Source organism: Peromyscus eremicus, chromosome 2, assembly GCF_949786415.1.
Source record: "Peromyscus eremicus chromosome 2, PerEre_H2_v1, whole genome shotgun sequence".
NCBI classification, from domain to species: Eukaryota; Metazoa; Chordata; class Mammalia; order Rodentia; family Cricetidae; genus Peromyscus; species Peromyscus eremicus.
The window spans coordinates 143,162,019-143,230,239 of record NC_081417.1 but is presented as its reverse complement, the minus strand read 5'-3'; the positions used below and the strand labels follow the sequence as shown (position 1 = coordinate 143,230,239).

The window sequence follows — 68,221 nt, the reverse complement described above, 5'->3', positions numbered from 1 at the left end:
GTTCTGGGGTATGTGCTGAGAGGTGTTAACTGCTGGGTGACTCCTCTTACATTTTAGGGTTTTTTTTGTTTTGTTTTGATTTTCGAGACAGAGCTTCTCTGTGAAACAGTCCTGGCTGTCCTGGAACTCACTCTGTAGATCAGGCTGGCCTCGGGAACTCACAGAGATCCACCTGCCTCTGCCTCCCAAGTACCGGGATTAAAGGCATTGGGCTACCACTGTCTGGCACTTTTTAAGGTTTTTGATAAATACTGCACAGGAAATTGTTTGTGATTCTGACATGTAGTATTTGGCTGTTTTGTTTTGTTTTGTTTTGTTTTGTTTTGTTTTCAGGACAGGAAGATGCCACCCAAGCGCATAGCTAAGAGAAGGTCACCCCCTGAAGATGCCATCCCCAAAAGCAAGAAGGTGAAAGGTAAGCTGGCCTTGATCCCTTCCTGGTTCTGAGTGGTCTCAGAACCAACAGTGAGCTCTCTGGGCCCATGCTCCTTCCTCCCTGGCTTGAAGCTCTGAGGGACTTGGATGTCCGCGACCCCTGCTCAGCGGAGGGTCTTGCATCTCACCTAGTCCAGCCCTGTAGCAGTCAGAAGAGAGGCCTAGGCTGAGGCGATCAGAGAGCACTCTGAGCAGTGCTGTCAGAAAAATACAAAACCCCAAGATGCTAGGATTCGGTCTGTCTAAAGTATTTTGACTCCTCCCCCGATAATGGGAAAAGTCCTTGGCTTAGGTCCATTTGCTCTGACCTGACAGCTTGAAAGCCTGAGGCTCTTGGACCTGCGGGGCTTCAGAGGTGGGTTCAGGTCCTAGCTCTCCCACTTTCTCGTGTGTAACCACAGGCATGTCACTTAATCTGGCTGAGATTGAGTTTCCCTTGATAGAGTGGAGAGGAGAACTCCATCAACCTGTCTGAGTTGTTGGGGGTTAGATGAGATAATGTCCCAGATTCATTTGAGGGACCTGTCCTGTAATTTTTCTCTCCTACAACCCCAGAGTGTGGCGAAGACGAGAGAAATTGACCCCTAGCATGGGAGGGAGGAGTGTAGCCGCATGCTCAGACAGTGTCTGTCTTTTGCAGACGCTCGTAACCGCGGTCCTGCCGCCCGCTCCTGCCAAGGTGCCTGTGGGCCAAACCCAACTGACCAGAAAACCCAACCAGATGGCTCCCTGCCTGGTGCAGCCTCTGTGCAGCCGCAGTGGCCCTGGCAGCTGAGGCCACAGCCCTGGGGAAGGGACTGGATGCCATTGACTGGAGGGCTGTGGCAGGTTTCCATTGGCTGCCACAAGGCTTTGCACTACCTACTGGTTGGCCCACACTTCTCTGCAAATGCATCTGTGGGTTCTTACTGTACCTTCCTATTCCTCTGAAGCTGTCAGTGTGCTGCCCATGCTGGCCGAAGGGGTGGGGTGGTCTGTTTTCCTCCTGTATCACGGTCTGGGGGTGGAGGGACATTCAGATGGAGGCCATAAATGCTCTAACCCAGGAAGTCTCCCTAAGTCCAGTGCAAACACTGCTAATGAGCTCTCTGAGCCTGGGTAGGTGTTTGACCCTAGGGGAGGATCTGTTCCGTGTCCTGTAAACAGTGGCTTCTGTTTTTGATGTTTGTTTGAGATAGAATAGCCCTGGCTATCCTGGAACTCGCTGTGTTACCCAGGCTGGCCTTGAACTCCCAGAGATCTGCTTGCCTCTGCCTCCAAGGGATGGGATTAAAGGCTTACACCACTAGGCCTGGCAACAGGGTCTTTTTTTCTTTCTTTTTTTTTTTTTTTTTTTGAGACAGGGTTTCTCTGTAGCTTTTGAGCCTGTCCTGGACTAGCTCTGTAGACCAGGCTGGCCTCGAACTCACAGAGACCCACCTGCCTCTGCCTCCCGAGTGCTGGGATTACAGGTGTGCGCCACCACCGCCCGGCTCAGGGTCTTCTAAATTCGGGAGGTCTGCAGAGCCAGCTAGTGTTGGTAGAGTAAACAGTCAGTAAAAGGTTGGCACTGTGGATCCACATCTGTGACATGGGCTCGTGGGAACTATCTTGTGCCCTCCTGCCCACTGACGTCCATCTCACTGTGCAGCGTCTCCTGTTTGTCTTTTCACCTCGTGTCAATAGTGTGCTTGGGTTTCAATCCTCCTGAAACCCCTGAGACAGATACCTTTGTCATCCTCTCTTCACAGATGAGGACACGTAGGCCCACAGAGGTCTTATCTATAGCCTGTTGGCAGAGCAAGGGCTTGAACCCCAGGTCATCACGATCCCAGAGCCCATGCCATGACCTCTGCTGCCCTCCTCCTGCACACTCAGGGGCTGTCTTCTCCACCCTTCAGTCTCACACAGGTCCCACAACACAGAGCCAGGTTTGGTGCTGACACTGGGCCAGGGCGACGTGGGCCAGCTGGGGCTGGGCGAGAGTGTGCTGGAGAGGAAGAAGCCGGCCTTGGTGCCCCTTCTACAAGATGTTGTGCAGGCTGAGGCCGGGGGCATGCATACCGTGTGTCTGAGCCGAAGTGGCCAGGTAGGTCACAGGGTTGGGACAGGTTGGATGGAGCCTGGGTACAAGGGTGTGTGACAAGGAGTGGCCTAAATGAGTAGGTCACAGAACCAGACTCTATGTTAATGGGACACCCTGGGCACAGGTCTACTCCTTCGGATGCAATGATGAGGGTGCCCTGGGAAGGGACACGTCGGTCGAGGGCTCAGAGATGGTCCCTGGGAAAGTGGAACTGCAAGAGAAGGTGGTCCAAGTGTCAGCAGGGGACAGTCACACAGCAGCCCTTACTGAAGATGGCCGTGTCTTCCTCTGGGGCTCTTTCCGGGTAAGACTGGATCTGGAAAGTTGTGCGGGGACTGGCCGGCAAAAGTAACTCAGGATACCCAAATGATCCACTTTCCTGTCCCCATTATGCTTGCTTACTGGTGGGAATAGAAGGTATGGACCACATACGTAGGTGGGACCCAGATTTAAATTCTTGGTATCTTATCTGGGACTATCCACACCACTGGCTACTTGCTTGAATGTGATGAAATATTTGTATTTGGGAAGGGGTAGGTCAAGATGTCTATAAGCTGCAGCTGATCTTGGAAGCTGTTGTGTCTTTTCATCCCTTTCTCATTCTCAACCCTGTTCTAGAGGCTTTGAGGGAAAGATTTGTGGGGATGGAGAGTATCACATGGTTGTTTTAAGGCAAGGGAGTGTAGTCTTTGTTTTTTTGTGGGTTCTTTTTCGTAAGACAAGCGAGGTCTCATGTATCTCAGGTTAGCCCCATACTGGCTATGTAGCTGAGGATGACTTTGAACTTCTGATCCTCCTGCCCCCGTTTCCTGGGTTCTGGAATTAGGGCGATCAAGCCCAGGACTTTGTGTATGCTAGGCTAGCCGAGTGTCAAGGGAGCTACAATCCAGCACAGGAAATGTAGTTTCAGTATTGTGGCTGGAAAGATGCCTCGGAGGTTAAGACTATGTCCTTCTCTTGCGAGGACTTGGGTTCAATTTCCAATACCCACATAGCAACTCATAGCTGTCTGTAACTCAGGTTCCAGGAGATCCAGTGCCTTCTAGCCCTTTTGGGCACCAGGTACACATGGTGCATAGACATACATGCTTGCAAAACACCCATACATGTTAAAAGTAAATTTAAAAATAAAATGGAATCTCATGAGTATTTCCTTATTAAGACTATTGTAAAAACAATTATTCAATTATTTACTTTTTGTTGTTGTTTTGTTTTTCAAGACAGAGTTTGTCTATATAGCTTTGCGCCTTTCCTGGAACTCGCTTTGTAGACCTAGGCTAGAACTCACAGAGATCCACCTGGCTCTGCCTCCTAAGTGCTGGGATTAAAGGCGTACGCCACCACTGCCCGACTTATTTACTTATTTTTTGAGGCAGCATCTCTATGTAGTTCTGGCTGTCCTGGAGCTTGCTTATAGACCAGGCTGGCCTTGAACTCATAGAAATCCTCCTGCCTCTAGGATTAAAACTGTACGCTATCATGCCAGGCTCTCATTTGTTTATTTTTTTGAGACAGGGACTTGGTGTGTATCCCGACTGGATTGGAACTCACTATGTAAACGAGACTGACCTCAAACTCAGAGATCTTATTTTACATAGGGTAGTGCTAGGATTAAAGGAGTTTGCTAGCATGCCCTGTACTATTGTAACCTTTTTTTTTTTCTTTCTTTTTCTTTGAGACAGGGTTTCTCTGTGGAGCCCTGGCTGTCCTAGAACTCCCTCTGTAGACCAGGCTGGCCTCAAACTCACAGGGATCTGCCTGCCTCTGCCTCCTGAGTGCTGGGATTAAAGGTGTGCATTACCACCACCTGGTTTGTTGTGAACATTTTTATGGAGAACTTTTTAACACAGAAATGCTCAGAATAATATATAGCACCTCTGTCTTCTTGCCATGCTGCTTCAGCAATGAATTGACTTTGAGCCGGATTTGTTTACCTCCACTCACATCTTTAGCCTGGCTTACTTTATTTGACACAGTTCCCAGACTCTGGATGTTGTCGTTCTTTAGTATATCCCTATATGGCCAGGGCCCTGCCTTTCACACTGTCTATATCTGCTACCACCCACTGCCCTTCACCAGGCAACTGTCATGGCCCCAGCAAGCTGGGCTTGGTTGTTACAGAACAGCAGGACTGACTGCTTAAGTGTCTGCCTCTCCTTTCTAGGACAATAATGGTGTGATTGGGTTGTTGGAGCCCATGAAGAAAAGCATGGTGCCCGTTCAAGTGCAGCTGGACATGCCTGTGGTAAAGGTGGCCTCAGGTGAGTGTTAGGCACACTGTGGACAGGAGCTGTGACAGCTCAGCCTTGGGTCTTCCACATAAGCTCTTCATCTTCTGCCTTCCTCTCATCTTCAGGGAACGACCACTTGGTGATGCTGACGACGGATGGAGACCTCTACACCTTGGGTTGTGGGGAGCAGGGTCAGCTGGGCCGTGTGCCTGAATTATTTGCCAACCGTGGTGGCCGTCAGGGCCTTGGTAAGTGGCTTTGGTGCCTCCGGTGGGATGATTTCGTAAGCTGTTCCCTGGCCAAAGTAAAAGGCGGAGGGATTTGTTGAGGTGTAAATCCAATGCACTTGGCCGGTGGTGGCGCACACCTTTAATCCCAGCACTTGAGAGGCAGAGGCACGCAGACCTCTGAGTTCGAGGCCAGCCTGGACTACAGAGAAAGTTCCAGGAGAGCCAGGGCTACACAGAGAAACCCTGACTCAGAAAACAGACAAACAGACAAACAACCCTCAGGCTTTAAGCTGGGCATGGTGGCCGATACCTTCAGTCCTAGCGCTCAGGAGTTCTAGGCCAGCCTGGTCTACATAGTTCTAGGCCAGCCAATAAATAATGGACCCTCTCATAAAGAGGGGGGGACCCTCAGACTTTGGAGGCTGACTCCTCCTCTCTAACCTCCCCTCTACCCTTTTGGTTACTGTGAAGAGAGAAATGACTTAATCAGAAAATGCCTGGCACTCAAGTTCCGCTGAAGCTTTTCTTCTCTTGACTGTTAAAAGTTGGGGCGGTGTTTGAATGCCACTGGCCTGAGTTACCTCTTCTGTAGCAAGGATGACTCTGCTTAGCCTCCTTCAGGGACTTTTGTGGAAGAGAAAAGGCCCTGTGTCTGTCACTGACCCTGGCTTCTTCTTTCCTTACAGAGCGACTCCTGGTCCCCAAGTGTGTGCTGCTGAAGTCAAGGGGAAGCCGGGGCCGCGTGCGGTTCCAGGATGCCTTCTGTGGGGCCTATTTCACTTTTGCCATCTCCCGGGAGGGCCATGTCTATGGCTTTGGCCTCTCCAACTATCACCAGCTTGGTGAGTACCGATCCTAGCATCATGTTTGACTCGATGGCCTTGACTCCAATCAAGCTTTCAGTCTTTGTTTTTGCTTTGTGTGGTACCTGACCCCTCAGAGCTATGATGTAAGGTGGCTTTTCTGGGGATGGGTGGGGACGGCCTTTCTGGGGACGGCAGTGAGAATGGAAGCTTCTGGAACACCTTACTCTTGACAACAGGAACTCCAGGCACTGGATCTTGCTTCATTCCTCAGAACTTGACATCCTTCAAGAATTCCACCAAGTCCTGGGTGGGCTTCTCTGGTGGCCAGCACCATACAATCTGCATGGATTCAGAAGGTAGGACACCCAAGTCCTTCTACATAGGAGACAGTAGTCCTTGATACAGCCAGGTCCCCAGGATTATGGTTTGGGCCAGACATAGATTGCATTCGTGAGGTTGTCCTGAATATCTGGGGGGTTGTATAGAGCGTCTTCTAGCTCCCACCCCCAGGCTCTGAGACCTCACCACCTGAGAGTAGCACTGACCCTAAAGGACATGGGGACTCACTTGGTATACAGTCTGTTTTACTTAGACTCTGCCCCTGCTGATACTCCCCTCTCCTTATCCCACAGGAAAAGCATACAGCCTGGGCAGGGCTGAGTATGGGCGGCTGGGCCTTGGAGAGGGTGCTGAGGAGAAGAGCATACCCACCCTCATTTCCCGGCTGCCAGTCGTCTCCTCAGTGGCCTGTGGGGCCTCTGTGGGGTATGCTGTGTCCAAGGATGGTACGTAGGGCTCCTTGGACCTGGTGTTGTTGGAGCCTGGGGAGCATGATTCCTAGCACATTCTTTAGGTTGTATTGGAGATGACACTGTTTTGCCATTGACTCTCAAAAGCCCTGGGGTGTTTTTGCTGTTGTTTTATTTTGTTTTTGAGACAGGGGTCTCACCATGTAGATAGACCAGGCAGGCCTGGAACTCCTAGAGATCCACCTCCCCCTGCCTCTGCATTCTGAGTGTTGGAATCACAAACATGTGCCATCATGCTGGGCTCAAGAATATAACCGAGTCTTTTTCTGTCCTGCCAGCCAGCTCCCAAATAATGACACAGAGACTTCTTATTAATTATGAAAGCTTGGCCTATAGATTCTTCCTCCTCTTCCTTTCTCTCCCCGGAAATCCCCCCTATACTTCCTGCCTAGCTATTGGCCATTCAGCTTTTTATCACACTAATCACAGCAATACACCTTCATACACAGTGTGCATATATCCTACAACACAAGAATACTTTTTGTTTATGTTGTATTGTCTGCATGTATGTGTATGTACTGTGTATGTGCTTGGTGCCTGCAGAGGCCAGGAGAGGGCATAAGATCCCCTGGGACTGAAGTTACTGTCGGTTGTGAGCTGCCATGTGGGTCCTGGCTAGTCCAGCAGAAGAGGATGTGGACACATAGCAGCCAAAGCCTGAGAAAGAGGTGCACAGCCAGGGGTCCTGGAGAACTGAGGCTGGAGAGGTGTTTGTGCTTACCTGGGAGGACGTCCTCACGACGTGGGGTTTGCACTGCAGCGTGGAAACAGTGTCCTTTGTGAAAACAGAGGACAGACCAGGTGTTGTGGCACACACTTTTAGTCCCAGTACTCAGGAGGCAGAGGCAAGCACATCTCTGAGAGTTTGAGGCCAGCCGGGGCTACATAGACCTTATCTTTAAAAAAAAAAAAAAAAAAAAAATTAAAAGGACCACCAGAGGGTGGCATATCAAACCCAGGAGCATCCTAAATAGTCTGAAAGGTGGCTGGTTCCAAGAACAGGGATGTAGGATGTAGCCCCTCCCCACCCCCCACACAACAATGCTATGTGTTGTACCCTGGAGTAGGAAGAACGCAGTGCAGAACACAGTCTCCTCGGCTCTTCCAAACTCCCTTGAACTCCTGGGCTGGGACCTTGCCAGACTGATATTGGTCAAGGCCAAAATTGACCCCCATGTCCCAGGTGTCTCCTGGTATGGCAAGGCAGGCCTAAGGACTCCAAAGACAGCTACCTCTTTTCCTGTCCCTTCTAGGTCGTGTCTTTGCCTGGGGCATGGGCACCAACTACCAGCTGGGCACAGGGCAGGATGAAGATGCCTGGAGCCCTGTGGAAATGACTGGCAAACAGCTGGAGAACCGAGTGGTCTTAACTGTGTCCAGCGGGGGCCAGCACACAGTCTTATTAGTCAAGGACAAGGAACAGAGCTGATGAAGTCTTTGTGGGCCTGGCTTCTGGCCCCCAACCAGCTTCCTAGAACAGAAAAACAGCCAACTACAGATCCCAGAAGGCCCTTCCCCACCCCGAGCAGCTATCATCTCCTTTCCCATCACCACAGCAGAATCCTTTCCTTCTGTTTCGTCCTCTTTTCTGGTCATCCTGGGACTTGCAGGATGAGGGGGGATGGGAAGGCGTCTCGGAAGGAGCTTTGCTTACCTTAGACTCACTCGTTAGACCTTTCCCTTGACTGCCCTGCCTCCTGTGGTCCGAGCAGGCCCTGGCTCTTGCCTACAAAACCCAAAACTTCCTGCCCTGGGGTTTTGGTACCTACACTCTGAAAAGTTGGGAACTCCATCAAGCCCCCCTTCCCATGTGCCACTTTTTCTGTTCCTAACATTAGTTTACAAGGAGACAGACGGTATAGTCATCAGATCCAGTTGTCGTGGACCCATGCCTGGGGAGAGCTGGACAAAGGCTTTACAAGGCTGTGGGTGACCCTAAGCCAAATATTTGGCTCGAAACAGGTGTCCATGGGGGAAAACAGTGACCCACTGGAAGAAAATCCAACTAGCCCTCCCCATAAGCACAAAGCACCCCACTGTCTCCTGGGCATCCCCTGTGCATTCCCCGTCCGGTCAGCCTTTCTGCCACTGAGGACTGGGAAGCCATGCTGGGCTCTGCTGGGCAGTCAAGGCAGGGTACTGGGCAAGGGAGGGTGGAGGAAAGGGCTTGGAGGGGCAGAGGCTGGTCCTAAAAGAAGGAAGTAACAGTGGCTGAGAAAATAGTTTTAATTATAAAATATTTTGGAAGGGAGAGTGAAATCTTTTAACACTTTGAATAAATTTAGAGTTTTATAAAAATGGGCTTTGTTTTGTGCAGTTCCCTGGAGTCGTGTTGTTGATTTTAAAGGAGCACCTGCCGTGTGCCACACTTGCCGTGTGCCAGGCATTCAGAGGGCAGGGTAAACATGCCTGGGAGCCTGTGGTCAGGGCTGTGGCCAACACGGCTGCTCCAAACTCTGGAAAAAACAAGAGGTGCTTGGGTAGTTGTGCAGTAGGAACCACTGCAGTTTCTTTGTGATCATGATGCACAAGAGGTGGGTGGATTCTTTTTTTTAGGGGGCTCTCAGTGAAGCTCAGGCTGACCTACTGAACCTCGTGCCTTAACCTCCTGAGGGCTGAGATTACAGGCCTGGCTTTGGGATGGAATTTTTAAATCCCAAACCAAGGTTTTTTTGTTTAGATTTTTGCAAGATCTTACTGTGTGTCCCTGGTTGGTCTGGAACTCACTATGTAAAACAGGCTAGCCTTAAACTCACCCAATTCCTTCTGTGTAACAGCTCTGGCTGCCCTGAAACTGTTTATAGACCAGACTGGCCTCTAACTCACGGAGATCCTCCTGCATTTTTGACAGCTGGTGTGTTTGCTTAAAACTTACCTTGAGAAGCCGGGCGGTGGTGGTGCACGCCTTTAATCCCAGCACTCGGGAGGCAGAGGCAGGCTGATCTCTGTGAGTTCGAGGCCAGCCTGGTCTACAAAGCGAGTTCCAGGAAAGGCGCAAAGGCTACACAGAGAAACCCTGTCTTGGGGGGGGGGGGGTTGGGGGGGGGAAGCTTACCTTGAATGTTCTGTGGTAAGACTATGGGAAGATGCTATACACATATGTGTCTACCTACCCAAAGCAGGGAGCCTAGAATAGACTACATTATGGATACCACCAAAATCCAACTTGGTGAACCAATGATTTTTATTGGGGTTAGTTACAGGAGCAGAAATACAGCTTCATCAAAGTCCACCCTAGCTAGCATGGGTGACAGCTCACAAAAGCTGGGAATCTGGAGCTCACTGCACAGTCTGCAGGCAGTTTAAAAGGTTGAACAGTGTCCTTTCCAACTGACCCTGGTCTGAATTTCCAAGCAGCTCAGCTGGTCTGTACACAGTCTGCAGCCTTGAGTCTTTCCCTTACAGGGCAGTCTCAATCTGAGGGGGGCTCTCAACTTTTATTTTTTACTCTGACAGGGAGGGGCCTAGAAATCTGGTCAGTTTCAGGAACTTTCTGAGTCTGTTTTGAGTTGTTCAGCCTCTTAAAGAGTCTTCCCTGCGGGTTAGAATGTTTCAACCTGAGGAATTGTGAGTGGAGGTGGGGTTAGGGGGAGGTATAACTGATGGATTGGAGTGTTGTGGAGTATATAACTGGGCAAAGATGTGTTTGGTACATTGGTTTATGATGCATTTGTTTAACTATGTAAAGATGTGTTGCATTTGTGTTAATAAAATTAATCTGAGCTCAGAGGCAACTAGTTGACAGGATGTAGCAGGGGGGAGTGCAGGGAGGGTTTTTTGTTTGTTTTCTGAGACAGGGTTTCTCTGTCTAGTTTTGGTGCCTGCCCTGGATCTCACTCTGTAGACCAGGCTGGCCTGGAACTCACAGAGATCCGCCTGGCTCTGCCTCATAAGTGCTGGGATTAAAGGCGTGCCCCACCACCGCCCGGCGGGTTTTTTTTTTTTTTTTTCTGTTTGTTTCTTTGTTTATTGTTTTCCAAGACATGGTTTTTCTGTAGCCCTGGCTATCCTGGAACTCACTTTGTAAACCAGGCTGGCCTTGAACTCACAGAGATCTTACTGCCTCTGTCTCCCGAGTGTTGGCATTAACCACCACCTGGCACTTGTGTTTTTCAGTTGGGGCAATGTGAAAGGAGAGAGGCTTCTGGGACTTAGGAAAAGAGAGAAAGTTAGTCAGTTGCTACTCTTAATTCTCTGAGCTCCCAGGTTTTTACTCCAGCCTTTAAATCTCAAGTTTTATTAGAACGAGACTGAGTTAAAGCTACCTTTAAGAGTAGCAACAGAGCCCTTGTCTGGGGGAACAGAATTCCCCCAAGGCTATGACCTGAGCAGCTGGGCAGCTAGTAGTTTAAAGTGCAGCCACTGTAATGAAGGTAAAACATCATTTGGGCATTCAAAATGGGGTGCCAAAAGTAACAGACTTTCTCGGACCACCAGCCTCCAAATCATTACATGGAGATGTACTATTAGTTATGAATGCTTTGTCTTGTCTTATGTTTGTCCCACTAGCTCTTATATCTTAATTTAACCTGTTTCTATTCATCTACGTTTTGCCTCCGGGTTTTTTACCTTTCTTTCATCCTGTATGTTCTATTTTTTCTGCTTCTTCCATGTCTAGTTTGCTGATGGATGCCTGGCTGGCCCTGGGCGCCTTTTCTCCCTCTTTCTCTCTTCTCTTGCTCATTCATTCTCTCTCTCTCTCCTAGATTCCTCCTCCTATTCTCTGTCCACCAGCCCTGTCTATCCCACTACTGCCTAGCTATTGGCCATTTAGTTTTTTACTAGACCAATCAGGTGCCTTAGGCAGGCAAAGCAACACATTTTTACATAGTTAAAGTAATATTCCACAACACTGGCTTAGTGGTTCAGAGCACTGGCCGCTCTTGCAGAAGACACTGGTTCAATTCTCTTCACCCACATGGTGCCACACAGCCATCTGTAACTCCAGTCCCATGGGATCTAGTACCCTCTCTGGCTTCTGGAAAATTTTTACATTTGTGTGTGTGTGTGCATACTCAGAAGTCCTCAAGCTTGGTGGCATGAACCTTTACCTACTGAGCTATCTCAACAGACCCTTAGCGCTATTCATACAGTAATAGAAGGGAACATGAAATTTGGAGACTCATAGTTGGCCTCTGGTTTTCAGACTTGAATTCTTGGCTTGGGGATGGAAAGCCCTTTAGGGCTCCTTTAGGCACTTGGCTTCATTGTCACAGGAGCTTCCCACTTTTTCGGTTTTTGTTTTTCGAGACAGGGTTTGTCTGTGTAGCCCTGGCTGTCCTGGAACTTACTCTGTAGACCAGGCTGCCCTAGAACTCAGAAAGATCCATCCACTTGCCTCTGCCTCCCAAGTCTGGGACTGAAGTTGTGTGCCACCACCTGAACTGAGTACCAACCTGAAGTTGAAGCCTGGGATAAGCCTACCTTAGTAGCTCTCAAAACCCAAATTTACCTAGAGTTTTCTTTGGGTAGGTTTGTGCTCAGAGGTAAAGCCTTGGTGTGGTGAAGTAGAAAGTGGGAGGGGCCAGGAGTGGTGTCTCTCACTTGTAAACTTAGCACTTGGGAGACTGAAGCAGGACCACGGCCAAAAGTTTGCAGCCAGCCTAGATTATATAGTGTGTAACAGGACGGCTTGAGCAAGATAATGAGACCTTGACTCAAGGAAAATAAATAAAAATTAAAGCGTGGGGCCAGAGACATGGCTTAGGCGTTAAAGAGAAGGAATGCTTTTTCAGAGGGCTGGAGTTCATAAAAACAGGCAGAAGCAGGTATGTCTCTGTGACTAGGCACTTAGGGACCAGCGGGGGCTACGTAGAGACCGTGCCCCGCCCTCCTCCCCCTCAAAATGATGGGTGAGAGGGCTTTGATTAGATTCAAAGAGAACTAACTGTCCCTTACCCCTCTCCGCCATAGGGCTTTATGAGAATGAAGAATCTCATTCCACCTCCAAAAGAGCCCTAGCGTTTTTTCGAGCTGGAGTGCAGCGAAAGAGGACAGCTGTGCCGGCCGCGGCTCGTCCCAGCTCCCCGAGGCGTTCCGTCACGAATTTACCTTCGTGCTTCTGCTTGCAATTCCCTCCAGAGAGCGAGCCTTACCTCTCTTAATTATAGAAGTATTTACATGGTTTCATTAAATAGCGGAGTAGCCCACCCTACGTGGTTTTTTTCCAGAGCCGACGCCAGCCAGGCTTCTCGCGCTCCACTCGAAGCCACGCCCCTCCGCGTCGAGGCCGCGCCCCCTAGGAGCCGGAAGCGGCTGACAGAGCCGAGGAAAACCCGGATCGGCGCGTCGGGCCGCCGCGACTGCGTGTGCGCGGGAGGTGTCGCCGGCGCGGACTCCGGCCGTCTCCGCTGCGCAGGCGGGCGCGGGCGCGCGCCGCGGGCCCGCACGGTCCCCGCCGCCCGGGTGTGGGATGGCGGCCAGCCTGTGGATGGGGGACGTGAGTGAGGGCCGCCCCAGCTCTGAGGAGGACAGAGGGGAGGGCGGGCCTTCAGATCCCAGAGGGCGGCGGTGACACCAGCCAGGCCGGCAGTGCTGGCGCACGCATGCCTTAGTCCCTGCACTTGCGAGGCAGAGTTCTAGTCTGGCCTTCCTAGCGGGGCCCTTGCTCACCCCGGCCCTAATAGCGAAGGGAGGCTGGGCGTCCTGAGGAAGACTCACCGGATGCAGAATCCACGGGTTACAGGTTCTGGGGTCCCCCCCCTTCCCAGTATGGGAATGAAAAGGAGATTTGGGGGGTGGAATGGGAGGAGCACCAAGAATTGAGGGGCCCTTTGTTTCTAGGGCCGGAGGCAGGGGAGTTCCATAAAGGGGAGCGTTTTTGTTATTTTTTGTTGTGAGATGGGGGTCTCACATAGTCCTGACTGTTCTGGAACTCACTAGGTAGACCAGACTGGCCCCGAACTCACCGTGAGACCCGCCTGCCACTAGCTCCCCAGTGCTGGCACTGAAGACCTGTACCACACCTCCCAGCAAGGGGAGCGATCTGAAGGGAGGGAGTGGGTTGGAACCATGCGCCCTTCTGTGCAGTGCACAGCGGCCTGCATGGTGGGACGGGCTCGGCCCTCCATGGGGCTCCCGGAACTGAGGTCTGCTGTGGTTTTTATGCAGCTGGAACCCTACATGGATGAGAACTTCATCTCAAGAGCCTTTGCCACCATGGGGGAGACTGTGATGAGCGTCAAAATTATCCGAAACCGTCTCACTGGGTACATCTCCCTCTTCATCTCTCCAGTTCTCACTTAACAGAGGCCGCTGTTGCTGTCCTTCAAGGGAATAAACATCGCACGAAATCAGGGCTTCTCGCCTGGGAGTAGCAGCAGTAGTCACACAGTATTATAAAAAGGAACATGGGCTTTCTGGGTGGGCGCTTACTGAGCGGAAGCACCGAGTTTTTCAGGTTTCAGTATCCCAGTGTTTCAGGCAGGGTGCTGGAACCTGTGTTTTAAAACTGTATTGTGTGATCTTTGTTAAGGCAGTTGTGTGTTTCATTTATCTTTATCTTATTTTGAAACAGGGTCTCGATGTAGTACCATACGTAGGCCGGCCTCCAACTTGTGACAGTCCTGCCTCTGCCTCCCAGGTGCATACCAATCACAGGTGTGCCAGCAATCCTGGCTCTTTGTTTAAAGATTTATTACTTTTGATTACGTGTATGTTTTATGTGGGGATAAGGATGTGCAGGTGCCTGTGGAGGCCAGAGGTGTCAGATCCTGTAAAGTGGCCTACATGGTTGCTGAGCATCAATCTGAGGCCCCTTGGGGGAGCAATTCAGAACCTTTTTCTTTTTTTTTTTTTTTTTTGAGCCAGGGTTTCTCTGTGTAGCCCTGGCCGTCCTGTCCCCTATAAACTAGGCTGGCCTGGAACTCAGCAGTGCAGAACTCTTAGCTGCTGAACCATAGCTCCAGCTCCCCTGTGTTAAATTCTGAGCGTGTGCCATCTCACACACCCCTTCTTTTTTTTCTTTTTCAAGGAATCAGGAGGGTTCAGAAGTACAAGGCTGAGGGAGGGCAGTGAGGTGACTCAGCAGGGACAAGAACTTGTCTCATGAGCCTGTTGACCGGAGTTGGAGATCCTGGACATACGATACACTGTATAGACTTCTCAGATAATTTAGCTGGGGATAGTGGCACAGGCCTATAATCCCAGCACTTGGAAGGCCAGAACAGCCAGAGCTATAATATGTATAGTAAGACCCTGTGTCAAAAAACCAAACAAAGAAACTCCAAGTAATTCTCAAATGATTAGTTATAAATTTTAAAGAATGCCCAGCCATGCCACCTCAGGCTCTTTGTGATTGGACAGGAAGGAACAATTTCAGGTTCCTCCCTTAGTGTTCATGGGGGAGCTGTTCTCAGACCCTACAGATACCCAAACCCCAGGACCCTCACATCCCCCATGTACATGATATAATATCCGCACATGTGCTAGTCCTCCTGTATACTGAGAACCTCTAGACTAGGCTACTAACACAATGCACAAGCTTTGTTAAGCTGCATTGTCTAGCGTAGTGGTTCTCAACCTCCCTAATGTTGCAGCCCTTTAATACAGTTCCTCATGTTGTGGTGACTCCTCACACACACCATAAAATTATTTCTTTGCTACTTTATGACTCTGATTTATTTTACTACTGATATGAACTGTATATGAATCTGATATGCAGGATATCTGATGTGCAACCCCTATGAAAGGGTTGTTCAACATCCCCAAGGGTCTTGACCCCAGGTTGAGAACCACTTCTAAAGTGTTGTGATTACAGGCATGTACCACCATGATGAGCTCCTGATTTTCAGCATACAAAAGCCAATCTTTCCTTTTCCGATGACACTCATCTGCCCCACAAGCTGAATGTAGAATCCAGGGCCTTGTGACAGGAGCTTTCATGTAGATGGTTTTGTTTTTCAAGACAACATGTCTCTGTTTTGCCCTGGCTGTCCTGGAACTCACTCTGTAAACCAGGCTGGCCTTGAACTCAGAGATCTAATTGCCTCTTCCTCTTGAGTGCTGGGATGAAAGGCAGGCTTTTTGTTTGTTTGTTTTTGTTTTTTCGATGCCTGTCCTGGATCTTGCTCTGTAGACCAGGCTGGCCTCAACCACTACCACCCCCAAATAATAATAATCCAAGAACTGTCCAGATTCACTGTCCTTGTTTTTAAGCTGGGTGGTGGTGGTGCACTTGGGAGGCAGTGGCAAGCTGATCTCTGACTTTGAGGCCAGCCTGGTCTACAGAGTGAGTTCCAGAACAGCCTAAGCTACATAGTGAGACCTTGTCTTAACAGAAAGGAAAAAAGAAAGAAAGAAAGAAAACTGTTTTTCTTCTCTTCATGCCAAGATGTACGTGGGCATCTTTAGGACTCTGTTTCTCTGCTTTCTTTCCAGAATCCCAGCTGGCTACTGCTTTGTGGAATTTGCAGATTTGGGCACAGCCGAGAAGTGTTTGCATAAAATTAATGGGAAGCCCCTTCCAGGAGCCACACCTGTAAGGACATTTGGATGATAATGACCTTGCCTTTTTTAGTGTCGTTAATTTCCACCACATATTGAATTGCTACTGGATACTTCTCATTTTATTTACTCCTTTAGCCACCTGCACAGTAGGTAGTGTTGTCTTTGACGGACCAGGAAACTGAAGCATGGGGAGGTACAATGATTGCTTAAGGCAGTATAGGTAGTAAGTGTCAGAGTCGAGATTCAGAGGGAAAATGGATTGCCTGTGAGACCCTGGCCCTTTTCCACTCTGCAGTACTGCCTTCTAGGACAGAGGACTCGAAATTTGGGCTGGGGGTGTAGCTCAGTGGTAGAGTATGCCTAGCATGCCCAAGACCCTGGGTTCAACCCCCAGCCAAAAAATAAAGACTTGAAATCAACTCTAGGTCTTTTCCCTGATTGAGAATCTAGAACAGGCTGGTAGCAGCAAGAACACATTTCAAGAGAGTTACATTCTGCTCTTCCCACAGTTACTTAGCTTACAGCTGTACCAGCTGGCACACCTGGGCTCATAGAACCATGGAGCTGGCAGTGCCCTTAACGGTCAACCGTGCAACCCCCTCATTTTATACAGGAGAAAAGCTGAGGCTTAGAGAGGGGGAGATGTTTTGGCCAAGGTAATTTATTTCAGTTTTTTTCAAATATTGTTTGGCTTTTGAAAGACCCTTCTCTGTTTTAGTTTGTTCATGTGTTTTTAAATTTCCAGGCAAAACGTTTTAAACTGAATTATGCCACCTATGGGAAGCAACCAGACAACAGGTAAGTAAGGAGCCACATGAGTGTAGCTCAAGCCCCAGTATATGTCTGGATAGAGGCACAATGTCATGGTGCCAGTTACTGCCAGAAGGAGAGTGGAGAGTTCAATCTGGCTGTAAAGACTATACTCTCCTACTTCCTGACCTCCATCATGTCCAGGCTGTCTTTCCTTCTTTGGATGGCTCCTTTTTGTGGGGGAGACAGGGTCTCATATATCCCAGGCTGGCCTCAAACTCCCTGTGTAGTCAAGGATGACCTTAAGATTCTGATCCTCTGCCTGCATCTACCTCCGAAGTGCTGTGATTAATAGGTTTGTGCTCCCATCCCCAGTTTGTTGACTGTTAGAGATACACAGTGCTGGTGATTGAACCCAGAACTCTATGCATGGAAGGTGTCTTAGTCACTCTGAAGAGAGATACCATGACTATGGTAACTCTTAGAAAGAACTGGGGGCTTGCTTATAGTTTCAGAGGTTTAGTCCATTATCAGCATGGCGGGGAGCATGGCGGCGGGCATTGCAGGCATGGTGCTGGAGAGGTAAACAAGAGCTGCAGAGAGAGACAGACAGACAGACAGACAGAGAGACTGGGCCTGGTATGGGCTTTTGAAACTTTAAAGCCCACCCCCAATGACACACTTCCTCCATCAAGGCCATGCCTCCTAATCCTTTTAATTCTATCAAAGAGTTCCACTCACTGGTGACTAAGCATTCAAATAGATGAGCCTATGGGACCATTCTTTTTGTTGTTGTTGTTGTTTTTCAGTTTCTCTGTGTAGCTTCGGCATCTTTCCTGGAACATACTTCATAGACCAGGCTGGCCTCGAACTCAAGAGATTCGCCTGCCTCTGGCTCCCGAGTGCTAGGATTAAAGGCGTGTGCCACCACCGCCCAGCTAACCATTCTTACTCAAACCCTCACAGAAGGCAAGACCTCTATATCCTGAGCTCTGGCTATTTATTTTTTGTTTTATTGAAACCAGGTCTCATTCTGTAGCCCACACTGACCAAGAATTCACTAGGTTGCCAAGGCTGGCCTTAACTCCCAACAGTCCTCTCTATGCCTCATAGGTACCTAAGATTATAGGTGTGTGCCACCATACCTGGTGAGGCCATGTCTTTTCTGTATTTAGTCCCACACCAACACCCCTTAACCTTCCACCATGTTAACTTTCCAGGTTTTGAGGTTTTATTCAGTAAGAATGTAAATTGATTATCATTTTTGGTAGCTGTCTAGAAGTATTTGGCTGCTGTGTTAGGGAATGAACAATCCAGGCTAGAATAGACAGTCCAGCTTTGCATTTCCACATTGGAAGCAATCCTGCCTATTTCACAGAGCTTCTAACTTAGCAGTGGTTCTTCAGTCCTATCTCAGACTCTAAAGACAGCACTGTGGTCAGGTATCCCGGCTCTCAGCACTCAGGAGGTAGAGACAGGAGGAACATGGCAAGTCGGAGGTCATCCTGGTCTCCGTACTGAGTTCTCAGCTAGCCAGGACTATGTAGTGAAACCTTTACTCAAACAAAAAACTTGAGTGTGGTGGTGTTGTGTTCCCCAAAATATTGTGCACTCTAATAAACTTATCTGGGGTCAGAGAGTAGAACAGCCACAATATTAAACATAGAGGATAGGCAGTTATAGCACACGCCTTTAATCTTAGCATTCCAGAGGCCGAAATCCTTCTGGATCTCTGTAAGTTCAAGGACACATTGGAAACAGCCAGGCATGGTGACACACACCTTTAATCCCAGAGAGTGAGGGCAGAAAGCAGAAAGATATATAAGGCGTGAGGATCAGGAACTAGATAGAGCTGGTTAAGCTTTTAGGCTTTTGAGCAGCAGTTCAGCTGAGATCCATTTGGATGAGGACTCAGAAGCTTCCAGTCTGAGGAAACAGGATCAGCTGAGGAATTAGCAAGGTAAGGTGACTGTGGCTTGTTGTTCTTCTCTGATCTTCCAGCATTCATCCCAATAAATGGCCTCAGGTTTGATTTTCTTAATAAGGCCATTTAAGATTCATGCTACACTTGAGTTGTCCTCATTAGTGTTCAGAAGTTTTTGAAAGTTTTAAGACAGCTTCTCAGAAGCTTTATCAGGCTTGTTACCTATTGACCCTTAATTCCACTCCTCAGAATTTATTCATGGATGTATGCAAGGAGTAACCTCCTAAATGCTCATCAAAGCATATATCCAGATAGCTTGATAATAGAGAAGTGGCTTAGTTATAATATGTTCATTTATTGGAATGTTCACAAGACATGTTACAGAGTCGATGTCATGGTGTTGGCAATATGGCTGTGTTACCTAAACTGACCTCAGATTCTTGCTGTAGCCTCTTAAATAGCTGAGACTTACAGGGGAGATTCACTACACCCAGTTTGGGCAATGTATGAGAACAAAAAATAGCAAAAATGAAACATACTGGATCCTATTGAAGTGCTGTAAATGAAATGGCAGGGGATGTAGCTCATTAGACAGTGTCTATGCAGAGAGCCCTGAATTCAATCCCCAGCACCAATAAAATGGCACAGAGACACGTCTGTTACCCTAGCACATGGGAGGTGGTGCAGATAAATCAAAAATTCAAGGTCATTTTAAGCAAATGGAGTTTGAGGTTAGCTTGAGCCACATGAGACTTTTTAAAAAACCAGATAATGGGCTGGAGAGATGATTCAGCATTGAAGAGAATGTATTGCTCTTGCAGAGGACCAGAGTTTATTTTCTACTGTGTGTATAGGTATTGAGACTTTGAACCTGCTATATAGCTGAAGCCGGCCTTGAACTTGTGGATCCTCCTGTTTCTCCCTGAGCATGAAAAACCGTACCTAACTTCTAATTTTGTACAAAGAATATGTATCATGCTTGAAATGCTAAATTAAGACCTGGCATGGTGGCACAAAACAAAAACTGAATCTCAAAACTAAATATATTTGTAACATTTCTAGAAAAAGTTGGCTGACCTTGTTCCAACAGAGTCTGAGCATTTCATCTTAACTAGATTTTAGAAGATAAAAGTCTTTTTTTATTTTATCATTGGAATTAAAATATACATTGAACACAAGTCTAGTTTCTTTAAAAAAAGAAAAGAAAAAAGAAAGTCCTGGCCAGGTGTGGTAGCATACACCTTTAATCCCAGCACTCAAGAGGCAGAGGCAGGCAGATCTCTGTGAGTTTGAGGCCAGCCTGGACTACATAGTGAGTTCCAGAGCAGCCAAGGCTGTTATACAGAGAAACCCTGTCTCAAAAAAAAAAAAAACTGCCTTGGAGATGCCTCTGATCTATCCCCTCACCTGCTCACTCTCACTGGCTCTCTCCCTCTCACCCTCTTTCTTGAGACAAGAAAGTTTCAGTGTGTAGACTTGGCTTGCCTGGAACTCAGACATTGGCCTACCTCTGCCTCCTGACTGCTGGGATTAAAGGCTTGCTTCTGTGTCACCCGTCCCCACCCCTCCAAGGTAAAGTTTTACTATATAGCCCTGGATGTACTAGAGCTTGCTCTGCAGATCAGGCTGGCCTCGAACTCAGAGATCCCTCCGCCTCCGCCTCCGCCTCCGCCTCCGCCTCTGCCTCCTGAGTGCTTGCCCCACCACACCCAGCCCTGTACTCTCTTGATGCTTAGAATCAGACAGGTTTTGTGCAGTGTCTGTTTCCATAATCCTTTCTCAGAAGTATACTGAACTGTATTGCTAGGCTAAGGCTCACATGCATGAGGCACTGGGTTTCAGTGAAGCAGTAGAGTGGGGGATCTGATTAAGTAGGCAAATCAGATGTGGCCTTCCTGAGAAAGCCTTAGATGCTTACCTGAACTGTGCCTGTAATTCCTGCACTCAGGAGGCTTAGGCAGGAGGATTTCTGGGAGTTTGAGGACACCCTGGGCTCCATAGCAAAACCTTTTGTCTTAAAAAAGAAGAGGGGAGAAAGGAAGATTCCAGAAACAGAAACTGACAGCAGGGTTTTTTTGTTTTTTGTTTTTTTTGGTTTTTTTTGTTTTTTTTTTTTTTGCTGACTCTTCTCTCCTCTCAGCCCTGAGTACTCCCTCTTTGTGGGGGACCTGACCCCAGACGTGGACGATGGCATGCTGTATGAGTTCTTTGTCAAAGTCTACCCCTCCTGCCGGGGAGGCAAGGTGGTTTTGGACCAGACAGGCGTGTCTAAGTAAGGCCTTACCTGCTATTTATGTTTCCTTTTTGTTTAGCATTCTTACCTCCTGGGGGGAGGTATTACAGAGACACACCAAGGAGGGTGGTAGCTCAGACTACAAGCTTTGAGCCAGACATCCTGGTTTGAAGCTCAGCTTCATTACTGGCAAGGGACTGTGCACTATACAAGTTACAGCTACTCACTGACTGTTTCCTAATCTATAAATTGAAGCAATATTATATGGTTGACGTCAGGATTAGAGAGAATAATGTGGATAGCTGTTTGTTGTATTTCTGTTACTAAGGCTTTCTGTGTAGTTAAAAATGTTATAGTTTAGTCTAAGTGTGGCAGTGCACACCTGTATTCCCAGAACTTGGGAGGTGGAGGCAGAAGGATCAGAAAATCAAGGCCATGCATCTTTGAATACATAGTGAATTCAAGGCCAGCCTGGGCTACATGAGAGTCTTTGCCTGTTTGTTTTTCCCCTTACACAGAGTTTCTCTTTATAGCCCTGGTGGAACTCACTCTGTAGACCAGGCTGGCCTTGAACTCAGAGATCTGCCTGCCTCTGCCTTTGGAGTGCTGGGATTAAAGGCATGTACTACCACTGCCTGGCTGATACTCTTTCTTAATACTCACACTCTTCCTTCCCCTAAAAAAAGAAAGGAAAAGAAAAAGTAGGGTTAAGTTTTCCATTTGAAAATGGAAAGACCTGTCAACACTTGGAAGGTGGAAGCTAAGGATTTTGTACTCAAGCCAGCCTGAGCTACACAGCAAGACCTTATCTCCAAAAACAAAACAAGAAAAACTAAGCTGGACTTGTTGGCACAGGTCTATAATCCCAGTTGAGGCAGCAAGGTCGCAAGTTCAGGGTCTTTGTGTGCTGCACAGTGAGTTTAAGACCAGTCTAGGCAACTTAGCAAAACTCTGTCTCAAAAATAAATAAATAAATAAATGAATGAATGAATGAATGAATAAATAAATAAATAAATAAATAAATAAATAAATAAAGGTGACAGCCTGATCCACAGAGCAAATTCTAGGAGAGGCAAGGCTATGCAGAGAAACCCTGGCCTGGCCTGAAAAAAACAAACAATTTAAAAAAAAAAAAAAAAAAAAAAAAAAGCAGTCAAAGGGCTAGGATGTAGCTCAGTGTTGGAGAACTTGCTTATTAATGTGCAAGTTCCTGAGTTTGATTTCCCTACTCAAAACAAAAAGTTCTTTTTCTTTTCTTTTCTTCTTTATTGTGCATGGTATTGAACCCACCATACCCCACCCCTTTCCAAGAAAGACGCATTCTTTTTGTATTTCAGTGCTAGAGGTTGCACCCAGGTACTTAGTGTGCTAAGCCAATGCCCTACCACAGAACCGCCTCTTAGCCCTGTCTCCCCTTTTTATTCCCTATGACCATAGCTGGTTCAAACTCACAATTCTCAATGCTCAGCTTCCCTAGTACTAGAATTACAGGCATGCGCCACCACCAGCAGCTAAAAGGCTTTTTCTGGATCAGTGAAGTCATTTTATTCAGGCTTTGGTAATGCGACATAGAGTTAAACCTGCTTCTGTTGTGTGTGACTCTGGCTAGTTACCAACCCTCTCTGAACTTTGGGTGCTCTTTAATGCGGTGTGGAACTCCATATGATGGGGTTACCCTGAGAGTGTCCTCAGATAGTATGTGCTACTAACTGTAGGTATCGTGAACAGTCTCTAAGTAGAGTTTGACCCAAGAGGAACAGGAACCAAGTCTATCTGTAACTGCTTCCCCACAGGCCTAGTTCAACACAACAAAAAGTCTGAAAAGTCAGTCGGCAGGGCTAACTTCACCTGACCCCATGGCTACACAGTGGCAGTAATGTTGCCTTGCACTGGTTTGGGAGCGAAGCTCCTGTTTGAGAAGGAGCCCCTAGATAAAGGTGTGGAGAAGAATGGGGCACTGAACTGAAAGAAGGAATCCCCACAAATGTCAGGATCATACCATGTGACTACTCTGCCCTCTGGGTTTGATGGGACTCTCCCTTTCCTGCCCTTTTTCCTCTGTGCTCCAGCCCACCTCTTCTCCTGCCCTCCTTCCCACGTTTCCTCTTGTAGGCTTCATCACATTTGTGTTCTAAGTAGTGTGTTGGTTTCTTTCTTCCTCCAGGGGCTATGGTTTTGTGAAATTCACAGATGAATTGGAACAGAAGCGAGCCTTGACGGAATGCCAGGGAGCTGTGGGACTGGGGTCTAAACCTGTGCGGCTGAGTGTGGCCATCCCTAAAGCGTGAGTCCCACAGAGAGCACAGGCCTGGACCAGCCCTGCCCTGGGCCTCTTTGGCTGTGTGCGGAGTCAGGACATTTATATGTGGGATACCGGCTGCAGAGAGGCAGAAGTGGCAGATACTGTGTGCTTTGACCAGGCTTGCTGTGGGGATGAACTAGCACAGCCCACACGCCCCTCCACACACCCCTGGAAGCTTATAGTTAGGGATCCCTATCAGACACTGAGGGTAGGAGCAGGGGAAAGTTGTTTGGTTATGTATCCTTGCTTTGTGCCCTGCAGGTGCTGTTGGGAAATTATCTATAGAATTTGTTAGAATTAAGCAAAGAGGGAAAATTGCTTTCAGTTTTAGCTGTATTGAGGCCCACAAAGTTCCTATGAGTGTCTGTTGCAGTGGGAATGACTGGTTAAGAAGTCTAAACAGCTGGGCTGGACAGATGGCTCAGTGGTTAAGAGCACTGGCTATTCTCCTAGGGGACCCAGATTCAATTCCCAGCACCCACATGGCAGCTCATAACTGTAACAGTGTGAGGGGATCTGATACCCTCGCACAGATATATATATATGCAGGTAAAACATAAGTGCTTATAAAACAAAAGTAAATAAATCATTTTTAAAAAGGAATTTTAAACAGTTTTTGAAATATTATGTATCTCACTGTTAACTTGCCATACTGGCTAGGTTAAAAAAATCTTTTGTAAATCCATATGTTTTTGTTTTGATAGGGTCTCTCTGGTTACACCTAGCTTCTTTGTTTTATTCCTTGAGACAGGGTCTTACTATTTATCCTTGGCTGGCCTGGAACTTCCAGAGACCCACCTGCCTCTGCCTCCAAGTGCTGGCATTAAAGCTGTGTTTCATCACTCCTGGCCTGGCCTGAGTGACATATATATCCCCCCCCCCCCCCCCCCCCGGCCTCCCAGACAGGGTTTCTCTGTGTAGCTTTGGCGCCTTTCCTGGAACTCACTCTGTAGCTCAGGCTGGCCTCGAACTCACAGAGAGTTCTCACCTACCTCTGTCTCCCGAGTGCTGGGATTAAAGGCGTGCGCCACCACCGCCCTGCCTGAGTGACCTTTCTTATCCTTCAGCCAGTGCAGTATTTCTAAGCAGGTAGAGATGTCCCTCACTAGGAGGCATTGGTGGCATCTGGAGATACCATGAGTTATTACAATAGAGGCTGATGGCGTCTGGTAGGTTATAGCTAGTGGTGCTGCTCAAGCTGCTACAGCGTATAGGGCCGTCCTGTAGCTAGGAATTAGATGGGACACCCTACCACTGGCAGAAGTAGCAGGGCTGAGATATCTTCACCACAAAGTACAAGGGCAGCCAAACTTCAGGACAGACCTTCCCAGTGGTTGTGTTGAAGCCACAGAACCGTGAATGTGTGACAGGATTTCACTATTAGTCCTGGCTGGCCTAGAACTTGCTGTGTAGATCAGGCTGGCCTCAAACTCACAGAGATCTGCCTGCTTCTGCCTCCCGAGTGCTGGGATTAAACATATAGGTCCATAGGCCTAGTAAAGAAAGATTGTTTTTAAAGGAAGTTACAGGTCTGGAGAGATGGCTTACCAGCTAAGAGCACTTGCTGCTCTTCCAGAGGACCTAAGTTCAGCTCCCAACTTTGACTTTAGGCAGCTCACAACCACCAATGACTTTATCTCCCGGGGATCTCACACCTACCTTCTGCCCTCCTCGGTACACATATCCCCACACAGAAACATACACCTAAATAAAACCCTTTAGAAGTCATCATTTCATTATTCTGAATTGACTGTAGTGCTGTGAATGGTACCACACACCTGTAATTCCAGTGCTCAGGAAGCTGAGACAGGAGGATCAGATTCCAGGCCAGCACTGCACCACCATGTGGTGCAGACAAGCAAACTGAAATTTTAAAAAGCAATTATCATTTCTCAGTTCCCTTTCTTGTTCATACACTACATGTGCTATAAATTGAGTACATTTACGTGTGGTAGGATTTCTTTCTTTCTTTTTAAAGATTTATTTATTTATTATGTATACACTGTTCGGTCTGCATGTATGCCTGCAGGCCAGAAGAGGGAACCAGATCTCATTATAGATAGTTGTGAGCCACCATGTGGTTGCTGGGAATTGAACTCAGGACCTCTGGAAGAGCAGCCAGTGCTCTTAACCTCTGAGCTATCTCTCCAGCCCAGGATTTATTTCTTTTGTAATTATGAAGTTCAAACCCAGAGTCTTGTACTCAGTTTTAAATTTCATAAGTAATATTCATTTTTCCCCTCAGTTTATTCCATATATATGCCTTTCCATGTAGTTACACAATTGTAGGTGTGTGATTTTGCTTCCTTTGTGATGGGAGTGGGGGTGTTGAGACTTCATAAATGCTAAGCACATTCTCTACTACTGAAGTATACTCCCGTCTGGCTTTATTTTAGAATATAGTGCAGCACATTCTTTTATATGTAAGTTCTGTCCAACAGCTCCTCTCTTGTTGATCATATTGGCTGTTTCTGGTGTATTCCTGTTTGTTCAATAATTTGACTCTGGTAATATAGCTGTAAACAGAAACCAAGGCCCATCTGCAAACTTCTGATTCGTTCTATCTATTCCACACTGAACCCCTGGGGAGGTGCCCTCAAACATTCAGAATAAGGATGGTCAGGCCCTGGAGAATTTCACTATAATGCATAGGTGTCTGAAGGAGACACAACCAGCCCAAGCCAGGAAGCTGAACCTCGATTACTGTCAATAGAGTGATGGATATCTGTAGATTCATAAAGGAGGTGTCAAAGATGTGAATATTGTGTATGCCCAGCCAAGTACTTGGCAAGGACTATTTTCCTATAGCCTGAAGTGAAGCATCCTGGTCTAGAGCTGGATGCTTCAGTAATCAGTTGGATTTGCCTAGCACTAGCTGAGTCCCCTTCACTATCAAGGGGCTTAAAAGCGCTCAGTCAAGGCCGGGCAGTGGTGGCACATGCCATTAATCCCAACACTCGGGAGGCAGAGCCACGTAGATCTCTGTGAGTTCCAGGCCGGCCTGGGCTACAGAGCGAGATGGGGCGGGGGAGCACTCAGTCAAGTGTTTCAGCCTTTGCGGTGCCTGGTACCCTCAGCTCCAGCTGACAGCGTGGCTTCCTATCTGGCTTGGGAAGCATAGCAGTGGGATATACCAGTCATGAGGACAGAGTGCTTGTCCTCGGAGTCAGCCAGCTGCATAGTGGGGTCAGCTCTGGCCCTTGCATGTTTTTGGTGTCACAGGACACTCTTAGGTCAAATTCATGAGTAGAAACCTGTTGTCATGTGCTTGAGCTCCTCTTGTGCTCCTGAGATTACCACTTAGATCTGGGCCTCTTTCAGAAGCTTCTCCACACATGTTTTTTTGTGTCTTGAAAGCAGTGGAGCCTTTGTAGATTTGCCGTTCTGTCTGTGGTTGGGAGTGGCAGTGGTCAGAGTATGTTAAAAAGAGAGTGTCCTTCCAGCCCTGGGGGAGGCTGAAGAATGTGAGAGGTTTTGGCTGTCCTGGAACTTGCTTTGTAGTCCAGGCTGGCCTCAAACTCACAGAGATCCACCTGCCTCTGCCTCCCAAGTGCTGGGATTAAAGGCCATGTACCAGCACTACCTGGCCACTTTGTTCTTTTTTATAGAGATGGTCTTACTGTTTAGCCCTGCCTCTGCCTCCCAAGACCTAGCATTAAAGGTGTGAGCCACCACACTTGGCTCTATTTTGTGATTTTTAAGACATTTTAATTCATTTTACTTATTGTAGTATGTGTATGATGATGATGATGATGATGTTGTGTGTGTGTGTGTGTGTGTGTGTGTGTGTGTGTGTGTGTGTGTGTGTGCGCGTGCGCGTGTGCGCGCTCGAAAAGATGTGCACAGGCCCCCACTAAGCATATGGTCAGAGGACAACTCTGTAGAGTTTCATCTTTACATGGGTTGTCAGGCTTACGCATTTTTATCCACTGAGCCGTCTTGTCAATTCCAGACTGTAGCTTAAGTTTTCCTGCCTGGCCCACAGTCAGGATATATCTCTTTCACCTGCCAGTCCCACAGCCTCTCAGACCCTACCAAGTAAACACAGAGACTTATGTTGCTTTCAAACTGTATGGCCGTGGCAGGCTTCTTGCTAACTGTTCTTATAGCTTAAATTAATCCATTTCCTTTAATCTATACCTTGCCACATGGCTCGTGGCTTACCGGCATCTTCACAAGCTGTTTCTCATTGTGGCGGCTGGCAGTGTCTCTCTGACTCAGCCTTCCACTTCCCAGCTTTATTCTCTTCCTTGCCCCGCCTATACTTCCTGCCTAGCCAACCGCCAATCAGTGTTTTATTGATTAATTAGCAACACATTTGCCATACATCCCACAGCACCAGACTGTTTAGAGATTCAACTATCCCGCTAGTATAATGAGAACGATAAATAACCCTCTATTGTATCTCTCTCCAACACTGCAAAAACAAACGGTAAGTCCCAAGTAACTCATCAAATAAAAGTAGCTGGAGAACATGGTCAGATTCTTCTTTGGACCACCAGCCCACAAATAACAACACTGGGACTTATCATTTATGAAAGCTCAGTGTTTAGCTTAGGCTTGTCCCCAACTAACTCTTATAATTTAAATTAACCCATTTATATTAATCTGCCTTCTATCACATGGCACCTCCTTTATCCTCTCCTTGACTCTTTGTCTCCCCTCTGCACCTAGGTTTTTCCTCCTCCTTTCTCTCTGCCCAGAACTCTCACCTATACTTCCTGCCTAGCTATTGACTGTTAGCTTTTTATTAAACCAATCAGAAGGCGCCTTGGCAAAGACCCTCTTCACAGTGTACAATTCAGCACAGGGGAAGGGAAAGCTCAAGGTAAAACATTGCTTAGCATGTGCAAGAAGACTGAGTTCAGCTCTACCACAAGTAGTATCACTGCAGGGGTAGGAAGACTGCTGTAATGTGGGGAACATAATGGCCATGGTCTGTTGTTGGAAATCCATCCTGAATCATCTTAAACCCACATTTTTTAAAGATTTATTTATTATGTACAGTGTTCTGCCTGCATGTATGTCTGCACACCAGAAGAGGGCACCAGATCTCATTACAGATGGTTGTGAGCCACCATGTGGGTGCTGGGATTTGAACTCAGGACATCTGGAAGAACAGCCTGTGCTCTTAACCTCTGAACCATCTCTCCAGCCTCCAGATATTTTTAAAATTTATTTATTTTTCATTTTATGTCCATTAGTGTTTTTGCCTGCCTGTGTGTATGTATGTATGTATGTATGTATGTATGTGTGTATGTGTGTTTATGTGTGAGGGTGTCATAGCCCCTGGAACTGGAGTTACAGACAGTTGTGAGCTACCATGTGGGTGCTGGGAATTGAACCCAGGACATTTAGAAGAGTGCTCTTAACCACTGAGCCATCTCTCCAGCCCCATAAAGTCCAGATTTTTATGTTTTGTTTTCCTGAGCTTTTTCAACTGTCAGAGAAAAGAGCCTCCCACGCTCTTGAGAAAGGGGCTGGAGAATTGGCTCAGTGGCTTAGAATATGGCTGCTCTTTCAGAGGTCCTGAGTTCAGTACCGAGCACGTGCTTGGTGGCTCACAACCAAGATAATGAGATCCAGTGCCTCTTCCGGTGTCCAGACGTGCATAAAGACATAACACCCATATACATAAAATATATAAACAAAGCTTTAAAAAAAATTTAAAAAAGGATCTTGAAGAAAGAATTAGGTCTGACAAGGCAGACAACCTGAGCCAGGAAATGCTTGTATCTTAAGAGTGTGGGTTCTGCAGGCCGACTGCCTGGGTTTGTGTTTGTGCCTTAGTTGTGTGACCCTGGACCAGTCACTTAACTGCTCTGTCCTGTCTTGTGCCTTCATCCTTACAGCAAGGATGGGGATGCAGAGTGTGGAGGGCAGCAGGAGTGGACCCCCAGGGCCTTAGTCAGCCCTTGGTCAGGGAAATCCTCTTATATCTGGTTTTATTTCCTGTAAGGAGCCGTGTAAAGCCAGTTGAGTACAGCCAGATGTACAGTTACAGCTACAACCAGTATTACCAGCAGTACCAAAACTACTATGCCCAGTGGGGCTACGACCAGAACACAGGCAGCTACAGCTACAGCTACCCCCAGTATGGCTACACACAGAGCACCATGCAGGTAAGCACATTTGGCAACTCTTGGTCCTATTTCACCATCAGTGAAATTGGTCGTGGACTTGGGTTTTGAAAAGGTTGGCAAGGCTAGAGACCCAGTTCTGATTGTCAAAAACCAGCCAGTATTTTCTCAGGCTCCTGACCATCCTCTCCTCTCTTGACAGACATATGAAGAGGTTGGGGATGATGCATTGGAAGGTAAGAGTCCCTCCTGCTCCTGTTAGCTGTTCCAGCTCTGAGGCCCTCAGCTAGATGCTGAGGGACACTAAGGATGTGTGTGCTTTCCAGTGGGCGTGGACACACCCATGATTGCTAGGTGCCATATGTTACAAAGAATGAGTGCCCCTCCCAGGGAGCCCATTACTTCCGGGCTGTGGCACTCTGCCCCACCCAGTGGCTCTGGAACAGTAACACTGTTATTTTGTATTTGTTGGGTTTTTTGTTTGTTTTTATTTCCTGTGCATTGGTGTTTGCCTGGCCAGCCTGGGCAGTGAGTTCCGGTTAAAAATAGTTCTTCAAAGGGGGCATTTTGGAGTTTGGGGAAAACCTGGTTAAAAAAAAAAATAAAACAACACACACACATACAAAACAAAAGTTCACACAGAGGGGTAGTGGCCCACAACTTTAATCCCAGCACTCAGTAGGCAGAGGCAGGCTGATCTCTATGAGTTCGAGGCCAGCCTGGTCTATAGAGCAAGTTCCAGGACAGGCTCCAAAGCTACACACAGAAACCCTGTCTTGGGGTTTGGGGGGGGGGGGGGGCGTTCTCCAAGAATCAATGGGATTCAAAATTTAAGAAAAAAAAAAAAAAACCGAGAAACTGTAATACACTAGAAATCACCCACAGTAGCCTTTGTTTTGGTTTGAGATATAAGCCCAGGCTGGTCTTCACTGTGTAGCTATGGATGACCTTGAACTCCTGTTTCTCCTGCTTTGCCCAGCAATGCTGGGATTACAGGCCTGCGCCCCCACAGATTCCTTTGAGTTCGTAGCCAGGTTGAGTCACATAGTGAGACTTCGTACCAAAAGAAAGACCAGGTGTGATGGTAGGAGCCTTTAAACACTTTTGAGGCAAAGACGTGGGTATCGATATGAGTTTGAGGCTAGCCTGGTCTACATAGTTCCAGGAAAACTTAAGAGAGAAGGGGGAAAAAACTAATTCAGCTTGCTGTGGTAGTACAGGACTTCATTTCAGCATTGTTCTAGACCAGACAGCCACATAGTGAGCCTCCTGGGGAGAGACTTTCCTCTGAGGACTTCTCCTTGTGAGCATCTTTCATACTCAACATGGTAAAGCACCTCTGTAATGTCCAGGATGACGCAGGATTGGGTTTGAGATTCGTCTGGACAGCAAACCCTGTCTCAAAAACCCGAGTATCAGCTCATGCTGAGATGAAACTCATGATCCATCTGCCTCCACCTCCCAAGGAATGGAGTTATAGGGATACCACCACACCTTGAAAATGTATATATTTGTGATTCTGAAAGAGATAGGACTAGGTCCCCAGCTCATGTGACCAGGCCTTTCATCAGACATTGGGTTAGTTCTTAAGGTGGCATTTGGATTCATTGACTTAAATGTCTTCCAAACTCACATTTTAAATCTGAGCAGAATGGAAATTCTAAGACAATTACATAGCTTTGTAAGCCGGAAGGAGAAACAGCAGCTGCCATCACACTCTCTCCATCTTCCTTAGACACCCATTCTCAGACGCCTGAAGGCAGGAGTCTGCCCCTCCTTCCTGGGGTTCTTCTGACTTGACCTTGTCCTTTCCTTCCAGACCCAGCGCCACAGCTGGATGTGACTGAGGCCAACAAGGAGTTCATGGAGCAGAGTGAGGAACTGTATGATGCACTGATGGACTGTCACTGGCAGCCCCTAGACACTGTGTCTTCAGAGATTCCTGCCATGTTGTAGCCAGGACATAGGACGGACTTATCTGGGCAGTAGGATTTTTTTTTTTTTGTGAAGCTTTTATCTTTTTGAAAATGGTTTGTACGATTTTAATAAATCCCTGAGGTTTCCTGAGGTGGTGAGCTACTTCATGTGCTGCTTTGTCAGGAACTTGGAAGTTAGGTCACAAGACATTAAAAATCTTGGGAGTCCTAGGGAAATGGCTCCATTGTCAAGTGCACTTACTGTTCTCCCAGGTCAGGCAGCTTTCCCACCCCACCCAAAACTCCAGCTGCAGATGGAGACATTCACCTCCATTGGTATCTGCTGAGGTCCAGCCTCAGCTAGGGTGAGGTAGAGTTGCCACAGAGAAAACCTGTTGACCACCAAGAGAGTCACACTCAAGTGTCCCCAAATACCTGAGCAATCTTCATACTTGAGTTTTTCTTACCAGTTACATCTTTAGTGGTTTTTTTTTTTTTTTTTTTTTGGTTTTTCGAGACAGGGTTTCTATGTGTAGCTTTGTGCCTTTCCTGGGACTCATTTGGTAGTCCATGCTATCCTAAAGGCTTGCGCCACCACCACCCAGCTCATCATTTATTGTTGGCTACTTTTAATATGTATGTTGGGGGCTGGAGAGATGGCTCAGTGGTTAAGGGCACTGGCTGTTGTCAGTTTATCCCCCCCTCCACCCAGCTGAGGGCCGAATCCAGGGTCTTGCGCTCGCTAGGCAAGCACCCTACCACTGAGCTAAATCCTCAAGGTATGCCTTTATACAGTTCCCTTTTCTGCAGGAGGGTACAGATGTCTCAGTCTCTATAAAATGCAGGCTTTGATAAGGCACTCCTTTTCCATTCTATTTTGACTGTAAAGACACACAACCCAAAGGGACCTGACTGATCCTGGTGTTCAACATTGGATGGTAACATGAAAATTTCAGAAAGCAGTAATTTACAGTTTGAAGAGATGGGTTAGCAGTTAAGAACACCTCCTAGGAACTCCAGCACCAAGGATCAAGTGGCTGTTATTTCAGTAGGCACCAGCATCCACTTTCAGACACAAGTGAATTTTTTTTGAGATCGCCATTAAGTTATTTAAATTACAGAGAGAAGACACTTTCCAAAGTCTTTATTGACCCAATTACATGTTAAATCACAAAGCATTTCACTTTATTTTTTAAGACAGGGTTTCTCTGTGTAGCCTTTGATGTCTGTTCTAGAATTAGCTCTGTAGACCAGACTAGCCTTGATCTGTATGCCGTCACTGCTGGCAGAACCTGGCTGAGTAATAAAGTAGAGGCTGCTTGCTTCCAGGGCAGTCCTCTTGCTTTTGATTTTTTCTGAAAAGGAAGTGAAGTCTGTGTTAGTTCTGACCTCAGGCTCAATCTCCAACTCATGCTTTTCCTAAGAACCGGTCTCAGTCCCATATCCGCATTAATCATCCATAGATGTCCAACAGATTAGGTTTCATCCTGGACCAGTGCCTGAGCTCCCTGCTTGCTCCCTTCCTCACAATCCATCTCCCCAGTTGCCGGGTAGTGGATGGTACAAAGTGCATTGCTGCTGAGCAGAATGTCCTCGTGGCCTTCAGTGTACCAGCATCTCTGTCCTGGTTGTGAGCAGCTAATACAGCACACAGACCAGGCATGAATTACCAAGATGCTGAGGTTTTTACAACCTTGAGCCATCTTTTTAATTCTGCTGTACTACTTAGGGACAGGGCTAATAACAGCCCTTAACTTACCCAACCAACTGTAGATCAAATCATAAATGATGGCCCCTTCACTGGTTACATGACTCTAAAAATAAATAGAAGTATTTACGTCAACAATGCTACAACTGCCCAGAGGCATCTGTAATTCTCAGATCCAATTTTTTTTTTTTACCAAGAGCCTAGGCATGTATGAATCTGACCCAATGCTCTATACAAGACTACATTGCTATGAGGCCAGTTTCAGTGTGCTCTTCCTCCTTTACGACCACCAAGACCAGCATCAAGATCTGATGGGAAAGGGAACCGGAGGGTCAGGCTGTCTCAGACAGCAACTTTACCTTAGTGAATGAGCTGAGGCAGACAGGCTGGCTTCTCAGACTTCCAAGAGCCTTGGGTGTAACCTGCAGAAGGAAAGCTTTTGTGAATATTCAGGGAATGCAGTGTCCCAGGTAGAAAGCTTCCACCCCAGGCACAACGTATATAGGAAAGCCGAGTGGCAGCTGCAGGCACTGTGCTGGCCTGGGCTGTCAAAGTCTCTCCAGTTTCTCTGGCATGCAGTTGGAGACCCCATGGCCACAACCAGCCATAGCCCTTGGAAACATGCTGTGTCTACCACCAGGTGATCTCAACACCATACTTACCAGGCCCTACTGTTGCATTTCACCTGTCACATCTTCTGGTCTCCTTACTCAGCCCATCTTCATGGAGTCTTCACCTGGAAAAGCTAATTACCCACTTATCTTTAGTTCCTTGCACCTGATCGTCAACTGGCCTTCTCTTACAGGGAATGTGACCCATGACATGGCTTGTACTAACAGGTGAACATACCTGGAACTGCCCTTGTATGATCTTGGGTTCAGCAAACTACTTCCAAAAGCCCTATTCTACCAACTCCACATTCAAGACATTTTTGTTTGTCTGTATTATTTATGCTGATGTTAATGAAGACCTCTAGATACGTCTATAGAATTAAGGCAGAGCTGTCTTTTCCCAAAATGTTGCAGATCAGTTACAGTAAACAGAACCGCGACCGTCAAGGAAAACTTTCTCTGGGCCTCCTTTTTGACCACAGCAGCTATGTAGAAGCAGCTGCAGCTTCGATAAGGGCCACAGGCAGGGATAGGGGTTACAAGACTTCAAACCCACAAACCACCTGGCTCACAGAAGAACCTAAGTTACAGCTTTGTATACTAGAGACATCGCCAACTAAAATTCATGACCCTACTGCCTGCACCCCTCCCCCTCCCAACACACAAGTTCTCAATTAACTTGCTTTAGTATCAGGGTAAGCTTAAAATGGCAGCTTCTGCAATCGGAATGCAACAAAGCTGAGTTTCTGAACAAGGTCTTCCCGAAAAAAAAAAAGTCTTAATGGTTTGAGGCCTACAGCTTAGACGGGGATAACCTAGCACGTGCCAGGATCCAAGAGTTCAACGCCAATACCTCGCATCCACTAGGATAACTCCAGATAACTGGAGCGAGGTTAAGTCGCCAAATGTGACCCAGAGTTAACTGTCACAGGGTTCTTCAGTTGGCGTCAACCCAATTAGGTCATCGCACCCAAGCACTTACCCCTTCAGCCTGCAAATGCTGTCGCCAGATCCCCATCGCCCCACCACCAAGCCGATGGCGGGCATCACTCACCCGTCAAATGGCGCGGTACGCAGGCCGCGGACTCTCACTGCGCAAGCGGCGAGCGTGGCTACCTTGTAGGCTTCCACCGTCGATATGGAGAAGCCTGGTTTATTTGCGGCAGGTTCTGCATCCCGAAGCCTTTAGGGAAGCATCCGGAGAGTGCATTCAGAGGGCGGCGATCTGTGGAGGGAATGGGGACGCGGTACATGACAACGAGGACACAATAAACGCACGCGGACGTAGGAAGAATCCGCAGGAAGAAAGGACGAAGCAGGGCCCGCAACCGCTATATATACCGCTCGCGCCGACGCCCGCGCCTGCGCCCTCCGTCTGCCGCACGGACCCTCTGGGAAATGTAGTCCACGCGCACCGCCTAGTCCTGTCTTGTGCCCGCCGTGATTGAGGACTAGAGAGGCTTCCACCCCTGCCACAGCGAGTTGGATGGACTCACACCCGAGACCGGTCGCGGTCCCTGAGGATTAAGTCTCGGGGCAACTTTGAATTAACACTGATCTTAGAAAGGGTTCTCCGCCCCGAGCGTCTTGGGATGCCGGGGGAGTAACGGGAAGAGGATGCTGAGGGTGTAGTGGGAAGGGGTATCGTCCTAGGATGCAGGAGTGAGTAGAGAGCTTCTTGAGGGAGGCTAAACCTCCACACTTATTTACCCCAGGAACTCTTGAGGAATGAGGGATAAGAGACTTACAAATAAGGAGAGAAACAGAAAACACAGGACGGACTGTCAAGTAGGCCTGGATCCTTATCCACCGGCCCAGAGCGTTATTCCAAAGGGCTATTTATAACAATGCCAAGGGGCGGAGCATTAGACCGCCCCCCCCCCCTGCTAGTTAGACCCTTACAAACACCTGGAACTCAAGCCTGTGGTCCAATCAACCTCTCATGCAGTCCTGCTGGGTACAGCCACTAGGTAACCAATTGAGGCTCCAGATGGATCCTTTATTTGTTCAAAGCTAATGTTAAATAGCATTTCCTGAGCACCTGCTGTTTATACTGGGCCAGATTATTCCATCTCATTTGCATACAAACCTTGTGTACTGGCTTCTTGATTATGCCCTTTTCACGGGAAATTGAAAAATGGATCACAGCTAGGGAGCAAGGTAGACAGACTAGACTCTGAAAACAGCTCAGACACTCAAAGTCACGACCATGGGTTGTTGTTTGCTCATGGGATGAATGAATGATGAGCCCCAACCTAAGAACATAAACAGACTGGGATGTAGCTCAGTGGTAAAGAGCACAAGGTCCTGAGTTGAATCCTTCATACCTTTGAGTGTGACCCAGGTCTGTAATCCCGGGACTAAATGGTTAATATAAGGTTCCTTTTGTTTGGTTGTTTGGTTGGGGTTTTTGTTTGTTTGTTTGTTTTTTGTTTTTGTTTTGATAGGGTCTCTCTGTCATGATGTAGCTCTGCCTGTCCTGGAACTTACTGTGTAGACAAGACTGGCCTCTAACGCACAAATATCCACCTGCCTCTGCCTCTCAGAGCTGGGATTGGTGAAGGTAAATTTTGAGGCCACCCAGGGCTACTTGAGTCCCTGTCTCAAAAAAGAAATAGAAAGAAAAAAAATGTAAGTAGTTATTGCCAAGAATTAAGTAATTATTCTATGGTGTGGTTAATTTCTATTAGCCTTATTTATTTATTTCATTAATTTATTTATTTAATTTTCTTAGAGGGAAAAAGTAGCTTATTTAGCTTACCATTCCAGGGTACAGTCACATCACTGCATGGAAGTCCCAGCAGCAGGGGCCTGAGACAACTGGTCACATCACATCCACAGTATATTGTAGAGAGGTGACTTTTTCTTATTTGGATTTTGTTTGTTTGTTTGCTTTGTTTTCGAGACAGAGTTTCTCTGTGTAGTTTTGGTGCCTGTCCTGGATCTCACTCTGTAGACCAGGCTGGCCTCAAACTCACAGAAATCTGCCTGGCTCTCCATCCTGAGTACTGGATTAAAGGCATGCACCACCAACACCAGGCCTTGTTTTTGTTTTTACACATCTCACTAGTTTGCCCAGGCATATCTCAGGCTCCCAAATAGCTGGGATTACAAGCCTGCAGCCAGGCCCAGCCTTTTCCCCTCCTCAATGTTAGGTATCATTGGCCTTACCATATATTGCCCCTAAGCTACATCCTTCAGCTCCTATATACACCTGAAGAAATAGGTTTCAGGCTAGAGAGATGCCTCAGAGGTTAGGAGCATTTGCTGGGCAAGCATGAAGACCACAGTGTGGATCCTAGCCTAGCACCCACATAGTGAGCTGTGAGTGGTAGTTTGTGGGGGGGTTCGTTTGTTTGAGATAGGGTCTCACTATGTAACCCTGGCTGACCTGGGATTCAATATGTAGGCCAGCCTGGCCTTGAACTCAGAGATCTGCTTGCCTCTGCCTCCTGAGTACTGGGATTAAAAACATGTACCCTCACACTCTACCTTTGTTTGTTTGTTTGTTTGAGGGTTTTTTTGTTTGTTTTTGGGGGGTTTTTGGGGGTTTTTTTTGTTTGTTTGTTTTTTTCGAGACAGGGTTTCTCTGTGTAGCTTTGCACCCTTTCCTGGAACTTGCATTGTAGACCAGGCTGGCCTCGAACTCATGGAGATCCACCTTCCTCTGCCTCCTAAGTGCTGTTATTAAAGGCGTGCACCACCACCGCCCGGCGTCTACCTTGTTTTTTAAGAAAGGTTCTCTCATTGGCTTGGAGTTTGCCAAGTAGAGTAGGAGAGTGCCCCAGATATGTTCCTGCCTCCTCCTCCCAGTGCTAGGATTACAAGTTCTGGGGATGGAATTTAGGTCCTCAGGTTTAGGTGCCAAGCACTTTATCAGCTGAGCTATTGCTGCAGCTCATATACATATGTGTTTGTCTGCCTTCCTCATTAGAATGGGAGCTCTCCAAGAGCAGGAACTTGGCCTCTGCCCTCCCCAGGCTATATGTGTGCTGGAGTATAGGAGATAGGATCGGGCTGGAGAGATGGCTCAGGGGTTAAGAGCACTGGCTCCAGAGGTCCCGAGTTCAATTCTCAGCAACCACATGGTGGCTCACAACCATCTGTAATGAGATCTGGTGCCCTCTTCTGGCGTGCAGGCATACATGCAGACAGAACATTGTATACATAATAAATAAAGAAATCTTAAAAAAAAAAAATAGGTAGATGGGCCAGTAAGAGAGCTCAGCAGTAAAGCAAATAAATTAAAATATATTAAAGGATAGCCAGCAAGCACTTCCTGGAATAATCACCCAGTGATGACTGTAGGGATGAAACTTGGCTATGATTGCATAACCAGCGGTAAGTGGCCCTTGAACCACAACCCAAATCTCCCCATGGAAATGTGCAGAACCTTAGCTGCTGTGTAAGACAGTTCTGTATGAGGCGCCTCATGGGAATTTGCCTTAGCAGATGAGGAAGCAGGGCCCAGGAAGGGGTGGCCTCTGGGGCTACACAACCTTATCTATGGCATGGGTCAGCTGACATGTGGATTCTGGTGCCAGGTGCAATCAGAGGCAGACACTGACCCCAGCCCTAGCGGGAGCCTCTGAAAGAAGAAGTTCAAAGAATCCGATGCTGACACTGCACAGCCTGTCTTTGGGGAGGGCTCCTGTCCAACTGTTTCGTGCCTCTCTGCTCTTGCTCAGCTGCACTGGCTAGGATTATTTAGAGGTGTGATATAGATGGCTTTTTTGTTTCTTTTTTTTTTTTTTTTTGATTCAGTGAGAAGAGTTACGGGGTAATGGCACTTGCTGAGTTCAATCCCCCGGTGCCTACAAGGTAGAAGAAGGGAACCAACTCCTTCAAATTGTCCTCTGACCTCCATATGTGCCCTGGCGCATGTGCACCATATACACACAAATAAGTAAACATTAAAAAAAAAAAAAAAAAAGGAAAAGAGCCAGGCGGATCTCTGTGAGTTCGAGTCCAGCCTGGTCTACAAAGCGAGTTCCAGGGCAGCCAGAGCTACACACAGAGAAACCTTGTCTCGGAAAAAAAGAAAAAAAGGTGTAAGTCACTTTATCCTCTGAAGCAGGGGTTGTCACTGTCCCCATTTTACAGAGGTAGTGATTTCCACCCTGACTTACTTACACCAAGGATTGGTCTCCCGGACCAGGCTCCCTAGACCGCTCTTTCTCGAGGCTGTGCCAGGACCAGGGATGAGGAGGAGGAGGAGGAGGAGGAGGAGGAGGAGGAGGAGGAGGAGGAGGAGGAGGAGGAGGAGGAGGAGGAGGAGGAGGGCCCCACAGGATGGGCGGGGCCGCACAGAAACGGTCCGAGATCGGCCGGCCTGAGCCCAGATCCCATGGAGGCGGCGGCGGACCGCAGCTACCAGTTCCGAATCGCTCTGCTCGGGGACGCGGCGGTGGGCAAGACGTCACTGTTGCGGTGCTACGTGGCGGGCGCTCGCGGGGCGGCGGCGGAGGCCGAGCCCGAGCCCACTGTGGGCGTGGAGTTCTACAGCCGCGCTCTGCAGCTGCCCGCTGGGCTGCGGGTCAAGCTGCAGCTCTGGGACACCGCGGGTCACGAGCGCTTCAGGTGCGTCGGGAAAGGGGGGATCAATGCCAGACACCTGGGGGGACCCACGCCCGCAGGTGCCAACTACAGGGGCTCAAGCCGGGGATCCGTGGTCCCTACCCTACCAACCCCTTCCTACTCAGTCATTCATCCTACAAAGCTTCCCAACGCCAGCATGTGCCGTCTCTGAGCCACATGCCCCCCCCCCGCACCCCACCCCCCCCCCCACCCCCGCCGACCCAAAGCCCTTAATCAGCCCTAAAGGAAATGTCAGCATAGGGGGATTTGCACTGAGACATTGAACTTCCCAGAGAGATGAATGACCTGGGTGCAAAGACAGCTCAAGGGGATGGGAAGAAAGCAAGACTGGTGTGGAGCCATGGTTAGGAGCTGCCAGCCAGGGACTCAGACACAGGATGGGTAGGAAGAGGGGACTGTTCCCTTTCCCCCACACCTCCTGTAATCTTCGCAATTAGGAGGTGTGAAGGCAGGAGGGCAGGGATTTGAGGCCAGCATGGGCCACGTGAGACGCTGAGTTGAATGTAGTGTGCTGAAATGGAGTAGGAAGCCTGTGGATCTTGGGGCCCTCTGAGGCTGTCTAAAGGCATCGAGACTCCCCTGATTTACACTGTCGTCCCCCGCCCCCACCAGGTGCATCACCAGATCCTTCTACCGGAACATGGTGGGCGTTCTGTTGGTCTTTGATGTGACGAACAGAGAGTCCTTTGAACACATCCAAGCCTGGCACCAGGAGGTCCTTTCCTCTCAGTGCCCTGGCAAAGTGATCTTCTTACTGATTGGCCACAAGTGCGACCTGAGCACCCGATGCGTCTCCACCCAGGAGGCAGAGGAGCTGGCTGCTTCCATGGGCATGGCCTTCGTGGAGACCTCAGCCAAAAGTAACTGCAATGTGGACCTGGCCTTTGACACTGTCACCACTGCCATCGAGCAGGCCCTGCGGCAGGGGGACATCAAGCTGGAAGAGGACTGGGCAGGTATCCGGCTCCTCCACAGAGCCCCAAACCCCAGACGCCCCAGCAGAAAGCAGGACTCAGGCCCATGCCAGTGTTGACTCTGGGACAGGAAGGGTTAAATGGTGCCAGCCTCAGACTCCCCAGCGAGACAGGAGGACAAAAAGACTGTCTCCTGACATGTTTCTGCCTTCTAATTCTTAGCATTTTTTGCTTGGCTATCTACAGACACCCTCAGCCCTTTTATCTTTCATATTTTCAGAATGGATCTTGCTGAGTTGTCCAGGCTAGTCTTGAAGCTCAGCCTCTCGAGTGATTGAGATTACAGAAGTGTCCCACTAGGCCAGGACCTCTGCTAGGTTTCTAGTTCTCAGCACAACCCTTTTTTTTTTTTTTTTTTTTTTTTTTTGGTTTTTCAAGACAGGGTTTCTCTGTGTAGCTTTGCGCCTTTCCTGAAACTCACTTGGTAGTAGCCCAGGACGGCCTCGAACTCACAGAGATCCGCCTGGCTCTGCCTTCCGAGTGCTGGGATTAAAGGCGTGCGCCACCACCGCCCGGCCACAACCCCTTTTTAGAAAAAAATCTAAGAGCAGGTTTGCAACTTAATGCCATCTAGCCTAAGTTTCCCTCTCCATGAGATTCACACAAATGCCTGAATCCCCAAACTTGGAAGGCAGAGGCAGGATCATGAGTTCAATGACAGTCTCAGCTTCAGAGAGTTCAAGGTCAGTCTGGGCAACATGAGACTATTGCAAAAACCAAGAATAAAAACATTTTTAAAAAATTCTTTTTTGGGGGTTGGGGATTTAGCTCAGTGGTAGAGCACTTGCCTAGCAAGCGCAAGGCCCTGGGTTTGGTCCTCAGCTCCGTGGGGGGGGGGGGGGGCAATAAATAAGGGACCGGCTTGCTCACTCAGAGCCTGCCTCACTGACAGCTGATATCATGCTTCTGGGTCCCTTTCTTGGCTTCAAGTGGTCATTTCTGGCAGCATTCCTGGCCTGGAAGACAGCTGCCCAGCATGTGTCCACTGCTTTGCTGGTGAAGTAGCCTGGGGAATTCCAGCACAAGCTTGCTTAGCGCTTCCCCAGCCCTGAGAGTAGCATGAATCTGGCCTCAGCACATGCTGCTTCTCGTGGTTCCCACCCCAAGCTCAGTGACTAGAGTTAAATTTTGGAGTTGACCATGAATCCATGAATGAGCTACAGATTTGTTGGACACATGGTAGACAATGAGGAGAGCCACTAGGGTCTCGGATGATGGACTTTGGCCTACGACACTGCCTGGAACCTGGCCATCCTCAGGACCACCCATACCCAATATCTCGTCTATGAGGATGATATTAAAGAACTTGCCTTCCTCAAGGCATAGAAGCCCGTGGCTTTAATCTGAGCACTGAGGAGGCAAAAGTAAGTGGAACTCTGAGTTCAAGGCCAGCCGGGCATTGGTGGCACACACCTTTAATCCCAGCACTCGGGAGGCAGAGGCAGGTGGATCTCTGTGAGTTCGAGGCCAGCCTGGGCTACAGAGCAAGTTCCAGGACAGGCTCCAAAGCTACACAGAGAAACCCTGTCTGGAAAAACACCAAAAAAAAAAAAAAAAAAAAAAAAAAGAGTTCAAGGCCAGTCTGATGTACATAGTATGTTCCAGGCCAGCCTGAGCTGAGCTACACAGTGAGACTCCATCAAAACAAAACAAAACAAACAGCAATACAAAGGTGGCAGGGCAGGGGCTGGAGAGATGGCTTAGGAGTTCAGAGCATTAGTTACTGTTGGAGAATAATAGTTCAGCTCTCAGCACCTACCCGGTGGGTCATAACCATCCACAACTCGAGTTCCAGGGGACCTGATACACGTTTGTCTAGCCTCCCAGGACACCAGGTATGTACACGGTACACTACACACATGCTAGCAACACGTTCCTACAGAGGGCTGGAGAGACTGCCCAGGGTTGAGAGCACCAGCTGCTCTTCCAGTCGACCAGAGTCAATTCTCACCACCCATATGGCAGCTCACAATAGTCTAACTCCAGTCCCAGGGGATTCAATGCCCTCGTCTGGCCTCTGAAGGCACCAAGCAGGTAGTGGTGCAGACATACATGCAGGCAAAACACCCATACATACACCTTTTTTTTTTTTTTTTTTTTGAGACAGGGTTTCTCTGTGTAGCCCTGGCTGACCTGGAACTCACTCTGTAGACCAGGCTGGCCTCAAACTCAAAGATCCACCTGCCTCTGTCTCCCAAGTGCTGAGATTAAAAGCATGTACCACCATTACCATACATATACAAACAAATTAAATTTTTTATACTTTTTTTCTTGTTCCTTTGTGTGAACTAGAACTAGCTCTGTAGGCCAGGCCGGTCTCGAACTCACAGAGATAGGCTGCCTGCCTCTGCCTCCCAAGTGCTGGGACTAAAGGAGTGAGGCACCACTGCCCATCAATAAATGAATTTTTTAAAAAAGGAGTGAACTACCACACTTTTTTATTTGTATTATTTAAAAAAAACATAAAATTAAATAAACCTAAGTTTAAAAAAAAAAACAAAGCCGGGCGGTGGTGGCGCACGCCTTTAATCCCAGCACTCGGGAGGCAGAGCCAGGCGGATCTCTGTGAGTTCGAGGCCAGCCTAGGTTACAAAGTGAGTTCCAGGAAAGGCGCAAAGCTACACAGAGAAACCCTGTCTCGAAAAACCAAAAAAAAAAAAAAAACCTTTATGAAACTAGGCACAGTGGCACATACCTTCATCATGCATATCAAAGCACACAGGCAGAGACTGGAGGATCAAAAGTTCAAGGTCATCCTCAGCTACATATCGAGTTTGAAAATTTGAGGCCTAACCAAGCATGATAGCGCAATGCCTTTAATCCCAGTACTCAGGAGGCAGAGGCAGGTGGATCTCTGTGAGTTCGAGGCCAGCCTGGTCTACAGAGCGAGTTGCAGGACAGGGCCTCACAGAGAAACCCTGTCTCGAAAGGAAAAAAAAAAAAAAGAAAGAAAAAGAAAAAGAAAAAAGAAAGTTTAGGCCAGACTAGCAGACCAAGCAAATGAAGAAACGACCTCATTCTCTTACCTCAGCTCTGGGCAAGTGTGAAGATCAAACCCAGCTTTCTCGCTCTGTGGCCTCATGGAAGACATTATTGTGATGAGGGCCAGGTTCTTCCTCCGCCTGGCCCCTACTTCCTTCTGCTTTGTCCCTAGAGGTGGAGACTGGCCCCAGACAAACATCTGCATGATCCTCTCCAGCTGAGGCTGTTGCATTAGGTTCTGACGTGCAAGGGAATCTGCAGGCCTGACCGGCCAAGGGCGACTGGGGAGGCTTCCTAGCAGAGGTGGTACTGATGTTGAGTGTTGTCGGAACTCCGGAGGCATCTTCAGGGATGTAACTGTGGCAGCAGGCATGAGCAGAGTGTAAGCACTTAGGGCTAGCGACCCCCTTCTCTTTTTTTGTTTTCTTTTTGTCTGCCGGTTTGGGATTTATTTTGTTGTTTTCTTTTGGTTTTAGTTTGTTTTAGGCAAGATTTGTGGCTGGCCTGGAAAGTGCTATGTAACCAGATTAGTCCCTAACTCTCCATGATTTTCTTTCATCTGCCTCTGGAGTGCAGCAATTAATGTGACACTCACTGTGTAGCCCAGGTTGGCCTTAGCTTGTGCCACCTTGATCAAGCGGTCTAACATTCTCGATTACTCCTCAGAATGTATCAGGATGTGAGCCTATCAGCTCTCTAGCTCCCACCAGCCCCAAGACTGAAAATGCTGTAAGGTAACATCTGAGCCTAGGCTGATGCCTCTGATCCCAGCAGAGGAACCACTGCCAGTTTGAGACCACAGTTCCCAGGCCAGCCAGGGTTATGTAGCAAAATTCTCTTAAAAAACAAAACATAGCCGGGCGGTGGTGGCACACACCTTTAATCCCAGCACTTGGGAGGCAGAGGCAGGCGGATCTCTGTGAGTTTGAGGCCAGCCTTGGCTACAGAGCGAGATCCAGGAAAGGCACAAAGCTACACAGAGAAACCGTGTCTCGAAAAAAAAAAAAGGCTGGGCCTGGTGGTGCAAGCCCTTAATCCCAGCACTTGGGAGACAGAGGCAGGCAGATGTCTAAGTTCGAGGCCAGCCTGGTCTACAGAGCAAGTTCCAGGACAGCTAAGGCTACAGGGAGAGATCCTGTCTTGAAAAACCAAACAAACACCACTAAACACAAAACATAAAAAGTATCTGAACCCTGTAGGGATTTCTCCATTTGGCTGCAGCCTATCCAATGCCCTTGTGTTTGTCATTGGTAAATGGGTTTACCATTTCTTTTGTTCTGTGATTATAGACATTCATAAAGTCTTAGGCAATGTTTGTTTGCTTGTTTTTGAGACAGTTTCATGTAGCATAGACTGGCCTCTGTGTAACCAAGCAGGATGACCTGGAACTCCTGATCCTCCTGCCTCCACCTCCCAAAGTGCTAGGATGACAGGCATGTACCACCATGCCTGGTTATCTCTTCCACAATGGAAAAGGTCATTTAGGGTAACTTGAATCAGCTGTTGCTTGTCATAGTCACTCAGATTGGCTCGGAGTAGGTAACACGCAGAAGCTGAGACAGAAAGCTTATGAATTCCAGGCCAACCTCAGCTACATAGTGAGAAGGATCTCAAAACAAACAAACAAACTTCTAGTTAGGGTTGGGAGACGAAGAAGTCTGGAAATCCCCTGCCACCCAGGCCTGGCCCACTCAGAAAAAAAGATGATGCATTGTGCCCAGTGTCTCCCCGAAGTGTCCCTCAGCCCGGCTTCCAGCTGCAAAATGGGAATACCAACAATTTTGGTCTCGCAGGGCTGTTTTGAAACTGACATGGTATGTGACCTCTTCCCACAGTGTGGCCTCACACCCATGGACCTTCTATGGCTAGGAACTTAGCCATAACAACACAGCAACCTTTCCAAGTCCAGAAGTCCTGACTATTGTATAGACAAAGACTCCTCTATCATGGCCAGTCATGGCTGAATTGGTGAATGCAGGCCAGTTCCACAGTCCTGTACCCAGACCCGAGGTGTGTTCTACCTCATACATCAAGGCTCTGCCTCCCGCTCCATGCCCCCCCCCCCCGCCCTCCCCCAGCTGTAGTGATGTGAGGCGATCTTAGAGACTCCCAGTGGCCCTGGTGGGTGTGTGCCTGCACTGGAAGATGATGGAGCCCTGAAAACTGCAGCTCTCTCTCTCCACCACGTGGGCTGTGCCTCCTCTAGAGGGCTTCAGGGTGCCTAGGTCTTCCCTAGGATGCTACGTCCACATCCCCCAAAAGTCTTTTTCTTCTGCTTCCCCGGGTCCTTGTGCACATGCTCCACCTCCAGACCTAGAGGGGTGGTCTTATTCTCCATGACTTCCTCCCACCATCTTCCTATTTCTCTCCTTTGTCTTTATTTTCTTCCTCCTGCTCCTCTTTGGACAGGATTTCATGTATCAGAGGCTGGTTTTAAGTTTAAAAGTCCTGGTAAAGGTGACCTTAAACTCCCAATGCTTCTACCACAAGTTCCCAACTGCTGGGATCACAGGCATGTACCACGCTACCTAGTCTATGTAGTACAGGAGGGATCAAACCCAAGGCCTGGGGTATGCTAGGCAAGCACTCTACCAACTGAGTTACATTCCCAGTCGTTATTTTTTGAGACAAGAGCTCACTAAGTAGCCCTGGAACAGAACTCAAGGAGAACAGAACTGCCTCTGTCTCCTGAGTGCTGAACTTAGAGACACATACCTGGCTATGGGGGCCTCGTCTTTCCTAACTCCACTAAGACCTTATTTCAGTTCTTCCCTCCTTTTCCTGGCCCACCCCAAACAGGCACAGGGAGCCTCTTCATGATGGCTTCCTAGTCCGAGGTGGTTCTGTCTTCAGTACTTATACTGTTGTTCCAGGCAGCCATACACACACACACACACACACACACACACACACACACACACACTGCTTTTTAGTGAATTCTTCCTCTGAAGACTCCTTCAAGGGTTTCTCCTTTATCTTTAGTCCAAACAGCTACTGGGAACATCACAGTCATTCCTTTTCTGTCTGTTTTCAACTCCAGTCTACACCCCAGAACCCCAGGCAATGCTTTCCAGGCCTAAAACTTCACTGGCTTCTGGCTGTCTGGGCAGTGGGTCACAGACTCCTACTTAACATGTCAATCTTTTTTTGTTTTGTTCTTTTTTGTGTTTTTGAGAGAGTGTCTCTCTATATAGCACTGGGTATTCTGGAACTCACTATGTAGACCAGGCTGGCCTTGAACTCACAGAGATCCACTGGCCTCTGCCTCCTGAATGCTGGGATTAAAGGCGTGTACCATTACACCTAATCAACATGACAGTCTTTTAAAAAAATTTTATTATTTCATTTGAGGACAGGGTTTCTCTGTGTAGCCCTAGCTGACCTGGAACTCACTTTGTAGACCAGGCTAGCCTCAAACTCACAGGAACCACCTATCTCTACCTTACCTCCCCAGTGGCGGGATTAAAGGCGTGCACCAACATACCTGCTTTTTTATTTATTTGTTTATTTTTGAGACAGGGTCTCATTGTGTAGCCTTGAGCTTGCTATGTAGACCAGGCTATTCTTTTTTTTTTTTTTTTTTTCCCCGGTTTTTCAAGACAGGGTTTCTTTGTGTGTAGCCATGGCTGTCCGGGAACTCACTCTGTAGACCAGGCTGGTCTTGAACTCACAAATATCCCCCTGCCTCTGCCTCCTGAGCACTGGGATTAAATGCATATGCACCGTGTCTTCATTTATTTATGTGTGTGAATGTCTGCTTGTATGTCTGTCTGTGTACCATGCGCATGTGTACCAAGGAGGCCAGGAGAAGGTATCAGACTGGAGTTACAGAGTTGTGAGCTGCCATGTGGGAGCTGGGAATCAAGCCAGGGCCTTCTAGCCATCTTTCCAGTCCCTGTAGACCAATCTTGAATAACAGAATCTCTTAGGTTTATTTTTTGGGTGTGTGTGGGAGGGGCAAGTTTTATCCAGCAACTCAACCAAACAAGCAGGCATGGTGACGTGTATCTGTAATTTCAGCTGTTCAGTAGACTGAGACAGGAAGATCTTGAGTTTGAGGCTAGTTTGGGCTCCAGAGGGAGACTCTTTCTCAAAGACCAGTGTTTGGGGTGTGTCTCAGTGGCCTACCACTCATTTAACGTGAACAAAGACTCAGAGTTTGATTTATAACACTGCAAATAAACAAGTAAATAAATAATCAACTAAAATAGAGCAACAAAAATCTAACAAGAAATGTCACACAAAATAGCCTCAATCAAACTCCTCATCCTGGTTCATCTACAAATAATTTGCCACTAGCAGCCATGAACAAAGCCAGTTCCACAGAAGAGTCTTCAATATAGGTGATTCTTCATCGAATATTTTTGGCAAGATATTCTAAACGCCTTTTAAAATTTATTTATTTAGGCCAAGCATCTTGGTGCATGTCTTAAATCCCAGCACTTGGGAGGAAGGAGCTGATAGGTTCTTTTCAAATTCAAGGGTAGCCTGGTCTACATAGTGAGTTCCAGGACAGCCAGGGCTGCATAGTGAGACCCTGTTTCAATCAAATAAAAGCAAAATTATTTATTTGGGGCTGGACAGACAACAAGCTCTTCCAGAGGACCTAAATTCAATTCCCAGCACCCACACAGCAGCTCACAGCCATCTCTAACTCTAGTTCCAGGGGATCTGATGGTCTCTTCTGTCCTCCATGGACACGGCATACACAAGGTGCACAGACCTTCAGTCAAAGACCCACACATGTACCGTTTTTTAAATATTTCTATTACTGTCTGCCTGTTTCTCTCCCTCCACCTTTACAGCTCTACGGATTGAACTTAGGTGGACAGGCTTGCATGGCAAACACTAGTCACTGAGCCATCTGGCCAGGCCTCAAATACCTTTTGAGAAACACCTTGTTCCTTTGGATGGCTACACCTGCTCCACCGAGACGCCCAGCTTCTGGTTCCCGTTAGTCCTTTCAGGGGAATGCTTGACACTGACATTCCACAACCTTCTTCTAGAGAGCCAAGGGTGCGTTGCCCCACTTCCCTTCGGTTGCAGACATTTTCCCTGATGTCTATTCACCGAGAACAGAAACAGTTTCACCAGGTCTATCTTGGTGAACCAGTGACTTTATTGGGCTTACTTAGAGGAGCATGGGTAACCTCCAAACAGCTGCATCACTGAAAAGTCCCACCCCAACATGGTGACAATCTCTCCAAAGCAACAGGGATGGCGTTCCCCTTCAGCTGGCCTTCCACACTCTGTATTCTCCCCCGAGACCACATGTAGCTGGGGCGGAATTACATGCAGCTTGCTGGGAGGCAGGTTAGAACCCTAGCTGAAGGTCCATTGACTCTCCTCAGTCCTTCCCTCTATGAGGGAACATTAACAGACGGGGTCTTATGAGCCGCACTTGTAGACAGTCACAGCTGCTCTGAGGACGCTGGTGACAGCCTGCCAGGCTGATAGTGCACACCTGTAACCCCAGCCCTTGGGAGAGGGAGGCAGCTGGATCCTTAGCCATATACCAAATTCAGTTAGCAACCTGGGCTATAGGAGAGCCTGTCTCAAAAGGTACTAGGTACGCTACTTATCACCCAGCCTGCTGCCCTGGCAGTGTAGACAGTGTAGACAATAAACCTGTTTTGTTTTTGTTTTTTTGTCAAGATAACAACTAAACAATCAAGCTGGCAACCAGGGCTGGAGAGAGAGCTCAGTGCTCGTCGGGAAGGCAGGAGGACCTGAGCTGGACGCCCAGAGCCTGTATCAATGCTGGATGTGGTGGTACACCCTTGTAATCCCAGCGCTGGGGAGGGACAGACAGGAGACTCCCCGGGGCTCACTGGCCAGCCGCTCTAGCCTAATTGGTGAGTTCAAGTCCACGGAGAGACCCAGTCTTACAGTGGGGCGATGGCACACCGGAGGATGACACCCGAGGTTTTTCTTCGGCCTCCACAGACACACAAACATGCGTGTATACACAGGTGGTATCAACCATGCCGTACTTAGAAGACAATGCTCCCTCCACGCCTTGTTCACACTGCAACAGTACCAGGGAGGCAGAACGGGCCATATCGTCTTGTCTACTGCAGTCTTTCAAGTGAATGTGGTAGAAGTCAAGAGCAGCCTGCTCTACACTGAAGCAAGGACTCCAGATGCCTGGGAGAGCAGGATGAAGCCACACACTGAGTCTGTGCCCACTCCATGCCCCCTTTCTTCCATCTGTACGTACTCTCTCTGACCTTGCACCTTGTGTGATTCCCATCTTGACACATTCTTTTTATTTTTTAATTTCTGGGATGGAAACCAGGACCTTGCTATATTAAGCGTGGGCTCTACCACTGAACTACATCCCTAGCTCCAGGTACACTGCCTTCTGGAGAGCACTGGGCCTTTGTACATTCCATTACTGTATAAAATGCTTCAATGGCTCCTATCACTTCTGGACAAAGACCACTCTGGGAACCTGTGAGACTCTCTCGTCCTCCAGCTGTGACCCTAGCCTTTCTCGAACTTGCCTTTCTCTGATAGCGGCACACCTGGCTTGTTTTAATTCATTATTGTGGCTCTTGCCTAGTGGAGGCACAGGCACAGCCTATAGAGACATGAACAGCCCTCCAACGTGCTGACAGGACAGTAACACTGAGACAGAAGAAGCCACCTACCTGTCACACAGCTGATCAAGAACTGACATCTTGTGAGTACCTCACTTGTGTCCATTGTACTTCCCCAATCCCCTTGTCCCTTTCTGTCCCGACAGAGATCTCAAGAGTCATTCCAGATTCCTTCTTGGCTGCTGGAGTCAGTGACCAGTTCCTATTAGGACAAAGTGGGAGCTTTCTGCTGTTTGATGTCACTGACAGAGCATCCTTTGAGAGCATCTCTGGGGGCAGCAGGCTCTGGAGAAAGGTAAAACCCTCCAAGATCCTCCTCCTGGTGCTAGGCCAGAGGGTGAGCTCCGGGTCAGGTGTGACCAGTGAAGAAGCTGGCCGGCCTCTTGCAGACTTTCCAGGTTGAAACCTCAGCCAAGACCAACAGCAACACCAGCATGGCCTTCGAGCTGCTCACCCAGGAGATCTACAAACTCCGTCCATCTTGGACCAAGCCTCAGGAGGAAGAGGACCAAAGCAGGGACCAAAGGCTGATGTGCCTGTGCTGTGGCCCCTGGGCAGAAGGGCAGCCATCCTCCCCGGAGCCCATGGACCCTTCACAGTCCATAAGGACTGTGCTGGGCATGGATCAGGATGATGCCTTGGAGGAACACTCTGTGGTCTAGATAGGCCTGCTTTCCTCTGATGACAGAATCCCAGCAACAAGACTTTCCCCAAAGCTATTCACATCCTTCCTCAGTGCCAAGGATGAATATGATCTTTCATGAAGTTCCAGAAGAGGTCCCAAAGGGCTCTAGAAAGCCAGGTGTGATGATGCACACCTGTAATCTCAGCACACTGAGGGGTGGAGGCTGGAGGGCAAGTTCAAGGATAGCCTCAGCAATACATCAAGTTTGAAACCAGCCTGGGCTACACAACAGCCTGCCTCAAAACACCAAAAAAAAGAAGTCCCAGGGACACTGACATTATCAGAACTAGGATGCTTGTTTATTTGGGGGCTAGTTCACCCCGTCCTGTGGCAGAGAAACTGAACTCCAGCTCGACTGCTGGTTCGTTCCTTTGGAGTAAAACTGAAAACCCGGTTAACTGTAAGATGGTGCCTGTGCTACCACCTGCTGACGGCAGCGCTCCGGCCTTGCTGGTCCTCCCTGGCATTTCAAAGGCTCTCAGCTAGGCACCTATGTCTTCAATTAATAAGTTCTTTATTCTGGAAAAGCAAATCAAGTTCATATTCATAGAAACACTGACATTACAAAGTACGGGGACAGAGGAGGAGGCGACAGACCCTCTACAAACCTGCTAACACTGTCTCACCAACATGACCACACCACTCTGCCTACAGTCAGTCGTTTATAAGATAAACCACAGGGCAAGTCTCCTCCTTTGAGATGGCAGGGAAAGGGACCAGAAGGTGGGGTAGGAGGCTTTATTCTTTTGGCAGATCTTCTCAGTCATTATAGATATTGCTGCACTGTTAATAAAAAATATATGCTTCTCTGTAAAGCATTTAAAAAAAAAAATCCAAGGATGAGATGGCTGAGGTCTCAGCTCAAGTATCTCCAAATACATGTCGTCCATTCCCTGACTGTCCCCTGTGTTATTTCTTGGTTGTTTTCCGGATCAATGCCATTCTCTGAAAGGGGAGAGAAATAACAGTTAACAGGCTCTGAGTCAAGAGATTTCTGGAATATCCATATACTGCTCGAAAGTAGCATGGTCTGCATCACAGGAGTAGCATGCAGGGTTGAGACAGTCACAGAGGCCACTGGGCCCATTTCACAGACTGAGAGACCGCACTGGCCAGCTGCACTTGCCATATTCACATGGAGCTCCCTTTCCCTGGAATAAGGCGAATTCTGCAGACCAGGCTGGCTTGGAACTCAGAGATCTGACTCCATAGGGCTGAGATAACAGGCATGCACAACCATAGAAATCAGGGCAGCCAGTTAGACTACAACAGAGAGGATGCCATGCTTGTCAAGATGAGGCCAGTGCCCCGGCTGAACTAAAGACAAGGGATCCCGGGTTCTCTGGTTCTCTATGAGAAATTATGTCAAGAAGGGCAGAGGACAGCTGCTAACACGGGACACAACCCAGAAAATATCGGGCAGAACAGTCTGGGTACCTCTCAGCACAAACCTGGCATACTTCTTTCTCTGACCTGGTGGTGTATGGTATTCAAACTGGCTTTCACTAAGGTGTGGGAGCAGGTGGGCACGCCCACAGAAGCCCTGGAAACCTGTCAGGGCTGAGAGGAAAACTGAAAGCCCCCATGTAGCAGCCGATCACCTGGGGAGCTATCACTGTGCTGCCTCTGACCTCTGGTGCAGGGAAGCCGACTGCACACGGACTGAGACTCCTGGACCACAGCTGTGTGTCCCCCTCCCAGGTGCAGGTCTAGGGACCGGCCCTGGCTGTCCCGGGTTTCTCACCTGTTTGTGAGCTTCTGTGGTGCAAGCTTTTTTGTAGGGTCGGATTTCCTCAGAGCCAAATCCTGGGATCCACATGTTCCACTGGCGCTCTGCAAGGAAGACAGGAGCAGAGCAGAGGCTGCAGCTAGAAGGAGTGCGGCTGCAGGCACCCACTGGACAGCACATAGCTTCTGCAAGGTTTCCTTACTGGGCTTAGTGCACACTGGGCAAACCCTCTACCACTGAGCTATATCCCCCAAGTCCATGAACCCTTTCAATGTTAAATTTTTAAAACTTTATTTATTAAGATTTATTTATTTTATGTGCATAAGTGTTTTGCCTGCATGTATGTATGTGTACCATGTGCAAGCTTGTATACAAGGAGGCCAGAAGGGGGTGCTGGAGTTGAAGATGGTTAGGAGCCACCATGTAGGTTCTGGGAGCCCAACCGGAGTCCTCAGGAACAGTGTCTAGTGCTCTTAACCACCAAGCCATCTCTCTAGCATCTGTTTTTATTTATTTTTTATTTTTTTGAGGCAAAGTTTGATATGCACCCTAGACCAGAACTGAACTCACAGTGATCTGCCTGTGCTAGCCTCTTTTTTTTTGGGAGGGGCATTCATTTTTTTTTGGTGGGGGGGCGTTCAAGACAGGGTTTATCTGTGTAGCCCTGGCTGTCCTGGAATTCTGTAGCCAGGCTGGCATGGAACTCAGAGATCTGCCTGCCTCTGCCTCCTGAGTGCTGGGACTAAAGGCATGCACCACCACAGCTCAGCCCTGTGCTAGCCTTTAAGTACTGGAATTATGGGCCCAAGACACCACACTGCTACCGGTTATCTTACTCCTTATGTTTTTAAATTTTTTATTACATTTTTATCGATTTTATTTTTAGTCAGGCATGGTTACACATGATTTTAGTCCCAGCACTAGGGAGGCAGAGGCAGGTGGATCTCTGTGAGCTCCAGGCCAGCCAGGGCTACAAGGTAAGACCCTTCCTAAAAACGGAAAAAGGGGGGGGGGGGGGGGGCGCGCGCGCGCGCGCGCACACACACACACACACACACACACACACACAAAGTCACATTCAGAAGGATTTACACAGATACTATTATTCCTTTATGAATTTTACCCTATCTTCATATTTAGCAACAACATGAGATTACTTTAAAATAAAAAAATAGTCATTAAGTACAGTATGACAGGCGTAAATAACCATCTAGTTCCTAGTTTATCCCTAGCTGTATACAAATGGCCCTTTATACTCCATTACTGTCCCCATAGAACAGAAAACAGGATTTATTTCATAAAATTTATCTTACTCTGAACAGACCAACTACTTAAAACAAACTGAAGTTGTATGTGTTACATATGTATGTATGTATGTGTGTGCACAAGTGTACACTGGGGGCCTGTGTATCTGGGGGCCAGAGGACATCTGGTGTCCTCCTTTATAACTCTTCACCTTCTTCCGAGACCGAATGTCACTGAACCTGAGACACATTCTTTTCTAGCAAGGCTGGTAGTCAGCAAGCCCCAGCCATCCTCCTGTCTGTCTGACTCCATAGGGCTGAGATTACAGGCATTATGTGGGTGCTGGGGACCCAATCAGATCATCATTCATCCATAGCAAGTGCTCCTAACCACTGAGCCATCTCCTTGGGCCCCAAACAAAAATTTAGTGACGTTATCATTATATATATATACACATACATACACACACACACACACACACACACACACACACACACACACTGTCCTGGATCTCACTCTGTAGACCAGACTGGCCTTGAACTCACAGAGATCTGCCTGGCTCTGCCTCCTGAGTGCTGGAACAGGCATGCACCACCACCGCCTGGCATCATTATATGTTACATTTAATGCATATAAATATTATGGGACTAACTCATGTTTAGTTGTAGAATGTGCTATTTTTTCCAGTTTATGAACATAATATGTAATTCTCACAGTTACCTGCAGAGAAGACATTTCGATCCTCACTTTATGAATAGGGAGACAGACTCTCAGAAATCAAACAGAAAGGATAAAGTGGTCCAGAGGCATCCCCTACCACAAAGGCTTCCTCTCTTATATTAGGCCCTGCTTCTGAATGGTAAATCCTAGGCCTAAAGATCTGGTCCAAGCATGAGGGTTTCTCTGACATCTGCCCTGACAGTCCTCACAGACTAGTCATGGAGATACTTCAAGGAGAAGAAATGAGACCACATACCTAGATGCAGCTGGACATCTTTCACCTCTAGCGTGCTAGACTTGCGATGCCGAGCAAGCTGGCAGGCCGCTGTCACCACGCTCTCGATGAAATCATCGGCGATCTGCAGCAACATCTGGAGAGGGAAGTGGGGAGAGTAACAATGCCACTGGCAGGGCAGGCTCCTGTTTTGGGACAACTGTGTGCTCCTGCATCACATGTTTAGTAGACAGGGTTTCTCTGTGTAGCCCTGGCTGTCCTGGAACTCACTCTATAGACCAGGCTGGCCTTGAACTCAGAGATCTGCCTGCCTCTGCCTCCCAAGTGCTAGGATTAAAGGTGTGCGCCACCACCACCCAGCTTTGTCCCTAATCTTTAAAGGAAGACCTGCTTATGGCTGTGCAACCAGAGAGCAGGAGACACGGGATTCAGCCTTCAGGGTCAAGTTCTAATCCTGAAGTCTTTTTATTTTTATCTATTACTTAAAACTAACACTCTCTCTCTCTCTCTCTCTCTCTCTCTCTCTCTCTCTCTCTCTCTCTCTCTCTCTCATATGTATGGATGTTTTGCCTGGTGCCTGTGGAGGCTAGAAGGTGTCAGATCTCCTCAAGCTAGAGTTACAGACAGTTGCGAGCTGCCATGTGGGTGCTGGGAATTGAACCCAGGTTCTCTGAAAAGACAACCAGTGCTCTTAACCCCTGAGCCATCTCCCCAGCCCCACAGTCTCCACTCTTAACTACCATGCTGTATCATCTTTGGGACCCAAATCTACCTTACCTCCTCCACATCTTCATCCAGCTGCTCATTAGGATCCACTTCTCTGACTAAATCTTGTAATTTCTTCTTGGTCAATACCTAAAGTGGATTTGGGGAAGAGTTTTCATAAGTATTGACCTCATTACCCTCTAAAGACAGGCTGTCAAGTTGTTGAGTTTAGTTCTAGCTCCCAGACAACCCTACCTGGTGGTACAACTGCCAAAGTATACTCAAGGGAAAGAGGCAGGGGCAGTTCAGAAGGGAAAAGGGGAGAGGAGTTTGGAGCTGAGGTCAGCATCTAATTGCCAGAGAGTTGATTCAGTTTTATCTTTCTCACTCTTCTTCCCTGCTCTGCAGAGAGCAGCTTGCATTCTCTGGTCACCATACACTGTACCCTTGCCATCTGCTGCCTTTCGACATGTCCTTTTTTCTTCCTAAATGTTCAGGTCATGGTTCTCCTAGTCCACCCAGGTAAAAGGACCCACGCCCCCTCTTCGGCTCTTCTGTCCTCTGGCACTGTGCGGATTTGTAAATCTGCCCATATCTGATTTAAAAGCTAACAGGTTGAGGGCTGGAGAGATGGCTCAGCAGTTAAGAGCACTGACTGCTCTTCCAGAGGTCCTGAGTTCAATTCCCAGCAACCACATGGTGGCTCACAACCATCTGTAATGAGATCTGGTGCCCTCTTCTGTTCTGCAGTCATACATGCTGTATACATAATAAATTTTTTTTAAAAAAATGTAAAATTGGGCTGGAGAGATGGCTCAGAGGTTAAGAGCACTGACTGCTCTTCCAGAGGTCCTGAGTTCAATTCCCAGCAACCACATGGTGGCTCACAACCATCTGTAATGAGATCTGGTGCCCTCTTCTGGTCATACATGCTGTATACAAAATAAATAAATAAATCTTTAAAAAAAAAAAAAAAATGTAAAATTAAAAAAAAAAAAAAAAAAGCTAACAGGTTGAGACAGGTGTGGTGGGCCACACCTTTAATCCCAGCACTTGGGAGACAGAGGCAGGCAGATTCTGAGTTCAAGGCCTACAGAGTGAGTTCTAGGACAGCCAGAGCTACACAGAGAAACATCCCCACACAAGAGAAAAAGGTTGCTGGGCAGTGGTGAGTTCAAGGCCAGCCTGGTCTACAGAGTGAGTTCCAGCCAGGCTCCAAAGCTACACAGAGAAACCCTGTCTCAAAAAAACAAACAAACAAAACAAAGGACGCAAAACACAATACCCAACAAACAAAGTGAAACAAATATCTGTGCTTTTGTGTCCTCCCACCCCTTTTTGTGAGACAGAGCATCACTATGTAGACCAGGCTGGCCTGGAACTTACTATGTAGACCAGGTTGCCTCTGCCTCCCAAGTGCTGAATTAATGGCTTCTCTTTACAGTTATTTAGGGGTGAGTGAGTGTGTGTGTGTGTGTACAATTGACAGCATACATATATGGAAGTATGTTTTATAGCAGAGGATGAGGACCTGCTGAAGGTGTGAGCCATCTTGCTCTTCTATGGTGGCCTCCATAGTCAACCCAGACTGGGGTCTGCTCAGCCAACCCTCCCACAAGCAGCTCAGCTAGTCCTTCCCTTGAATGTCTCCTCACCCACCCTACTCAGCTACAAGATCCTAGGCAAAGGATTTGCCTTCTTTCCGTTTTTGTCTTTCTTTTGTTTTTTTTCGAGACAGTGTTTCCGTGTGCAGCCCTGGCTGTCCTGGATCTCACTCTGTAGACCAGGCTGGCCTGCCTCACAGATCTGCCTGCCTCTGCCTCCCAGCTTTATATTTCTTTTCTTGTTGCTCTGGAAGGTGGGATCAGGGTCATAGGTACAAAGAGGGGAACAGATTTCAGAATCACTGCAGAAATTAATGGCAGCAGTAAGATAAACTACAAGAAGGAACAACTGAACACTTTTTTTTTTTTTTTTGGTTTTTCGAGACAGGGTTTCTCTGTGTAGCTTTGCGCCTCTCCTGGGACTCACTTGGTAGCCCAGGCTGGCCTCGAACTCACAGAGATCCGCCTGGCTCTGCCTCCCGAGTGCTGGGATTAAAGGCGTGCGCCACCACCGCCCGGCAACTGAACACTCTTATTTTAGGAATAAGGAGCCCATGTATTATAAAGATAACTCATAAAATATCTGCCACTGCTGAGTGTGGTGGCGCACGCCTGTAATCCCAACCTTTGGGAGGATGAGGCAAGAAGACTGCCCAGGACTTTGACGCTGCCTGGGGCTACATCTTTGAGTCCCAGTCACCCTGGGCTATACTAAAACACTAGCTCAACAAAATAAGACCAAAACCCCAGCCACCTGCCCTATGAAGGTTTGTTATTACATGTGTTTATATGGATACACACACACACACACACACACACACACACACACACACACACACAGAGTCATATATAACAGAGTAAAAATTGATATTGTAGACAATTCAATAAAAATGCTATTCCAGAGGGGAAGGACCTTTTTCTTTATTTTATTCTATTTTTTTTGTTTGTTTGTTTTGTTTTTTTGAGACAGGGTTTCTCTGTGTAGCTTTGGCTATCCTAGAACTCACTCTGTAGACCAGACTGGCTTAAAATTACAGAGATCCGACCACCTCTGCCTCCCAAGTGCTGGGATTAAACTCATGGGTCATCACTGCCCGGCTTGGGAAAGACCTTTTTCAACAGAGAGGAAGAGCACCTGTTATGCCCACCCCTGTACAGATTACAGGTCCAAACGAGAGAGAAGGGCTATAGAGAAGGAAAGCTAAGAGGTACCTGATTGTTTTCAGGGCTAAGACGACCACCTGCCCCAGGAGTGCCTGGTATCTTTACCACAGTGGTGCTATTGGCCATGGAGCCTTGTGGAGGGGTGCTGGCTGGCTCTGGTTTTATAGATGAGAAATTGGAGAGGTTGATTAGGGCTGAGGGGCCAAACTGGTTCATAATCTGCCGAGCTTTGGACTTCAGCTCATAGAGTTTATCAAGATCCTGCTTCTTTTTGGAGCTGTGAGGACCAAGGCCAATCAACTGGAGAGGGAAACAGAGACATCAGAATTATTCCAGGACACCTGCAGTAATGGTGTTTGAACAGGAGATCTGTCATTGAGTCTTCAGTGCATCCAGGAGGGCGATTACTTGATTTGACATTAAAATGGAAGGAATGAAGAACGTTCATTGCTCTCACTTGGTTTTAGAAACCATCTTGTCTCCAAAATGAAATATTTCACAAAATTGAAATAGGGAAAAAAAGGAAATGAAACGAGGAATCTTATTTACAAAAATAAGCTAGAATAAGCAAGACATTTTTGAAGAATTCATACAAGCAGACACACCACTAAGTACTTACATGCATCATTTTTTAAGTATGAAATAATGTTAAATTCAAATAAACAGCACAATCACATATTTAAAGCTCAGTCACAAAGCTTAAGAAAACCATTAGTTCATTTTCAAAACATGTTGAAGCATTTCAAAACATGCTTTAGTCCAAGGTAGGGCTCTGCCCAATAAACACAACTTTTAGCAACTGTTAAAAGCTCTGCTTTACCATAAAAAGCTTTTTTCCCTTTATGTTTTAGCAATCTCCAAGACATGCTGAGACTGTCACCTGAAGCAGCTGCGGGTCCTAAATCTCAGAGCCCTGGGGCTGACTCTGTGAACACTGGCTGTGGTGTCAAGACCAGAAGCACATTCACCAAGTTCTGCCCACAGTGGCCTCAGTTTACTTACTGCTATCTGAGTGTCTAGATCTTTAATGACATCAGCAACAGCTGTAAGCCCGGAGTAATGAGAGGCAGCCATTTCCAAAAGCTACCTGTAAACAAATAACTAGCATCAAGTACCAACCCTAGCTACAGAAATATTCCAGTTGTGTGGTATGGGGCAACTTCATCAACCAGGATCCAGCTGAAGATGCAACTCAGTGCTAGAGTTTGCCTAGTAGTGTGAGGCCCTGACCTTCGGACTACATCAGCACAGTACTGTCAAGTCAGGGTGGCAAACCAGGCGGTGGTGGCGCACGCCTTTAACCTCAGCACTTGGGCGGCAGAGGCAGACGGATCTCTGTGAGTTTGAAGACACCCTGGTCTACAAAGTGAGTTCCAGGACAGTCAGAAGTGCTATATAGAGAAACCTCATCTCCAAAATACAAAACAAGAAGAAAAAAAAAAAAGAAAGCTCTGCCTCTCCTGTTCTCTACCTTTACTCATCCCACAAGCAAATGCACTCAAAACATGTCTGCAGCTGGGTGGTGACAGAACTCACTCTATTGACCAGCATGTATTGACCAGGCTGCAGAGATCCAAGGGCTAGGATTAAAGGTGTGCTCCATCATATCCAGCAGCAAAAATTAGTATATTAAAAAGTTTTGTCCATCTTGATATTAACTCAATATGCTACCCATGTATTATAACATCTTTCTGTTTTATTTCTTATTTTTGGATATTGTTGTTTGTTTTTAGATCGGGTCTCATTATGTACCCCAGGTTGCCCTGGTATTTACTATGGGACAACTGAACTCATGGACCATCTTCCTGCTTTAGACTCCCAAATGCTGGCATTACAGGCCAGCACCACCAGACCGAGCTCTTTTCTGAGATGAGTCTTGTTACAGACCCTTGGTTAGCTCAGCACTTGCTAGTAGTCTAAATTGGCTTTGAATTTGGAGTGATTCTCCTGCCTCACCCCTCCCCACTCCAAGTGCTGAGATTACAGATGTGGACCATCATGCCTGTGTGATGATATATTGTGCACCCCAATAAAGCTTAGTTGAAAGATCAGAGAAACAGTACAAGCCAGCCACCTTCTTACCTCTAGGAAATCCTCAGTCTCAAGAGAGTGAGTTCCTGTTTCCTCACACCTTCTATACCTTTCTCTGCCCAGTCATCACTTTCTGGGATTAAAGGTGTGTGCCACCACTGCCTGGCCTCTATGTCTAATCTAGTGGCTGGCTCTGTCCTCTTATTCTCCAGATAAGCTTTATTGGGGTACACAATATATCACATGCCTGACTTCTGTAATTGTTTTTACAACTACAGAATTTTCTATTGTATTTATTTCTTTTGTTATGTTGTGTCATAGTGAATATCGAGGTCTGAGGACAACTTGGAGTTCATTCTCTCAATTCACCATGTTGGTCAAACTTAAATAAGGTTACGATCGGCAGCAAGCACTTTTTTTGTTGTTGTTGTTGTTTTGTTTTTGGTTTTATTTTTTTCATTTGTTTTTTTTGAGACAGGGTTTCTCTGTGTAGCTTTGGAGCCTGTCCTGGAACTCGCTGTGTAGACCAGGCTGGCCTTGAACTCACAGAGATTCACTTGCTTCTGCCTGACAAGTGCTGGATTAAAGGCGTGCACCACCACCACTGCATGCAGCAAGCACTTATCCTGAGGCATCTCACCGGCCCTAATGATGGGAGTTGTTTTTGAGGATTTTTTATTTATTTTTGTTTGTTTGTTTGTTTTTAAGGAAGAGACTGGATATTTAAATCAGGGTAGGATATTTTGCCTAGTATGTATGAGGCTATGGATTTGATCTTCCGCACAGGGATGGACGGAGAGAGGAAGATGGCTACAATCCCAGCTACTTGGAAAAGCAGGCAGTAACATCACTTGGGCCCAGCTATTCGAGGGCAGCCTGGGCCACAATGTAAGACTCCATCTCAAAGAACAAAAATAAATATCTGGGCATGAGGATGAATGTCTATAATCCCAGCACTTTTTTTTGAGGTAGTGGCAGGAAGATGTTCAAGGTAATATTGAGCTACATAGTCAGGTCAAGGCTAGCCTGGGCTACATGAGGCAGTGTAAAAACAAAAGGACCAAGAAAATAATATAGGGAAGAATGAATTGAAAAATGGTAACAGCACTGACGTGCCTTTTTTTTTTTTTTGGTTTTTCGAGACAGGGTTTCTCTGTGTAGCTTTGCGCCTCTCCTGGAACTCACTTGGTAGCCCAGGCTGGCCTCGAACTCACAGAGATCCGCCTGGCTCTGCCTCCCGAGTGCTGGGATTAAAGGCGTGCGCCACCACCGCCCGGCCTGACGTGCCTTTAATCCCGGCACTTGGGAGGCAGACGCAGGCAGATTTCTATGAGTTCAAGGCCAGCCTGGTCTACAGATGGAGTTCCAGGACAGGCAGAGCTGTTACACAGAAAAACTCTGTCTCAGGGGATTAAAAAAAAAAGGGGGGGGGGGGGAGATGATAACAGCAAATAGTCTGCAGGAGTCTTGTAGGGGGCACCATGGGAAAATCAAGTCAGGTGAGCGAGGTGCCAGCCTTGACCCTGGTTCTACACCTGTTTTAGCAGCTGACCCAGTGCAAATTCTAAAGTCCCTTCAAGTTTCAACAATGGAGTCTGTATGTGAATATTTCAGAATGTATTCTCTCTACCACACCTGTTGGACAGTGCAGAACACAAGTTGCTGATGTTGACTTAGCAATGCATCGGTTGGTAGACTGCTTGCCTAGCATACGTGAGGCCCTGGGTTGGATACCCAGTACCACATAGACTTGGTATAGTGGCATATGCCTGTAATTCCCAGCACAGGATCAGGAATTCAGTCATCCTAGGCTACACAGAGTTTGAGGCCAGACTGGGCTAGTGACCCTGACTCAGAAAACAAGATTGCAGGGGGCTGGAGAGGTGGCTCAGTGATTCATAACCACCCAAACTCCCAGTACCAGGGGGATCTGACTCCTCTGGTCTCTAGAGGCACCTGCACTCACCACCCCCCACCACACAATTCAAATAATTAAAAAAGAAAATAAAATTGAACTATTTTGTAAATACAGGCACGAATGCCAACTCATCAAAAAATTGTCACTAATTAAATTACTTATTATTATTAAATTAATAAGCTGGGCATTGTAGTACATACCTGTAGCCCCAGCATTCAGGAAACTAAGGCAAAGAGATTGAATATAACTTTGAGGCTAACCTGAGTTATACAGAGAGATCTTATCTTAAAAAGACAACCCCCCCCCCATTATACTTAACAAGATGGTGATATGGGCTTGCTTTCCCTCATAATTTGGTAAAAATAAATTCTGATCACTTTATGCAAGCGTTTGAAAATAGTACCAGGAGCTGGAGAGATGAGTCAGTGGTTAAGAGCACTTGTTGCTGCACAGAGACACCCTGTCTCAAAATACCGGGGGATGGGGGGATGGGGGTGGGTTGGGGGGGCGCTTGCTCTTGCACAGGACCCGGATTCAGTCCCAAGCACCCATACAGTGGCTCACAACCCAGGGCCCAGGATCCAATGCCCTTTCAGAACTCTTACAGAACCTGGTACATGTATATATAAACATATATTGTGGCAGAACACTCATACACATTAAAAAAAAAATAAACATCTAGGTGTGGTGGTGTATTCCTTTACTCCCAGCATTTAGGAGGCAGGAGCAGGTGGATCTCTGAGTTAGAGGCCAGCCTGGTCTTCACAGAGTTCCAGGAAGGCCAGGACTTGGAGATACCTTGTCTCAATACCCCTTCCCAATAATGAAAAAATAAATATATAAGTAAATCTTAAAAAAAAAAAATAGTGCCAGGAGCTTTGACTTCCCAAATCAACTTTGTGGGTCTTTCTCTGTGGGCCTGGTGTGTGTCTCCTCAATGCTAATGAAAGCCTTAAAAAAAATAATAGTACCTAAGCCCAGCAGTCAGGAGGCAGAGGCAGGCAGATCTCTGAGTCTGCCTGGTCTATTGCTGCCTGGTGAATTCCAAGACAGCAAGGATAAAACAGAGAAACCCTGTCTTGGAAAAAAAAGTATCAGCTAAGCTACTGAGAAAATAATACCTTTAGTATGTTAACCTAATTTTCTTTTTCTTAAAAAACAAAACAAAGAAAAACAAAAAATAGACCCACCACTCAATGATGGCTCACGCCATTAGTCTCAGCAACTAGGAGGCAGAGGCAGTGGATCTCTGTGAGTTCCAAGACAGCCAGGGCTACACAGAGGAACCCTGCCTGGAAAAACCAAAACAAACCAACCAACAAACCAAAAAACCCAAACCTTGTTTTCCTTTATTTATTTATTTATTGTGTCTGTGCACATGTGGTCAGAGGATCATTCTAAGAGTTGGTTTACTCCTTCTACTTTGCAGGTCTCAGGGATCAGCCTTAGTGACAATCACCTTTATATCTCTACTAACTTTTTCTTTCGAGACACAGTCTCAAGTTGACATTGAACTCAGATCTTCCTGCCTCCACCTCCAAAACAATGGGATTGCAGGCAAGCACCATGACACCTGGCTATGCTAGCAATTAACTGGAAAGTTAATCTCATGTAGCCCTGATTTTTAAAAAATTAAATACATCTTACTCTATTGTACGGAGTCTATAAATGTTCCTTTTCTTTTTTCTACCTTGAATGTCTATGCTTCTGTGAAAATACAGGAATTAGATCTCAACTACTACACTACAGAAGTCTCTTAGAAGTTACAGTCTTTGACATTAAAAAGAGTTAAGAAGGAGATGAGGAAGCTGGGTGTGGTGGTGCAGCCTTTAACCCCAACACTCAGGAGGCAGAGGCAGGTGGATCTCTTGAATTTGAGGCCAGCCTGGTCTACAGAGCAATTTCTAGGCTAGGGGGAGCTAAATGGTTGGGGAAGGAGGAGCGAAGGAGGAGAGGCGTGCTTTCTTTCATTCAATGGCAGGCTCTGTATACCTATTCTATTTTGTTGACATGCAAACTAGACATGGAAGGAAATCCACTCAGAAAAGTTCAAGGATGTTTTAGAGGCACATTTGGGGCTAAATCACTCAGTCCTATGCCGTTTAAGGCAAAGTTCTTTTTTTTTTTTTTTTTTGGTTTTTCGAGACAGGGTTTCTCTGTGTAGCTTTGCGCCTTTCCTGGGACTCACTTGGTAGCCCAGGCTGGCCTCGAACTCACAGAGATCCGCCTGGCTCTGCCTCCCGAGTGCTGGGATTAAAGGCGTGCGCCACCACCGCCCGGCTAAGGCAAAGTTCTTAATTAACCTCTTTGGACACACTCACATGTACAATAGAGCTAACAATACTTAATGTGGAGCTGTGATAAGGAAGTGATGGAATACTGGCAAGCGCTTCAATTGCTAGGCGTGATGCACATCTTTAATCCCAGCACTCGGGAGGCAGAGGCAGGTCTGTGAGTTCGAGGCCAGCCTGGTCTACAGAGTGAGATCCAGGACAGCCAGGAATACACAGAGAAACTCGAAAACAAAACAAGTGCTCAAGTTGTGCCTGATTCATCTGAGGAGGTTTTAGTCACGGATATTATGAAGGGAAAGGGCTGGGTCCAAGGCACTCTTCTAAGAATGTTCCTGCTAAAAATACAGGCCACACTTATTTGTGACTTTCTCAACAACTTACTGAAAAATAAATAAGATGCATTTCACTTAAAGGTTGGCTTAAAGGTTCGCTCACTTCCTCACTTGTGACATTTACTGTATCTTACGTCGATGCCATAATAGTAATCAAAGTATTAGAATCCGTAAAAATGCTCCTTCTGAGTCTGAGGGTAGAGATTGGAGTCTGAGGGTAGAGATTCTAAAAGCATTTATTCAAGTAATTTGAACCAAACATCTCTTAATTGCTGTACATATAAGAGTACTGAATAACCTAAGAACTGGCTCACCATGACCCTAATCTTTTTTTGGACCCTCCTTCCCTTTAAGAGAATTCAAAGTGATTTTTTGCTGCCCTTCCATCTATGACAGTTTGCTTGTGGTACAGGGATCTGTGCCCAATAGGGCTGAATGGAATGGGACTTAAGGCACTTATCAAGTATATAACTGAATTCAAACTGTTTCCAACTTCACATCCAGTTTACAATATTGAAGAAGAAAAACGAAGATGTTTCATATGGGTTTTCTAGTATCTGCCACAAGAAAAGCCTAACTACAAAAAGCCTAATAGGCAGCGCCAAGAAGTCTTCCCCCGAATATACCTTTTATCACTCTCGGTACAGAGAACAGATCGCTGAATCTTTTCAAACCTCTTTCCCTTAGGGGCTGATTTCCCAACCACGACCCCTTAGATCCTCCACTTTTAAGAGCTCGGGTCCTCACAGCCCTGTCCCTTCAGGAACTCTTAGTCCGAAAGCCCCGATTCCGTCCCAAAGTAGACCCAGTCCTCACTGCCCGTTTCTATTCCCTCCCAAATTCAAGTCTTCTCTGCTCGCTTCTGTCTCTCCGGTTCCTAAGTCTTTGCTGCCCTGTTTCTGAATCCTTAGGAGCTGGGACTTTGCTGTCCCGCTTCTGTCTCTTAGGAGCCCGAGTCCTCTCGCTGCTCCACTTTTACCTCTCTGGAGCCCGTGTCTTCAAACCCCGTTTCGACCCTACCCTCGCCTCCTAAAAAGTACGATCCTCACCATCCTGTCCCTCTCAAACGGCTTTCCCTCAGATGCTGCAGAACTCACACACGTCCTCGTTCCCTAAGTCTCGTTCAGAGCCCGAGTCCCCAACAGCCGCTGCTTCTGCGAGCCCGAACCCCTCAAGTCCCGTCCCAAGAGCTTGGCTCCTCACAGCCCCGTCTCTTCCACAACCTAGTTCTTCCAGCACTGACCCGCTGTGGGTCTGGGTCCTGACGCCCTCCTCCCGCTCTTCGTCCTCAACTGCCAGGGCCCAAGACTCACAGGCAGCAGCGTCTATCTCCCCATGATATGCGGAGACTGCCCCAGTGAAGCTTTCGTCTCAGCAGCCGGTCCGACTGCGCGGCCCTCCCCAAGCACTTCCGGCACCGCTCCCCGCCTCCAACCCGGAAACGCGCGGCTCTTCCGGCCGCCGGGCGCGCGCCTTGCCTTGCGCAGGCGCAGGCTTCACTTCAACACGTGCTTGAGCTGGGAGCCTGGCGCTGGGTTCAGCGAGCTGGTCGTGCTTTCTGCTGCGTGCGGCTGGTTGCTGGCGTGGGCGAGCTCTGCGTCTCCTACCTCGGTGTGAATCCCTGCCCTAGCTGTTTCTTTCCGACTCCTATCTTTCACTAGCGTGACCGGTAATCCACGACCTTGGATGGCTTCCAAGTCGCCATTTTTGGTTGGTGCCTTTGTCGTGCTATGATGATGGGACCGCAATTCCGTATAGATACCAGCCATGCGACTCCCAACAGGGGAGTTGGCAGCACGAGAATTTGGGGACTAGAAAGGCTGGTTGTGCCCGTTAAATTGTAGTTTAAGAACGATGAGCGAGAGCTATCTGTGAGGAACTGGTTAAGTTCCTCTTTGCAGTATGTCATGTAACCGTGGAGGAAACTTGCGTGAAATTTACCAAGATTCTACCTAAGAGACGCAAGGTTTCAACTTGAACTGAGAATTGTCACTCCAAAGCCTGGACTGGTCCTGTAACAACAGTTAAGCTCTGAGCTTTGAGGTTCTTTTTATTCCATTAAATGCTTGGTGGCAACTTCTTTTTTTTTTTTTTTTATCCTATTCCAAATGTGCTAGGCATGTAAGCAACACGCGGTTTCAACATCTGGCAGGGTTCTCAGTAAAATGGAGACCCCACAAACAAATGTATAGGAGACATCTCTGAGCTATCAACGTCCTCGTCCGCAGGAATCAGGAAGATCTTCCCAGATTGGTTCCCTGTCTTTATCTTTCCATCCTTATTTTACCAGTCTCATCCAAAGTGCTGGATGCGAGGGCTTAGTTACCATTAAGTGGCAAACTGTCTGTAGCTTTCTTTCTTTTTTTTAAATTTTGTATGTATGAGTGTTTTGTCTGCATTTTTATATGTGCATACCTAGTGCACAAAGAGGTCAGAAGGGGGTAGCTGAAGCCTTGGAATTGAAGTTATAGATGGTTGTGAGCCACCCTGTGGCTGCTGAGATTGAAACCCCGGAGCCTCTGCAGGAGCAAGTGCTCCAAACCATTAAGCCATTTCTCCAGCCCTACCCTTATTTTTCTATCATAGTCTTTAGAGTTTGGCACACCAGGTTTTGAGGTTTTGTCGTTGAATTTCTGCATTTACTACCCCCCCCCTTTTTTGTTGTTGTTGTTGTTGTTGTGTGCCGGGTACATACTGTTGGGTAAGACAGACACCCTTGTCCTTAAGAGTTTTGTGCAGGCAGGTGCACAAAAGGTTAAGAATATCAATAAGTTAATGCTTATCTGAAGCCGGGCGGTGGTGGTCCACGCCTTTAATCCCAGCACTCTGGAGGCAGAGCCAGGCGGATCTCTGTGAGTTCGAGGCCAGCCTGGTCTACAGAGCGTGATCCAGGACAGGCACCAAAACGACAGAGAAACTGTCTCGAAACCCCCCCCCCCCAAAAAAAAAAAAAACCTTACATGAGTGATGGAGGTCCCTAAGCCAATGCTGTGAGTTAAGAGAGTTTATAGACTAAGCTGAAGTGGTTGAAGATGGACAGGTGACAGGAGAGATAGGTTGAAGAGGTAGGAGGAGTCATTTTAGGCCATACCTTGTACAATATGGTAGACATTTGGGATTTAATTCAGTGTGCAGTGGAAAGGCACAAACCGAGGAGTGAGATGCTAAATTATATCTACAGAAACACTTGTGGTGCCGTGTCTTAGCACACGCCTTTGATCCCAGCACTCAGGAAGCAGAGGCAGGTGAATCTTTCTGAGTTTGAGGTCAGCCTGGTCTCCAGGCTCTCCAGGGCTACACAGTAAGACCATGTGTCAAATAAAAGGTGTGGGGACACATGGACACTGTTGGGTTATAGAAGGATTCCTTGATGGACACTTGATAGCACCCAGTAGTTTCAACTACCTCTTCCTTTTGCAGTGTGAGAGCTGTTATTTATGTATCTCCTTTTTTTTGTAGATTCCACTTCATAAAGGGCAGGGAACTATACATTATTAAAATATATTAAAGTATAATGTCCAAAAGTCTGGTTTTTGGTTATTGTTTGTTTCAAAACATATGCCATTGTGCCTAGCTTCTATCCATGTTACTGTGAGAATGGTAAGGGGTGGGGAAACGGATCACTAAGTGGGGAAAGTACTCGATGCGAACATAAGGACACCTGCATTTCACCCCCAGCATCCTCAGACAGCTGCGCCAGACTGGTACCTGTATGCTCTGAGGAGGTGAGAACAGGAGGATTCCTGGGGCTGTTGGTCAATCTACATGAATTGAGGATGGTTAGGTGAGAGACCCTGCCCCCAAACATGAAATGACTGGGGAAAAACATCTGACATTGACCCCCTGGCCTATACAA

The 68,221-nt window shown here is 47.5% G+C and overlaps 4 protein-coding genes, 1 long non-coding RNA gene and 4 other non-coding genes across 20 annotated transcripts in view; 3 read left to right on the top strand and 6 right to left on the bottom strand.

Annotated features, from left to right (window-relative positions):
* The window catches only part of Rcc1 (regulator of chromosome condensation 1), an 18,108-nt gene extending 9,964 nt beyond the window's left edge, over positions 1 to 8,144 (top strand). For 4 of the 8 annotated variants that reach the window (XM_059255088.1, XM_059255089.1, XM_059255091.1 and 1 more), the window contains 10 exons: positions 334 to 415; positions 1,076 to 1,114; positions 2,316 to 2,503; positions 2,625 to 2,804; positions 4,665 to 4,761; positions 4,857 to 4,979; positions 5,648 to 5,803; positions 6,004 to 6,123; positions 6,400 to 6,552; positions 7,830 to 8,144. In XM_059255088.1, coding sequence (XP_059111071.1) covers positions 343 to 415; positions 1,076 to 1,114; positions 2,316 to 2,503; positions 2,625 to 2,804; positions 4,665 to 4,761; positions 4,857 to 4,979; positions 5,648 to 5,803; positions 6,004 to 6,123; positions 6,400 to 6,552; positions 7,830 to 8,005 — 1,305 coding nt within the window. In that variant the 5' untranslated portion in view covers positions 334 to 342 and the 3' untranslated portion in view covers positions 8,006 to 8,144. Of the gene's footprint in view, positions 1 to 333; positions 416 to 1,075; positions 1,115 to 2,315; positions 2,504 to 2,624; positions 2,805 to 4,664; positions 4,762 to 4,856; positions 4,980 to 5,647; positions 5,804 to 6,003; positions 6,124 to 6,399; positions 6,553 to 7,119; positions 7,245 to 7,829 lie in introns of all 8 variants that reach the window. The other 4 variants (XM_059255092.1, XM_059255095.1, XM_059255094.1 and 1 more) reach the window with 2 other exon arrangements.
* A 4,773-nt stretch (positions 8,145 to 12,917) lies between these two features.
* On the top strand, positions 12,918 to 31,310 carry Trnau1ap (tRNA selenocysteine 1 associated protein 1). Of its 3 annotated transcripts, XM_059255085.1 has the most exons (9): positions 12,918 to 13,015; positions 13,687 to 13,784; positions 15,955 to 16,054; positions 16,769 to 16,821; positions 20,838 to 20,969; positions 23,095 to 23,214; positions 29,192 to 29,354; positions 29,515 to 29,548; positions 31,132 to 31,310. In XM_059255085.1, the coding sequence occupies exons 1-9, from the start codon at positions 12,989 to 12,991 to the stop codon at positions 31,266 to 31,268; spliced, it is 864 nt and encodes a 287-aa protein (XP_059111068.1). In that variant the 5' UTR covers positions 12,918 to 12,988; the 3' UTR covers positions 31,269 to 31,310. The 3 variants fall into 3 exon arrangements, with proteins under 3 accessions (XP_059111068.1, XP_059111070.1, XP_059111069.1); XM_059255087.1 differs by lacking the exon at positions 20,838 to 20,969; XM_059255086.1 differs by lacking the exon at positions 23,095 to 23,214.
* A 1,047-nt stretch (positions 31,311 to 32,357) lies between these two features.
* Positions 32,358 to 38,768, bottom strand: LOC131904117 (uncharacterized). Of its 3 annotated transcripts, none has more exons than XR_009377676.1 (4): positions 38,681 to 38,768; positions 33,296 to 34,772; positions 32,988 to 33,042; positions 32,358 to 32,583 (listed from the first exon to the last, which is right to left on the bottom strand). It is a non-coding gene; the product is annotated as an uncharacterized LOC131904117 (long non-coding RNA). The 3 variants fall into 3 exon arrangements; XR_009377677.1 differs by lacking the exon at positions 38,681 to 38,768 and having other exon boundaries at positions 33,296 to 33,681; positions 34,602 to 34,830; XR_009377678.1 differs by lacking the exon at positions 38,681 to 38,768 and having other exon boundaries at positions 33,296 to 34,830.
* LOC131905443 (small nucleolar RNA SNORD99) lies at positions 32,653 to 32,725 on the bottom strand. The gene has a single exon (XR_009377954.1). It is a non-coding gene; the product is annotated as a small nucleolar RNA SNORD99 (small nucleolar RNA).
* LOC131905427 (small nucleolar RNA SNORA61) lies at positions 33,141 to 33,269 on the bottom strand. The gene has a single exon (XR_009377939.1). It is a non-coding gene; the product is annotated as a small nucleolar RNA SNORA61 (small nucleolar RNA).
* LOC131905426 (small nucleolar RNA SNORA44) lies at positions 33,434 to 33,563 on the bottom strand. The gene has a single exon (XR_009377938.1). It is a non-coding gene; the product is annotated as a small nucleolar RNA SNORA44 (small nucleolar RNA).
* Positions 33,936 to 34,069, bottom strand: LOC131905418 (small nucleolar RNA SNORA16B/SNORA16A family). Its single transcript, XR_009377930.1, has one exon. It is a non-coding gene; the product is annotated as a small nucleolar RNA SNORA16B/SNORA16A family (small nucleolar RNA).
* A 126-nt stretch (positions 38,769 to 38,894) lies between the features above and the next one.
* Rab42 (RAB42, member RAS oncogene family) lies at positions 38,895 to 40,445 on the top strand. The gene is made up of 2 exons (XM_059256152.1): positions 38,895 to 39,127; positions 39,758 to 40,445. Exons 1-2 carry the CDS (start codon positions 38,895 to 38,897, stop codon positions 40,176 to 40,178), a joined length of 654 nt encoding a protein of 217 aa, XP_059112135.1. The 3' UTR covers positions 40,179 to 40,445.
* A 10,220-nt stretch (positions 40,446 to 50,665) lies between these two features.
* Positions 50,666 to 65,501, bottom strand: Taf12 (TATA-box binding protein associated factor 12). Its single transcript, XM_059256151.1, has 6 exons — positions 65,415 to 65,501; positions 57,839 to 58,090; positions 55,095 to 55,172; positions 54,339 to 54,453; positions 52,133 to 52,221; positions 50,666 to 51,333 (listed from the first exon to the last, which is right to left on the bottom strand). The coding sequence occupies exons 1-6, from the start codon at positions 65,415 to 65,417 to the stop codon at positions 51,298 to 51,300; spliced, it is 573 nt and encodes a 190-aa protein (XP_059112134.1). The 5' UTR covers positions 65,418 to 65,501; the 3' UTR covers positions 50,666 to 51,297.
* Positions 65,502 to 68,221: the final 2,720 nt, after the last annotated feature.

What these genes read in the sequence shown, in the direction of transcription:
- Trnau1ap (XM_059255085.1), top strand. Translation starts at nt 12,989, where the DNA reads ATGGCGGCCAGCCTGTGGATGGGGGAC. An exon ending in GGGAAGCAACCAGACAACAG is followed by an intron (nt 16,822 to 20,837) that starts GTAAGTAAGGAG and finishes CTCTCCTCTCAG; the next exon opens with CCCTGAGTACTCCCTCTTTG. An exon ending in TGGGGATGATGCATTGGAAG is followed by an intron (nt 29,549 to 31,131) that starts GTAAGAGTCCCT and finishes CTTTCCTTCCAG; the next exon opens with ACCCAGCGCCACAGCTGGAT.
- Rab42 (XM_059256152.1), top strand. Translation starts at nt 38,895, where the DNA reads ATGGAGGCGGCGGCGGACCGCAGCTACCAGTTCCGAATCGCTCTGCTC. An exon ending in GCGGGTCACGAGCGCTTCAG is followed by an intron (nt 39,128 to 39,757) that starts GTGCGTCGGGAA and finishes CGCCCCCACCAG; the next exon opens with GTGCATCACCAGATCCTTCT.
- Taf12 (XM_059256151.1), bottom strand. An exon ending in TTAGCCCTGAAAACAATCAG is followed by an intron (nt 55,173 to 57,838) that starts GTACCTCTTAGC and finishes AATCCACTTTAG; the next exon opens with GTATTGACCAAGAAGAAATT. An exon ending in TGGATGAAGATGTGGAGGAG is followed by an intron (nt 54,454 to 55,094) that starts GTAAGGTAGATT and finishes TTCCCTCTCCAG; the next exon opens with ATGTTGCTGCAGATCGCCGA.